A 72,089-nucleotide genomic window follows, 5' to 3' on the forward strand; every position below is an offset into this window, starting at 1 on the left:
TCTATGTTAGTTATAAGGAATTTGATGAGTTTTTTCCTGAGCTGGGGACTTAACCCCATGCCCAGGTATATGTTATGATCAAGAAGGTGTTCTATCAATATGACTTGATCTAGTTCTTCGACCATTTATTTGGTGGTGTCGGAATCATCTGGGACTATGAAAGATCTGAGAACTCCGTAGTCGTTGTCCTCACCCGTCCCCTACTTCTCCGGTTCGATTGAGGCTGGTGTCGGCAATTGCTATTTGGTTTCCTCTTTGGCCACAAGACTTAGACCCTTCGATGTCGAAAGTGTGGATACTGGGATCACCTCGTCGACTGCGAACATCTCCTTTGCAGCCGGTTGTTCTCCATAAACTATTTTAATCCCTCCTGGCGTCACGAATTTCAGCACCTGGTGCAGCGTCGAGGGTACTGCCCTCATGTTGTGATTCCACGGTCTCCCTAACAGAGCATTGCACCTCATGTCTCCTTCGATCACGTAGGACTTTGTTTCCTGAATTGTTTCGGAGGTGTTCACCGGTAATGTTATCTCCCCTTTAGTGGTCTCACATGCCATGTTGAATCCATTTAGAAATCTGACTGCAGGCATGATTTGGTCTTGTAGACCTAGTTTTTCCACGACCCTCGATCTAATGATATTGGACGAGATACCTGGATCAATTAATATACGCTTAACTCGAGATTTATTTATGAGTACAGATATTATCAGTGCATCGTTGTGGGGATGCACGATGCCTTCAGCGTCCTCGTCGGTGAAAGACAAGGTTCCTTATGGTACGTAATCTAGAGTCCGTTTTTCCCTCGTGATGGATACTTTGGTGTGCTTTAACATCGAACCCTAGGGAACGTCGACCCCACTGATGATCATATTAATGACGTGCTGAGGCTCCTCTTGCTCGATATGCTTACTAGAATCTCTATTCCTGAAATGGTTTTTGGCTCGATCGCTCAGGGACTCCCTGAGATGTCCGTTGTTGAATAACTGGGATAATTCCTCTCTTAATTATCGATAATCTTCTATTTTGTGGTCGTGAATGACATGGTATTTACACATTAAGTTGGGATCCCATTGGGTTGGATCGTACTATAGAGGTCGAGGCCACTTAGTGTCCTTGATGCGTCCGATAGCAGATACGATGGCAATAACATCAATGTTGAAGTTGTACTCCGATAACCTCGGTGCTTCCTTAGGCCCGATGGGTCTATCGAAATCGTTTTTGCTCATGAGTCCTCGGTTATTTTGACCTCGATCACTTATCCTTTCAATTCTCACAGGGTTTCATCCAGACCCGTTAACCCTACGATCACCGTTGTACGGTTGATACAGATCTCTACTTGACCTTGGATCACGATCAATGTCTCTTTTGGATCTGTCACTAGCTCGAACGGGATACACAGACCCGGAAGGGGCCCCAAGCTGATCATCTTCGACCCTAATTTTTTATTGATACCAGTTATGCAATCGGCCCAAGTTACAACCGGATATTCTACCAGATTTTACTTCAATTGCTGCCAAGCCAATGAGCTTCGAGTATTGAGTCAATGGGCTAAGGCCTGAACGGCCCAATCGTCTGCCACCGGCGGCAGGTCCATCCGTTCAATTTGAAACCTTGACACGAACTCCCTGAGCATCTCGTTATCTCTTTGCTTTACCTTGAAAACGTCCGACTTCCTGGTCTCGACCTTGATGGCTCTGACGTGCGCTTTTACAAAAGCATCTGCAAGCATAGCAAATGAGTCAATAGAATTGGGGGTAAGTTGTGATACCATATAATAGCTCTTTTTAACAAGGTCTCTCAGAAATTTTTCAACTGGACAGATTCGATCTCATTATCTTCCAAGTCGTTCCCCTTGATGGCGCACGTGTATGAGGTCACATGTTCATTTGGATCAGTTGTTCCGTTGTACTTAGGAATTTCGGGTATGTGAAACTTCTTTGGGATCGGCTTCGGAGATGCGCTCGGAGGAAAAGATTTTTGAACAAACTTTTTGGAATCTAGGCCTTTCAGTATTAGTGGTGCTCCCGTGATTTGGTCGACCCTAGAGTTGTAGGTCTCCACCTTCTTGTCGTTGGCTTTGATTTTCTTTTCTCTCGTTTCTACCCATTTTGTCAATTCCTTAAGCATCTTTATTATCTCAGGGTTGGTCACAGGTTCACCTTCATTTGGCCTATGTGTGGCTGGTTCATTTCTGCGAGTGTTTTCCCGGGATAGTTCGGGCTAAACTCTACTGGGAGTACGGCTTTAGTACTGCAGTTGGGCTATCGTTGTCTGTTGAGCTTGCAGCATTTCGAAGATCACCCATAAGTTGATCCCTTCTCCTTCATCATCACGTGTATTTTGTGCTACCGATCGGACTCCCCCGCGAAGGTTGTTCTCAAGATCGGTAGGCAAATTTGCGTTAATAGCCACATGTGAGTTGGCGTCGATTGGGTCTACGACCGGAATTCCGTTGGGATCGGTAAGGGGCACCTTGTTATAGAGCACCATATTGTTATTCTCTCCATGGTGTCCAGACTCATCATCCATTTTTAGAGGGGCAGATTGGGAGTTCGGCATTTTAAACTTTGACCTGAAATCAAAGACACTTCAAAGAACAAGTATGAAGTAGGGTGTATTATGGAAATAAATTGCCGCTATTATCCTTAGCCCCACGGTGGGCGCCAAACTGCTTACCCTCAAAATTGGATAATAATTAAATTTGTAAGTGGTTTTAAGGATATGCGAATTAATTTGATACAAAGCGATAAATTGAGTTAGAATGGACAAGTAAAGATACAGTAAATTCAAATCACGCGAGGAGGAGGATTCCAGCCTTAGTGAAACATTCACCCTCGATACGGGCTCACAGTGGATAATATTGATGAACGAGAGGAAAAACTTACAATAACAGTGAAAATAATAGTATATTGCTTTGGAATGCATGTTACCATGTGTCTAATGAATTATCATATCCCTTTATATAGTAGGGGAATCCTACTCTAAGTACAATTCCATAAAAGGTAAAAAAAATCTTCTGTTTAACTGATTGTCGGTTCTTTATCGATACGTGCCCAGATCCACGCAGTGATATCTGTCTAGTCGAGGATATTACGGCCTTCTGTTGGTTGTGCTTGATTGCCCGACAATGTTCTCCGAAGTTTTTCGGGATTTGGATCAATCTCGAATCATAACCCCGATATTTTCGAGGGCAGGTATCGTGCCCCCAGATTCTGACTCGATGAGACCTTTGCTTCGATTCTGATCCTTCAAAATCATATCTCGAGCTCGTTTTATTCTATTGGAGGCCAGAGTGTATCATGAGCTCGATTTTTACCCGTATACAATTACCACTTATGCAGTCCCGTCAAAATGAAAGAATAAGTTGCCTTTAGTCATGGTAAATTTTGCTAACTTACTTCCCAAAAAAGAAAAAGAACTTTTAAGTTATAGTATTATTTATTTACACACGTGTTCGAAAAAAATGGGGAAAATGAAAAATAAAGTATTTTAGTAGCAATATTAATGTCCCTTTACTAGTAACTATGTCATAGTCATTCCGAAGAACGTTGAGTTTTTAGTCAAAATTATTACTTTTCTATGTGGTAGGTTTATTTTTGTTCTTTAAATATACCGCTACGGATTTTTAATCCCTTAAGTTTACTAGAGTGAAGCACCATTGATCCTAGAAGAATATTAATCTTGTTAAAAACTAAGGATTATTAGGGCCCGGTTGGCCACAAAAAAAATCATTTTTTTTCAGAAATATTTTTCACCTTTTTCTAGAATTAGTGTTTGGCCACAAAAAATTCAAATCCAACTTGAAGTTGAATTTTAGAATTTTCGGAATTTGAAAAACTCCAAAATCTATTTTTCACAATTTTCACTCCAAATCACTCACAAAAATTTAAAAACAATTCCAATTTGTATTCATATCCAAACACTACTTCAATTTTAAAATTAAATATCATTTTTAACTTGAAAATCTTTTTCACTTTTTTCGAAAATTCACAATTCTTAACGTCCAAACGTCCACTAATATGTTAGTGATGCAAATAAGAACAATCTAAGGCTGATGTAGAGTTTTAAGTACATCAACGACAAACTCTTTTTCTTTCAAGACTAAAATATATAAGCGTATAAGACATTAGATGGATATATAAGAGATGCAAGTAGAAAAATGGAAATTTTCTTTTCCTCAAACATCAATGTCAGCTATGTAATTCAACATTAAAAAAGCACGCATAAGGACACAATACAAAACAAGTAAAACCAAATCATAGATTTGATTTTGCATTTTTCTTACACTCTTTTTTATTTTCTCTCTTTTTTTCATGTCCTAAGAAGAAATATACTAAGCTGAGGTCCTCCATTCCCATCAAGATTCATCATATAAAAAGCTCTCATATACAACAACTCACCTTCCGACTCACTGCACTTTCGGCCATCGTCCACCACCGGAATCACTCCGGCTCCGACCGACACGTTTTGCACGGTACGCAACATGTGCCAGTCGGAGTCTGCACGCGTGCGTGAAAGCGCGTACCCGCTCTTTCTGCCGTTGCAATACATAGTCCACCTAGGTTCTTGGAAGAGCGCCTCACGTGCCGGCTGCCACATGGCGCTTTCTCGCACATAATATGTTAGAAGTTTATACGCAAGAGCTCCAAAATTTATCATATTATTTTTGCACTTTTCGTGTTTCAGCTACGGTATATTTGTCCATATTTTATCTCCACATATAATAGTAACTATATTTTAATGACTTTGCAAACGTTGGCTATTTTTGATTACCAGTTCAAAAACTCGCTAGCCCATGCTATTTTCACTGAGAAATAAGATCTTATAAATAGCTAGTTGGATTCACTATTTACTTTTCCTAACCGGTGTACATATATTATGCATTGCTCATACAAGATTATAATTTATACATATATTATACATCCTTCGAGTATTTTTTATTTTTAGTTTAAGAGATTGAGTGAACGGTTTTTTGGTTAATTCTTCTAAAAAATTGAACCGGAATATGCAAAACTTGGCATGGTACTTGTGTGAGTATGATACAATTATTCACTATGTTAGTCAAACATGTGGTCGCTCACAGCAAATTAATAATACATAAGATATGTCTTTTTATAAAGTTTTAAGTATCACTTAATAATTTTTAATTAATATATAAAGCACATATTGTGTCACTTAACCATGGTAATTTCATGTGATTCGAGGTAAATGTTGAGTGTGAATAAAGTTTTTTCGAAAAAACAAATGACCATATAGGTGATATTTCTATTTCTATTATATAGAAGAGAGAAGAGGAGGTTGACCAATGGCATAATGGTCATTTCAAATATATTAGAGCATTGTTTGCTTGTATACTAGGCTCAAAAGTTTGGTTGTGGGTTCTTAATAATAAGAAAAACCAAAACTAACGTGGCCATAAGTTATTAAATTGTTCGGGTGGACCCAACTTTCATTCAACCTTCATTGTCTTCATTACCTACATTACTTGATTGTTATTATTATTTTTTTCAATAAATACTTTTAACTAGAAAAATTATCTCTTTGGTAATTTTATAGTTCAAATGTTCACCTCATTAAAAATACTATGGTAACATACATTTATATATGACAATTCTATTATCTCCTTAAGAAATATTATTTCATTTATTTTATTTATTAACTATTTCATGTAAAGAAGATTTTATTAAAAAAAGTTTAGTGATAATTATTATGTAGATTTACATTCAGACGTTCTTATATTATTATAAATTGATATCATTTTATACAAAGTTCTCATTAAATTGCAATTTCAATTGGAATACTTTAGAAAATTAGGAAAAAAATATTTAAGAATAAAATATAGTTTCAAATTCCCCTTTTTTGTTATAGAATATTGAAATTTGTTCAAATTGTATAATAAGTATCCCCTCTTTAAAATATGATTTGAGAATATCTGAAGTAAAACTTAAGACAATTAATTTGTGGCATTTGTTTTCTTTTAAAAATTATTATATATTAGGAAGTATGAGAAATATCGTCATACATGATTATACCTCTCCCTCTATGATCGAAGTTAGTTGGGTACTTCCTCTATTCAATAATAAATCAATATTATATAAATTTTAAAATATATAAATATACAATTAATTATTTTAAAACAATCTCAACAAATAACTAATGTGATGAAAATTGTAATATACCCTAAATAATATCTCATTCATATAAAATGAAACTAAAAAATACTGCAATATTTTAATTTAAGGTCAATTTGATTAGTATTTAGAGTGATCGAGAGATTAATTTATTTTTAATATTATGTCATTAAACTAGAACAAAATACAAATTTTCTTGTTAAAAATTCCTAATAATTAAAATCACGATTATTATTTCAAAGAACGAAAAAAATACCTTTTCATCAACTATTTGGGAATAAAATTAATATGTTTTATTATTCAAATTTTGATTAGTGTAAAAAGAAAGATTAATACTTTAACACAACTGAAAATACTAAAAGAATAAAACTATATATCATTCAATTTAAACAATGAGAAAAATACATCACGACTTATTTTTTAACTGGCTTTTTAATCATTATTTTATAGTAATTACTTTTAAGTTTGGTGGCACAAAAATATTTTAAAATAAAAAAGTGTAGACCCTATGTAGAAATAATTTAAATTATACTTGAATTATTATCTAATCATGGTATAATAAAGTATCAAACTTCGACAAGTATTACAAAGTGATTGTTATAGTAATACGATTTCAGAAAAATTAAAATACACATAATGCAAAAGATAAATAACAATACAGGTAATCATGATTCTATACGTTATTACACAAAAGCCTATTCTTTTTCTTCTTCCTAAAGGCATAGAAAGTGTATAATTAGCAATAGACCAAGAAATAATTTTTTTTGGCAATTTAAAATTTTATTACCAGGGAAAATATGTACAAGTGCAAAACAGTAACTCTTCTCTATCATTCTACAGTTGGACATGCAGCCCCAACTATAGAAACTCCTACTAATTAGCCAACACCAAATCTACGTAAAACAAAATCTAAGGATAGAAATTTAAGCTTTGTAGCCTTTTCACTAAGCTAGATTTCAGACTACCCCGGCAGTGGATCTCTTGAATTATCAATCTAACCATGTCCTCAACTAGCCTCTTCTGATTTCGAAAAATTCTCCAATTCCTCTCCTGCCATATGTGATAAACAGCACACGTTAGCATCAGTCTATACAAGGTTGCCGATGATCTTCTCCCTGATGCGAAACTTGTAGCCCAGCTGATCTCCTCAGTCCATCCTTTGACAACTCTACTTATTCCCGCCCATTGCAGTAGCTTCCCCCATATAGTTGCTGAATATTTGCACTCAAAAAATAAATGTTCATGATCCTCATCAGCTTCCTCACACAAAGCACAGACTGGAGTTGTTATGCTGCCCCATCTAATAAGTCTATCTCTGGTGTATAACCTGCCTTGTATGGCTATATATACAATGAAGATCTATTTAGGACAACTATCATTGTTACACAGTAATTTCCTCCATGAGACCTTTGTAAATTCTCCCCTTAGCTTGTTGTATATATCTCTGATGGAGTAACAGTTTGCATTCATCACCTCTTCCACTCTAAAATTTGCTTCAGTTAAATACTTACCAGCTCCTAGAATCTTCTGAGTCAACCATGCTGCTTGTTTAACTCTGACATTCCATGCTTCACCTTGCTTTATGTAGTACGTGTGCATCCATTGAATCTATAATCGATCCTTCTTTTTGCACAAATTCCAGAGGTGTTTAAGAATTGTTGCTTTGTTCCATGTAGTAATATCAGTTATATTCAAACATCCTGCAGTCTTAGGCCAACAAAGTTGTTTCCAAGCCACCAGTGCCTTCTTGCTACTACCAGCCTCCCCTGTCCAAAGAAATCTCTTGCATATAGTTTCAATCTTCAATAGAATCTTTTTGGCAATGGAAAAATATGTGACCAAAAGGATTGAATAGCAATGATAACACTCTTGATCAGTTGCAATCTTCCTGCATACGACAAGAATTTTGTTGTCTAATGTTGCACCTTTGCCAACATCTTATCTAGTAGGGGTTGACATTGGGCCACTGATGGTCGTTTTGTACTTAATGAAACTCCAAGGTATCTGAATGGAAGGCACCCCATAGAGAATCCTAGTCTATGCAAAATTTATTGTTGAACTTCCATTGACACCCCTCCAAAATATATACAACTCTTTCCTTGGTTAGCAATCAGCCCCGATGAGGTAGAAAACTGATGAAAGCAATCATATAGCATCTGTGTAGACATTATATCCCCTCTTCAGAATAACAACAGATCATCAGTAAAACTCAACTGTACTATGTTTAACTTCTCACATCTAGGATGAAAGTTGAAATCTGGTTTGTTCTTTAAATCCTTCAGCAATCTTGTGAAGTATTCCATTGCCAAGACAAAGAGATATGGTGATAAAGGGTCTCCTTGTCTCACTCCACGCTTAGCATCAAATTGAACTGTTGGTTTGCTATTTATCACAATTGAATAAGACACTGTGGTAACACATCTCATAATCCATTTAATGAACTGGCCAGGTATGTTTATTGTTGTGAGAACCTGTTCTAAAAATACCCACTCCAGGGAATCATATGCCTTTTGCATGTCTATCTTGATCATACATCTGGGAGAAATTCCCTTCCTTCCATAGCCTTTCACAAGTTCATGCCCTAGCAAAATATTGTCATTCAACAATCTCCCTGGTACAAAAGCTGCATGACTCTTATCAACCAAATAATCCATCACTGATTGCAATCTACTTGTTAACATTTTTTATATGATCTTATATATGATAGTACAGCATGAGATAGGTCGATACTGCTTGATTGAGTCTGGATTTTTTACTTTGGGAATAAGAGTGACTGAAGTGCTATTGACTGGCTTATATATTTTACTCTCATTGAAGAAGTTAAGAACTGTTGTTGTTACATCCTTCCCAATTATGTTCCATGCTTTCTTGTAAAAACATGCATTAAAACCATCACCTCCTGGAGCTTTTGAATCATCAATCCCCTTCAAGGCTTTGAACACATCATCACTGGTGAAAGGTGAAATTAGTTTCAGTTGTTGTTTCCTTGTTAAAACTGGCCCTTGTTTCATCACATTGGGATCAATTGCAGGCAATCTACTAGTTGACTTCCCTAGTAAGTTCTTATAGAAACCAACTATTTCTTGCTCAATTCCTGCTGCATTTCTTATTAAGCTTCCATCTTTAGCTGTAAGTATCTTGATTTGATTTTGTGAGGTTCTCCCTTTCATACTAGCAAAGAAAAAGGCTGTGTTAGAGTCCCCTAATTTAAGCCACTGCACCCTTGATTTCTGCTTGTATATACTTTCCTCTATCATACTTCATTTCTCAAGCTTCTGTCTAATGGTTTTTTTCTACTTCAAACATATCAGTAGTTGATGCAATGTTTCTCATATGTGCTTGGATGTTTGCCAGTTCTTCTCTCATCTACTTGGCCTTTGTAGCTGTATCAACAAACTCTTTCATATTCAAGCCTTTTAGAGCCATTTTCACCTTTTTTAGATTCTGCCATATACCTTCCATATTGATACTCCTATTTTGCCATCCTTCCTGTACCATTTGGTCAAAATCTGGATGATCAGCTAAGCAGTTATAAAATTTGAATGGCTTATTTCTGCTACCACTCTTACTTCCATCTTTATACATAAGGGATAATGATCTGAATAATGAGGGTCCATCACTTGGACTTGCATAGGAGGCATTACCATCATCCATTGAGTATTGACTAAAACTCTGTCTATCCTGCTATAGACATGGCTATCAGTTCATGTATAACTTCTTCCCACACTTGGTAATTCAGTCGTTCGGCAGTCTTCCATAAAGTCTCTGAAATCTTTGACTTCACTTTCATGCACTACAGTACCATTAACTTTATCATACATATCCCTAATTGCATTGAAATCTCCCATAAGTATCCAAGGCATTGTCATCTGTTCCTTCAGCTCCTTTAAAGTATTCCAAAAATCATGCCTATGAGCAATTGTGTGCAAACCATATACAACAGTGAAAGCAAATTGGACATGTCACGACCCAAAATCTAACCATGGTCGTGATGGCACCTATCGTGTTACAAGGCAAGCCTATTTTTCAAAATATTACTACTAAATCGATTATAAGATTTTGATAAAATAATACCAATATTTGAATTTCTCATAAACTAAATCAACTCTAAATATAATATAGAAAATACGGAAACGAGCCCAAAATATCGGGGTGTCACTAAATCATGAGCATCTAAAACTATGAACTAAGATATATAAACTGTCTAACTGTCCAAAAAAAGAAATGACAAGAGAAGTAACAAGGTCCTGCGGACGCTAACAGCTACCTTGCAGTCTCCAAAGATAGCCGACCTGAACTCAACGATCGCCGCGCTCTAACTCACCTGGATCTGCACATAAAGTGCAGGGTGTAGTATGAGTACAACCAACTCAGTAGTAACAGACATAACTAAGAAACTGAGCAGTAGTGACGAGCTAAGCAGAATAATCCAATTATTATTTCCACAATTAAGTACAAACAGAAGTAGACAGGTAATTTCATAAATCAGTAAGACTAAAAGGAAAATTAACAGGTAAATGCAGCAACAGCAAAAGTAAATCCAACCTCACAGCAATGTCACTCCATCACTCAGCACTCGTACTCGCACTCGCACTCAGCACTCAACGCTCAACACTCTGCACTCACTAGGGGTGTGTACAGACTCCGGAGGGGCTCCCAAAGCCCAAGCGCTAAGCACGGAGAACTCACGTGTCATCATATCAATACCTGGATCCGCACGATCAACTCACGTGCTACGCAGACAACTCACGCACTATGGTATCAATACCTGGACCCGCACGGTCAACTTACGTGCTACACGGACAACTCACATGCTATGGTATTAATATCCTCACAACCAGGCCCTCGACTTCACTCAATCATGTACCTCACTAGCCTCACCATCATTAACAAATAAGGGAACACAACCCACATCAAGTATCAGAGCATATTAGAAAATAATAGAGACTGAGGTAAACATGTACAATAATTTTTATGACTGATTACAAATAATATGAGCATGAATAAAGCCTAAGCATGATCTCTAACATAAAGGCAGATAAGTTCAACAACAAGTAACTACGTAAACACAGATGATGGCCATGAGGCCTCACGAGACGGACCAAGTCTCAATCCCTTGTGGTGCAAACTCACATGCCCGTCACCTAGCGTGGGTATCACCTCCAAACAATCACGTGATATCAAATCTCCGGGTTTATACCCTCAAAGCCAGAGTTAAAACTGTTACTTACCTTAACAGCGTAAAATCCTATTCCGGGATGCCCTCGTCTCTGGACTCGGCCTCCAAAAGCTCCAAATCTAACCATAATTAGATTAATACCATCAACATAAGCTAACGAATCGAATTCCACAATAAAACTACAAAATATGCCAAAAATCCGAAATCGGCCAAAACCCGCCCCCGGGCCCACATTTCGAATCAGTCAAAAATAGCAAAATAATAAACCTCATCCTTTCCCGAGTCTAACCATATAAAATTTATCAAAATCGGACACCGTTTGGTCCCTCAAATCCTCACTTAAACTCTCCAAAACTCAAACCCTAACTCCCTCAATTTCACTTTGAAATCATCAATCAAATCCCAAAAACGAAGATGGATTCATGAAATATAATCAAAACTGAGTAGAGAACACTTACCCAATCCTTATTGTGAAAATTGCCCCCACAATCGCCAAAATCCGAGCTCCCCAACTCAAAATATGACAGAATGAACAAACCCTCATTTAATATATTTTTCTGCCAGATATTCTGCCTCGTGTTTTCATAACAAACGATCCCGAAACTCATTATTTATGCCTCCAATGGATTTCTTGTGAAAGTTTAGTCAAGTTAGGCTCTTGAATCACTCAATTTGACCTTATAATGAAGGAGATATGTAGGTTTCAATATTTGCAAATAGTGCAGATTTTTAAATACGCCGTCAGTGGTAATTACGTAATTAATCTGAAAAATCTCGCAACCTAATTCTTAGTAAAATGATCATAAAATCCTCATACGATGTCCAAATTCGACGATTCTTTTTGCTACGGGTCCATAATTACGATACGGATCTAATGCTTCAATCAAAAAAGAAATCAGAGCTTATTTGTTTAATATGATATCATTTATGCTTGAAGAAACGACATCGAAACATAAGAAAAACGAGCGCAACACACCCCAAACCTATCCGAAACTCACCCGAGACCCCCGGGACCTCAACTATTAATACCAACAAGTCATATATCACTACCCGAACTTAGTCGAACCTTCGGAACACCCAAAACAACACCAAAACACCAAATCAACCTCAGATTCAAGCCTAAGAACTTTTAAACTTTCAACTTTCGCCAATTGAAGCCTAATTCTACCATGGACCTCCAAATTATATTCCGGACACACTCCTAAGTCTAAAATCACCCAACAAAGCTAATCGAATCATAAAAATCCAAATCCGAATTCGTTTACTCATAAGTCAACTTCCGGTTGACTTTTCTAACTTAGCTTTCTAACTAAGAGACTAAATGTTCATTTCACTCTAAAACTACTCCGAACCCAAACCTACCAACTCGATACAACTCAACACAGCTGAACAACACATAAATAAGCATAGATGGGGGGAAATGGGGCTATAACTCTCAGAACGAACGACTGGGTCGTTACATCCTCCCCTCTTAGACAAACGTTCGTCATCGAACGAGCCAAGAGTTGTTCTCAAAACCATCAAACCACCGCATAACCTTACCTTGCACATACCCGAGGGTGATCCCATGCCATCCCTATCTAATGTAGGTCCGATAACACAACATAAGTGAAATTTCTCAATTCAACCAAACCTACCAACCTTGGAATTAATTTTTTTTTTTTACTCATCTGAAATTTCTTATAAAAAAATAATCTGAATCCTGCAACCTACACACTGTAGAACTCATTACCTCATACACACCCAAAGAACTAATCATACCCATTACCATGTCGATCCAACCTACTACCAAGATGTCCTATCAATCCAAGTTCCTTCTGAATTACCTTTAAATTGATACTTTGCCCTGCCATAACACCACAATCCTCAACCCAGACTCACCACACGAGACCCAAGCATAAAACCACACCTCCCTAAGGCTCATAAGCCACTGAATACTCTCTTAAATATCCCCAAAAGTACCACAAGCATGCGCTCACACAATCAACACCTCAGTGCTCAAGCTACAGTCAAAACTCAGCCTCATGTCCTCCAGACTGGCTCGACATCAACACACAGAAATCACATCTCGCACCTCATCCATGGAATCACAAGCCGTCGATGCACAACTGATACCGAGCGCCCATGTGCGTATACGAATGCGTGGAAGGAATTCAAAGAGTTACACTTCAAGCTGAATCAATACCTCACGAAAAGAATTCAAGAATGTGAAATTTTCCTAAAGGTTCTACAACCTCTCGAAGATAAGTACAGACGTCTCCGTACCGATCCGTAAGACTCTACTAAACCCGCTCATGACTCGTGAGACCTATGTAACTTAGGCTCTGATACCAACTTGTCACGACCCAAAATCTAAACATGGTCGTGATGGTGCCTATCATGTTACAAGGCAAGCCTATTTTCCAAAATATTACTACTAAATCGATTATAAGAATTTAATAAAACAATACCAATATTTGAATTTCTCATAAACTAAATCAACTCTAAATATAATATAGAAAATACGAAAACGAGCCCCAAACATCGGGGTGTCACTAAGTCATGAGCATCTAAAACTATGAACTAAGATATATAAACTGTCTAACTGTCCAAAAGAAAAAATGACAAGAGGAGTAACAAGGTCCTACGGACGCTAACAGCTACCTTGCAGTCTCCAAAGATAGCCGGCCTGAACTCAACGATCGCCGCGCTCTAACTCACCTGGATCTGCACATAAAGTGCAGGTGTAGTATGAGTACAACCGACTCAGTAGTAACAGAAATAACTAAGGAACTGAGCAGTAGTGACGAGCTAAGTAGAATAATCCAATTATTATTTCCACAATTAAGTACAAACAGGAGTAGACAGGTAATTTCATAAATCAGTAAGACTACAAGGAAAATTAACAGGTAAGTGCAGCAACAACACAAGTAAATCCAACCTCACAGCAATGTCACTCCATCACTCAGCACTCGCACTCGCACTCAGCACTCAATGCTCAACACTCTACGCTCACTGGGGGTGTGTACAGACTCCGGAGGGCCTCCCAAATCCCAAGCGCTAAGCACGGACAACTCATGTGCCATCGTATCAATACTTGGATCTGCACGGTCAACTCACGTGCTACGTGGACAACTCACGTGCCATGGTATCAATACCTGGACCCGCACGGTCATCTCACGTGCTACGCGGACAACGCACGTGCTATGATATTAATATCCTCACAACCAGGCCCTTGGCCTCACTCAATCATGTACCTCACTAGCCTCACCATCATTAACAAATAAGGGAACACAACCCACATCAAGTATCAAAGCATATTAGCAAATAATAGAGACTGAGGTAAACATGTACAATAATTTTTATGACCGAGTACAAATAATATGAGCATGAATAAAGCCTAATCATGATCTCTAACATGAAGGCAGACAAGTTCAACAACAAGTAACTACGTAAACACAGATGACGGCCATGAGGCCTCACGGGACGGACCAAGTCTCAATCCCTTGCGGTGCAAACCCACATGACCATCACCTAGCGTGGGTATTACCTCCAAACAATCACGTGATATCAAATCTCTGGGTTTATACCCTCAAAGCCAGAGTTAAAATTATTACTTACCTTAACAGTGTAAAATCCTATTCCGGGATGCCCTCATCTCTGGAATCGGTATCCAAAAGCTCCAAATCTAACCATAATCAGATTAATACCATCAACATAGGCTAACGAATCGAATTTCACAATAAAACAACAAAATATGCCAAAAATCCGAAATCGGCCAAAACCCGCCCCCGGGCCCACGTCTCAAAATCAGTCAAAAATTACAGAATAATAAACCTCATCCTCTCCCGAGTCTAACCATATAAAATTTATCAAAATCGGACACCGTTTGGTCCCTCAAATCCTCACTTAAACTCTCCAAAACTCAAACCCTAACTCCCTCAATTTCACTTTGAAATCATCAATCAAATCCCAAAAACGAAGATGGATTCATGAAATATAACCAAAACTGAGTAGAGAACACTTACCCCAATCCTTATTGTGAAAATTGCCCCCACAATCGCCAAAATCCGATCTCCCCAACTCAAAATATGACCGAATGAACAAACCCTCATTTTATATATTTTTCTGCCAGATATTCTGCCTCGTTTTTCATAACAAACGATCCCGAAACTCATTATTTATGCCTCCAATGGATTTCTTGTGAAAGTTTAGTCAAGTTAGGTTCTTGAATAAACTCAATTTGACCTTATAATGAAGGAGGTATGTAGGTTTCAATATTTGCAAATAGTGCAAATTTTTAAATACGCCGTCAGTGGTAATTACGTAATTAATCTGAAAAATCTCGCAACCTAATTCTAATGATCATAAAATCCTCATACGATGTCCAAATTCAACGATTCTTTTTGCTACGGGTCCGTAATTATGATACGGATCTAGTACTTCAATCAAAAAGAAATCGGAGCTCATTTGTTCAATATGATATCATTTATGCTTGAAGAAACGGCATCGAAACATAAGAAAAACGAGCGCAACACACCCCAAATCTATCCGAAACTCACCCGATACCCTCGGGACGTCAACTAATAATTCCAACAAGTCATATATCACTACCCGAACTTAGTCGAACCTTCGGAACACCCAAAACAACACCAAAATACCAAATCAACCTCGTATTCAAGCTTAAGAACTTCTAAACTTCCAACTTTCACCAATTGAAACCTAATTCTATCACGAACCTCCAAATTACATTCCAGACACACTCCTAAGTCTAAAATCACCCAACGAAACTAATCGAATCATAAAAATCCAAATTCGAATTCGTTTACTCATAAGTCAACTTCCGGTTGACTTTTCTAACTTAGCTTTCTAACTAAGAGATTAAATGTTCATTTCACTTCAAAACTACTCCGAACCCAAACCTACCAACTCGATACAACTCAACACACCTGAATAATATATAAATAAGCATAGATGGGGGGAATGGGGCTATAACTCTTAGAACGAACGACCAGGTCGTTACAGAACAGTAGCATTAGCATTCTGTACTAATCCATGAATGAATTGCGTGTGACTTTGTAAAGCTGTGAACATATTACTATTAGTATCCCACATAAACCATATTCTTCCTCTGCCATTTGAAGAGGCATTTGAACACCACTTCCATCCAGCTACAACCTTATTTATTATATCCTTTACTTTATCATCTTTAATTCTATGTTCAACAACTGCTATCATAGTTATTTTATTCACCTGCAAAAACACCTTCATCTCATTTTGCTTATATACTTTATTGAACCCTCTTACATTCCATGTAGCAATCTTCATACTGATATGGATTGATGAGGAACCTTTTCTGTATTCTCCTTCATACTCCCCTGTCCTTCAACTTTATCAGCCCAGCTTGAATGTTCAACCTGTGGATCCACTCTTAAAGGAGTAAAGCCATTGGTAGTAACAAGTGTGTATTGCTTAGGACTGGAATAGTTAGCCTGCAGGCCTTTTCCACTAGCTTTTTGCCATGGTGCTTTATCAGTCTCTTGTGTCTCAAGTTGCTGAGTTTGAATTGACTGCCTATCTTTCACCTCATCGGGTTGTTTGGTTTATCCTTTTCTACCCATTGGACTGTTGGCTTTTGGATCTTTGCTTGTTGCATATTGCCTCCATTCTTATAGACTTTGTCTTGTTGATTTGGTGCTGTAAACTTCTGTTTCTGCTGGCCATCCCTCTATCTTTCTCCCTGTAGTTCAACAAATTCTTGTGAGCCATTACAATCATGCCCAACCATAAGACATTTTTGGCAATACTTTGGCACCAAATCATACTCTATTGTCTGCTCAAATTCTTTCCCCGATGGATCCTGCACTATAATGCACTTTGGTAACTCCTTGAAAATGTCCATTTCAATTAGAACCCTAGCATAAGAGATTCTAGTTGTACTTGATGTACATTCATCAGCATATATCGGGTATCCCAAACCACTAGCAATTCTACTCAGCGTAATCTTACCCCAGCAATTCAGAGGCAGATTTGAAAAACTCACCCACAATGGAATAGTCTTCAAAACCTCATCATAGAAGTTGAAATCAGCAGACCATGATTTGAGGATAATTGGCTTGTTCCTTATAGTATGTGGCCCTGTATACATTACTTTATTTTTATCCTCTATGGTATTGAACAAGATGACAAAATATCCCTCATTATGATAATAGACTCTTGGTTTAGCAGCAAAGTTCCAATGGGAAGCTATGAACCTTTCCATAGTTCCAATTGATGGTGAGGCTCCGATAACATACATTATGACTGCCTTATTCCATTTCTCGGTTTCTTCTGCCATTTCCTCTTGTTGCAATTGAACCTTCTTAACTCCATCCTGTATCAGTGGAGGAACATAGACGAAATCCATCCCCCTTTCAGCCAATCTGTTGCCCGCAAATAGATTCACCCAAGGTTTCCCTAACTTCCCATTATTTGGATCGATCTTCCCCTGTTTAAGAGCATTCTCATCTTGTTGCTCAGTACCCTGTTGTTCTTCCTCTGCAATTGGTTTACTCGTGCTAGCAGCAACCTTTGGAGAGGGAATTTGGCCCAAACTCTTAGTCTTCTCAGTCATTTGCACAACAGTTCTCTCTACAGTAACCAATGGAACAGTGCTATCTCCTGAGGTTATTGATCCAATCTTCCCTACCGTAGCTTTAGGCATTGAATTCAGATCACTAGTTTTGATACTACTCGAACCTACTGGTGAATTCAATTTCATGACATTTGCTCCTCCTGAATTAGGTAGTATCGAGCTTTTCCCTTTTTCACTAATTAGAGTTTCATTTGAAGAAGAAGCCATGCCTTGTTCACCACTGCAATTACCTGATACTACGAAGTCAACCAGTTGGATCTTCGTTGCATTCCGCTTTGGTCGTCCTCGCCCCATTTCCGGCCAGCGTTGTTTAGCAAAACAGACCAAGAAATATTAAAAAGAAAAAAACAAGAAGAAGAAAAGAAAAAAAGCAACAATTGAATGCGTGCATCACACGGGAACATCATCTAGTAACTACTCTATGCAATAGGTAGCAAATATTCTGGATTCATCAATTTTCTGCATGGTTGGAAATTTATGTTTTATGCATCCGTGGTTTCAATAATTTGAGTAGAATTCTTTATTTATCCTAAGTGTTACTTATATAAGCACAAAATCAAATATCATAGGGCTAAAAGATCTCAATAATGCATAGCCTATTATGGAACTAAATTAGGTACCTCTCCTACTCTAGCACAAAAGTTTCTTTCAAATATACACGGTATCCATATCTTCCATGACAATATATCCAAATAATAAAATGAAACCATTTGTTTATTATTACCATTGCACTTTTTGACACGTAGAAAATGCCAACATTATTTGACTCAACATTATTTTATTTTTCTCAAATTAGCTTGCTTAATATGTTAGACATGCGGATCTTCTTCGGATCATTTATGGTTAAGTGTGTAGTAAGATCCAAGATTGTCCTTTCCATGTGATCTGTTCTCTTTCACCGTTGTAGAGTCACTATTTTATGACTTATCACCTACATCATTTTCAATCTCTTATTAGTAATTAATCATAGACTTTATTTTTTCCTTATTAGTAATTAATTAATTATTAATTAAGCTAGATTTTGACATGTTAATATACTATAGTATAGAGTTGAAATAATTAAGCTATAATTTTAGTTCAGACTTAAGTAACTGATTTTTAAGCGACAAGCTTTTAAGGTTTTAGTTTCTATTCTTCAAAAATTTAATACATTTTGGATGATATCTTTTAAAATATTTTACCCTTTTTTCCATTAGTTGCCTCCTAGCCCTCGCTAGGGGTGCACATAGGTCGGGTTGGTTCGGATTTTTCAATTAAACCAACCAATGGTGTCGGGTTCTTAAATTTATAAACCAAATCAATAAAGTCGGATTTTTCGATTTTTTTCGAGTTTTCGGGTTGTTTTCCGGTAAAGTCTTAATAGCACAAAATATGTAACTTGTGCTCCAAATATTTATTTTAGTCCTAGTAGGATATAATTATATAATGTATTTTCCAAAAAATAAATAATAATATGAGATGAATCATAACATTGCACTAAAATATTCAATAACATAGATAATAAAATCGCACAAATAAAATATTACTAATTCTTACACCATAATAAAAATTAACATAATCTAAAAATACTATATAGGTCGTGTTAAAATAAGTACAACTAATAAGTACTATTAATTACATAACTAAGCATAAAAAAAAAAGATAAACTAGATTATACATTTTCATTATAAATCAATACAAAAATAAAAAATAGATATCCAACACTATTGTCATTCCTAGTGTTGAATTGAATTTCTTTCATTAGCATTAGTATTGATTTGAACTTTATTTGACTTACTACTTTTATGGGCTATAAAATTTATTGGACCATTCAAGAATATTAAGTCCAAACTTTAAATAATATTTTTAAAGATAAAACCGTGAACAAGTTTAAGAAATATTTATAAATTATATTACAATAAATATTTATATGCATAAAATATTTTTTAAAATTGTATAAATGTAATGTCGGGTTGGTTTAGTTTCGGTTTGACTTTTTTTAGTTAAAATCAAACCAAACCAATTATGGTCGGGTTTTTTTTCCAACACCAACCCAAATCAAACCAAACCACAATTGGAATTTTTTTTCCCGATTTGACTCGGATTATCGGATTGATGCGGTTTATCGATTTTATTTGTACACCCATGCCCTCACAATAAAAAACTATTATTCTGCCACCAGTCTTTTGTTTGTTGTACTGTGATTGTACTGAGATAAGAACACAGCTTTTATTCTTTTTTTTGTTAATCCATTCAATCATTTGGGGATTTTTGCCAGCCTAAAAGTGCACCTTGAGCATGTGAAAATCTTTTATTTTGGATCCCTTTGCTTTTGAGCAAGTTTGATATAATAATAAGGGGGGAAATATGGAACTATTGAGAATATATTGAAGAGGTTGTAGCTGTGTTATAACCAACTGAAAAGTAACAGCCTGGGAAATATATAAATCCACGCATATAGGAGATATTTTCCGACCAATTTATCTTCAAGCCAAGTCTAGTTACAGTTTTTCTCTTTTTTGTTTAATTATATGTACTTTTATTGAAAGACACATCATGATTTGTATAAATATCTGTAAATATCTCCGGTTGGCGGTTGGCACCATGCATCTCATCCTTATAAACTACACACTATTGCCTTCTCCTTTAATTAATGTTAATATCTACAAATATCTTCCCTCTTTTTTATTTTTTTTATTTTATTTTTTATTTTTTCTTTGTTTTTCTCTTTTTAGATATCTTGTTCATATACTTTGAGTATTATGGGATTTACATATATCATTCATTTGCAGTGCATGATTGTTAGGAGGACAAACATCTTCTTTTTCATTTGGTTTTCGTTTGCACTGTCTATATGACTTGCTACCCACCATTAGTTCCACTTCTTTCTCACTGTTTGTTTCCCACCTTTTTTTTTTTTTTGAATAATCAAACATCAGAATAATTACATTCTTGAATTTTTCACTCCTACTCATATTCCAAATTGAAGATACGAATCTCAATTTTTTAGCAACAAATTTTCTTCTTTTTCATTTTGTAATGGTAAAATGGTTGGGGTCAGAAGCAGATCCAGAATTTGAAGTTTATGAGTTCCTATCGCAATCTCAAATTAATATACCATAATAATTGGTTTCACAATTAGATATTTATAGATATTTAGTAAAAATTTTAATAAAAATACAGAATCTACGCAAAGTTATTGGGTTCCTAGAAACTTATATACTATACTCTATATACGCCCCTGATTGGGGCAATTTGTTCAATACACTAATAGCCAAATTATACTTCAAAAAGTTATACTATATTCTTCTTTTTTTTTGGGGGGAGGGTGGTTGTAATGATCTGACTAACCCGAATTCACGCCTCGCATGACCCGTTAAAAGGGAGCACAATCCCTACAAGGAGTTTTTCAATTCTAAGAGCTCAAATGCGAAACAAAGTAAAACGATAGAAAAGATCTCGTGCATCCCACCATATCTCTGATAGTTATCTTCCCTTCAAACTGACTTTATAGACAATATGTTTCCAGTCGTCTATCATTAATTTTCCCATTTAAAATTTACCAGTATATGTAATTAGTTATCTTTTGGAAATTCTACATGCTCTTTCATTATTGTAAAATTTTCCCTTCCCTATAGTTGAACATCTGTCTAATTATGTGTGTGTACATATTGAGTTACCAATAGGTGCTTCTTCTTTTTTTTTGGGATGTATGTGTGTGTTTACAAGTTCATATCAACCCTTTTTTGATTACCCAGTGGTAATTAAATTATTTTTCAGTAAATAATGTTTCTTTGTTGTTACTATATATGTGCCAATTTCATCACTACTTACGCAGTCCCGTCAAACGAAAGAATAAGTTGCCTTTAGTCATGTTACCCAAAAAGGAAAAGAACTTTTAAGTTGTAGTATTATTTATTTGTACACATGTTTGGAAAAATGGGGAAAATGAAAAATAAAGTATTTTAGCAAGCAATATTGATGTCCCTTTACTAGTAACTATATATGTCATATAGTCATTGCGGAGAACGTTGAGTTTTTAGTCAAAATTAATAATTTTTATGTGGCAAGTCTATTTTTGTTCTTTAAATATACCGCTAAGCATTTTTATTCCTTAAGTTTACTAGAGTGAAGCACCATTGATCCTAGAAGAATATTAATCTTGTTAAAAACTAAGGATTATTAGGGCCCGTTTGGCCACAAAAAATTTCATTTTTTAAAAAAGAAATTCACTTTTTTCTAGAATTAGTGTTTGGCCACGAAAAATTCAAATCCAACTTGAAGTTGAATTTCAGAATTTTTGAAATTTTGAAAAACTCCAAAAGCTATTTTTCACAATTTTCACTCCAAATCACTCACAGAAATTCAAAAACAATCCAATTTGTATTCATATTCAAACACTACTCCAATTTTCAAATTAAATATCATTTTTAACTTAAAACCTTTTTCAATTTTTTCGAAATTTCACAATATTTTTAACGTCCAAACGTCCACTAAAATATTTGTGATGCAATAAGAACAATCTAAGGCTTATGTAGAGTTTTAAGTACATTAACAACAAACTCTTTTTCTTTCAAGACTAAAATATATAAGCGTATAAGACATTATTAGATGAATATATAAGAGATGCAAGTAGAAAAATGGAAATTTTCTTTCAACATTAAAAAAGCACGCATAAGGACACAAAATACAAAACAAGTAAAACCAAACCATAGATTTGATTATACATTTTTCTTCCTTTTCACTCTTTTTTATTTTCTCTCTTTTTTCATGTCCTAATAAGAAATATACTAAGCTCAGGTCCTCCATTCCCATCAAGATTCATCATATAAAAAGCTTCCGAGTCACGATTCCCTACGACTCGTTCAAACTTAGCTCTCATATACAACAACTCACCTTCCGACTCACTGCACTTCCGGCCATCGTCCACCACCGGAATCACTCCGGCTCCGACCGACACGTTCTGCACGGTACGCAATACGTGCCGGTCGGAGCCCGCACACGCGCGTGAAAGCGCGTACCCACACTTCCTGCCGTTGCAATACATAGTCCACCTTGGTTCTTTGAAAAGCCTCACGTGCCGGCTGCCACGTGGTGCTTTCTCGCACTCCAATGCGATTCGGACAAGACCCGATGACATGTCTTTGACTAAAGCAGATGTAGAGATGGCAAATTCAATCAAAAGAATTGGTTCTGACGTGGGATTATTTTGAATGGCGAAGCTGACGTGGCCTCTCCGATGACCGAATAAAGTTCCGGTGAATTTCCGGCCAAGGGAGATCGGTATAACAGAGAGATTGGGCGAGAGATTAAGCCACATGCACGTAGGAAGTATTGTAGGGAATGAGATAATTCTTAGAAAAGACTTGAGAAAATTAAAGTTGACTCCGCCACGGCTTTTGTGAATAATAGGTGAATATGAGAAATTATTATCCTCAAAAGGATCGTTAAAAATAGAATTTGATTTTTGGTAATTAGATGGAATGATCAACTTCTTTGAGCTATTGCAGCTGCTTGTTCTTGGAAGGGTAGAAACTGTTTGTTCATATTGTCTCATTGTAAAGGAGAAAATGAGACAAAAAAGAAATCTGTATGTACAAAGAATAGAGGAGATTAGAGGGAGACAAGATGATGATAATGTTTGGAGGTGGGCAATATATATAAATGGAAACTGTCAACGTTTGTGTTGTTTGGATGTTTAAATAATGCTGATCATTTCATGCATTCATGCCTCTGCTGAATCTTTACATTATAAATTATTTCTTAAAAAAATAATACAAGTGATAATTATCACTTCTTCTGTTTTAACGTATGTGATATTTTTAGATTAGAGAGTTAATTTGACAAATATTTGAAACTAAATTAGATTAGATTAATTTAATATTTTTTAAAAATTTAAAATTTAAAAATAATGCGGAAAGTACTATAAGATACAGATTTTTTTTACATCACTATAAAAAATATTTTAAAATATTGATCAAAATTCACATAATTTGAATTTCGAGATGCAAAAAGTGCAACATAAATTAGAACAGAAGGAGTAATAAGAACTAATATTAATAACCTGAAAAACAGAGGTAAATTATCTGCCAAATCAAGCTAAAATACTCGATAGTGTTATATTCTCTCTATATATATAAGTTAAATCCAAATTTTTGAATTATAAGTACTTCCTCTGTTCACTTTTATTTGTCAGCTTTTTGAGAGTCAATTTGACTAATTTTTAAAGTTAAAATGCGTTAGATTTTTTTAATATTTAAAAACTAAATAAATATTCAAAAACTATACAAAACTTACTATAATTTGTAATTTTTCTCGAGTGAATATGATAAAAAAAATACATGTTAAAACGTTGGTCAAAGTTTATTTAGTTTGACACACAACTAAATGTGAACCAAATAATTCTTTAAGGACCGCTGATGATTAAGTGGTCCAGCAACGCATAATCAGGATTACACGTGCAGCCGTTTTGATGATTACTAGTATAATTTAAGAAAAGCGTTGTTCCTTTGCCCGCGTGACTGTGATAGACTGATCTTCGCATAGAGTGGACGGCTGGGATTGCATAATGAGATAGAGCATGAGTACTCTTTTGGTGGACCTCAATTGTTCGCTGCTGCCTCAGTTTATTTGACTATTTCTCGTTGCTCGTCAAGCATAAGTAGGCACGTGTCTTTTTCTTAATAATAACAATAATCACGTCTTAGTGGAACAAGAAAGACATGGATGGTTTACTCATGTAAATCAATAAAAAAAATGAGAAAAAAATATAAAAAGAAAAAATCAAAGTCGAATCTTATGTCGGATTTTCTCAAAATACTTGAGAAACTTATTGAATTTCCGAAAGAGTCTTCATAATGCTATACTTTAATTAAAGATCGAGTCAAAGGAGTTGCGCGAAGTTGCACCTTATCGCAGCCGTTTACTTGCTCGTTAGCGATATTTTTTGATTTTTGAAAGAAGGGGCGGAGCTTGAAGAAGCGAAGCGAGCCTAGAGTAGCAGCCTATTATGTTTTTTCAGGCCCCTTTGATATGTTATTAGTCAAGCGCTAGCCCCCCTATAGAGTAAATCTTTTCTGTTATCAATGAAACAAAACGCCAGATAGATTGACCTTTGCTAACTACGCTTTATATAGACTGGAAGCTAGAGAGATACTAAGGTATAATGCTTCTACCAGAGCATGTTGAATCCAATCGTTGCACGTTCCCCCTTTAGCTAAACCACCACTTCACGCTAACCCTTTTGCCTGGCTTAGTATCAAATAATTATAAATTTTTATTTTACATATCATCATGCTACCAGGCTGATTCTTTTCTTTTTGATGTGGACAAATGGATATCACTAGAATAAGCTGATTGTCACATCGCCCTCGATAACTTCTTTTGCATTGTAGCTATGTGTGATGACTCGCCATGTCATCATGCCACATAAACGCCATTTGGCATACATTAATGTCATGTGAAAGCTTACATAGGAGGAATGCTTGCATTTGTGAGAAGATTCTAGAGAAGTATGGACATTTCCTTTGGAAGATCCTAGATGTTTATGGATTTGCTAGAAAAGTCCTTGGAATCTTCTAGGCTTGTAGAGAATTCTAGAGAAAGCCCTTATCTTGTAAATATTAAGGACTTGTGTAACAATTAATATTTGCACACTAGCCCCTAGGAGACTAGTATATGAAGGAGGTCATTCATTTGTAATTCATCAAGCAAACAATTCAAGTTCTCTCTAATACAAAGCTTCCATTAACAATTCTCTTGTGTTCTTTCTACCATTCTCTTAGCGATCTTGAGTGTAGTAAGGCTGACTTGGCATAACAAGAACGTGAGCAAATTGTCAAGTGCCGCACGTGTACTTAGTTAATTACTAAGGACGTGACATTAAGCTGTATAGCAAAGGTTGCGACTAAGGGAATGGCGAACAACGGAGAAATTAATGTTGCCAACACCCAAGCCAACGTCATCCAGGATTCTGCTGGCAAGAGCGGCCGTAACAAAAAGAGAAATGCCACCAACAAGGGCCAGGAGGTGCCACCCGAGGTTGTGTCAAACGAAGGGCTTATATCCCAAGAACCATCTTCCACTGAGGCGAGCGAGGATAGAGTGGAGTTCCTGCCTGAGGACGTCTCGCTCGGTAAAGAGTGGGTGATGAAGATGAACGCGGGGATGGACGCCGTGGAGATCTTTGGCCAACGCTTGGGGAAGGTGGAAGGCACCCTTAGTGTTCTTGAGGGGCACACTCTTGAAGAGATTGAGAGCATCCGAAATGACTTGGAGGGACGTACACAGACCGAGATGGAACTAAGGCAAACTATCACTGCCTTAGAGTGCAGACTCATGGAGGCTTTGAGTACTATCGATGCTATGAAGGCAAAGATAGAGTCACTCGAGGAACATGTTAGTGCTGGCGTGACCGAGGCAGCCAGCAATGTTGTGGTGAGGAGGGAGGCCAAGATCAAGGCTCCCAAACCCCCGGTGTTCAAAGGTGTTCGTGATGCGCAAGAAGTGGAAAACTTCCTTTGGCATTTGGAGAACTACTTCAAGCACGGCAAAGTGAAGGATGACGAGGCCATGATCAATACAGCGGTGTTGTACCTCTCAGAGACTGCCATGCTATGGTGGAGAAGGAAGATGGCCGACGTGGATAAAGGTATATGTACTATTAGCACGTGGGATCAGTTCAAAGTCGAGTTCAAGCGACAGTTCTTTCCAAACAATGTCTTGTACGAGGCAAGGCGCAAATTTAGGGAGTTGAAGCAAACAGGGAGCATACGTGTCTATGTCAAGGAGTTCACTACCCTTATGCTTCAGATCCCCAACCTGACCAATGATGACTTGTTGTTCCACTTCATGGACGGGTTGCAAAATTGGGCTAAGCAGGAGTTACAACGTCGGCAAGTCGCAAATATAGACCAAGCCATAGTGGAGGCCGAATCATTGATGGATTTCAGGAATGACAAGCACGACAAAGGGAAAGTCAAAGAATCAAAGTTTAACAATATCAAAAGTGGGGGAGACCGTGGCAAAGGCAAGGAGATACAACAAGAATACTTCAAGACTCAAGATTCCAAAAAGTTGAGTGGCCGTTAGGGCTACGCCGAGAAGAAGGCACAGGCCGAGAAGAAGGGATGTTACATATGCGGAGGGCCACACAGCTTCAGGAATTGTCCCGACCTAAAGAGCCTTAGCGCCATGGTCCGTGAACGGAAGGAGCAACCGCAAGGAGAGAGTTCGGGAACCGCACAGTTAGGTATGATCGGATTATGCGGTGCTGTCACAAAGCAATCTATCCAACCTACCGAGAATGGAAACCAGTACGTGGATCTCACCATCAACAACAAGCCTGCTCGTGCAATGGTGGATACTGGAGCAACTCATAATTTCGTGACCGAGGCTGCCGCAAAAAGACTAGAATTGAAGCTTGCTCCAACCAACTCCCGCGTCAAGACCGTGAAAGTCGAGGTACAAAATGCTCGTGGGGTAGCTAATGGAGTTGGTGTCAAATTGGGAACTTGGAAAGGTATGACAAACTTTACCGTAACCGCTATGGATATCTTTGACATCATATTAGGACAAGAGTTCTTTAGACATTGTCATACTTTGATCGATCCCTACCTCCAACATCTCTTGGTTATGGAGCGAGAAGGAGCTTGCATGGTACCTACAGTGTCTATGCCACACAGACAGAGCCAAGCATAACTCTCAGCTATGCAGGTTGTCAAGGGTATCAAGAAGGGGGAGCCAACGTTCGTGGCAACCATCGCAAGTCTGGAGGAAGACAAGAGTTTTCAAGAGACACTACCACCTTGCATAGAGAAGTTACTTGAGAAAAACAAAGATGTCATGCCCGAGGAGTTGCCTAAGCACTTGCCGCCTAGGCGAGAGGTAGATCACAAGATTGAGTTGGAGCCGGGGGCTAAGCCACCCGTATTTGCCCCATATCGTATGGCACCGCCCGAGATAGAGGAGCTTAGGAAACAATTGAAAGAGTTGCTAGATGTTGGTCACATTCTCCCATCAAAGGCACATTTCGGCGCACCATTATTATTCCATAAGAAGAAGGATGGATCACTACGCTTATGCATAGACTACCGAGCACTTAATAAGGTCACAGTGAAGAATAAGTACCTGATCCCGCCCATTGCTAACTTATTCGATAGATTTGGGCAAGCCAAGTATTTTACCAAGGTGGATCTTCGCAAGGGCTACTACCAGGTTCGCATTGCAGAGGGGGATGAGCCAAAGATAACATGTATGACGAGATATGGAGCCTTTGAGTGGTTGGTGATACCTTTCGGCTTAACCAATGCACCTGCCACATTTTGCACCCTTATGAATAAGATTTCCAATCCCTACCTTGATCAGTTCGTGGTAGTCTACCTAGACGACATAGTCATCTACAGCAACACCTTGGAAGAGCACATGAAGCACTTAAGGAAGGTTTTCCAAGTCTTGCGGGAGAACGGGCTATATATCAAGAGGGAGAAATGCGAGTTTGCACAATCAAAGGTGCACTTCTTAGGCTATGTTATTAGCAATGGCGAGCTACGCATGGACGAGGCTAAGGTATGTGCTATCCAGGAGTGGGAGGCACCTATAAAGGTAACTGAGTTGAGATCCTTCCTTGGCCTTGTTAACTACTATCGTCGGTTCATCTATGGCTACTCAGCAAAGGCCGCACCATTGAATGAGTTGCTAAAGAAGAACAAGTCATGGGTTTGGACGGAGCATTGTCAAAGGGCGTTTGAAGACCTCAAGGAAGCTGTAACAGAGGAGCCAGTCTTGGCATTACCTGACTTTGCCAAGACATTTGAGGTGCATACAGATGCCTCAGATTTTTCCATTGGGGGTGTCTTGATGCAGGATAAGCATCCCATAGCATTTGAGAGTCACAAGTTAAATGAGACGGAGCGGCGTTACACAGTGCAAGATAAGGAGATGACTGCTATTGTGCATTGTCTTCGTACATGGCGACATTATTTGCTTGGGTCAAGGTTCGTGGTCAAGACCGACAATGTAGCTACTAGCTACTTTCAGACGCAGAAGAAGCTCACCCCAAAATAGGCTAGATGGCAGGATTTCTTGGCCGAATTTGATTATGTGCTGGAGTATAAGCCGGGCAAAGGTAATGTTGTAGCCGATGCCTTGAGCCGGAAAGCCGAGCTTGCTGCAATCACTTCGACAAGATGGGAAATTCGTGAGGCTATAAAAGAAGGCATGCAACACGATCCAGCAGCCAAACAACTTATCGAGTTAGCCAACCAGGGCAATACGAGACATTTTTAGGTCGAAGACGGCCTACTACTTACCACAGGTCGGCGAGTCTACGTGCCTAAGTTTGGAGACATTAGACGGCAGATTATAAGGGAGAGTCATGACACAGTGTGGGCTGGTCATCCTGGCCAACGTCGCACTAGGGCCTTGGTTGAGTCAGTCTACTATTGGCCACGCATGCGAGATGACATAGAGTGTTATGTGCAGACTTGTCTTGTCTGTCAACAGGACAAGGTTGAATAACAAAAACCCGGAGGACTTTTGGAGCCACTACCAGTTGCAGAGTGTCCATGGGAGAGCGTGACTATGGACTTTATCACTTGCCTACCGAATTCTGACGGTTATGGTACTATTATGGTGGTCGTGGATAGATTTTCCAAATATGCCACCTTCATGCCCGCCACACCAGGTTGCACTGCCAAGGAAGCTGCCAAGTTATTCTTTAAGAATGTGGTGAAGTATTGGGGCTTACCAAGGCATATTATCAGTGATCGAGACCCCCGTTTTACTGGAAACTTTTGGAGAGAATTATTCGACATACTTGGCACGGAACTGCACTTTTTCACTAGTTTCCACCCACAGACAGATGGACAAACGGAACGGGTCAATGCCTTACTAGAATGTTACTTGAGGCATTATGTAAGCGCGCATTAGAAAGATTGGTCAAGGCTCCTAGACATCGCCCAATTCTCTTATAACTTGCAGCGGAGTGAGTCCACGAGACGGACACCATTTGAGCTGGCCACAGGCCAACAGCTACAAACTCCACATTCATTACCAGCCGCGTTCGAGGGAAAGAGTTTGGGGGCTTATCATATGGCCAAAGGATGGGCGGAGCAGCTTGACACTGCTAAGTCCTACTTGGATAAGGCAGCTAAGAAGATAAAGAAGTTTGCAGATCGTAAGCGGCGTCCCACGGACTATAGAGTTGGGGACATGGTCATGGTGAAGTTTAATCCAAGACAGTTTAAGGCACTACGGGGCATGCATCAGAATCTGATTCGCAAGTATGAGGGGCCATTTAAGATAGTCGCCAAGATAGGCAAGATCTCATACAAGCTTGACATGCCATCATATCTTAAGATCTACCATGTCTTCTATGCCAGCATGCTTAAGCCATATCATGAAGACAAGGATGATCCAAGTAGGGGCCAATCAAGTCGAGCGCCTATTACTATCACCACCTCGCACGACCGGGAGATTGAGGCTATTATTGACTACCAGGCCAGGCGAAAATAAGGGCAAAAAGCCACCGCAATGTTCCTCGTCCATTGGAAGGGGCAATCACCGGAGGAGGCCACATGGGAACGTTATGAAGATTTATGGCAATTCAAAGATAAGATCCGAGAGTTTATGCAGCAACATTGCGCCGCAGTCGTCGCAACATTAGGTGGGGGAGATTGTGATGACTTGCCATGTCATCATGCCACATAAGCACCATTTGGCATACATTAATGCCATGTGGAAGCTTACATAGGAGAAATGCTTGTATTTGTGAGAAGATTCTAGAGAAGTATGGATATTTCCTTTGGAAGATCCTAGATGTTTATGGATTTGCTAGAAAAGTCCTTGGAATCTTCTAGGCTTGTAGAGAATTCTAGAGAAAGTCCTTATCTTGTAAATATTAAGGACTTGTGTAACAATTAATATTTGCACACTAGCCCCTAGGAGACTAGTATATAAAGGAGGTCATTCATTTGTAATTCATCAAGCAAACAATTCAAGTTCTCTCTAATACAAAGCTTCCATTAACAATTCTCTTGTGTTCTTTCTACCATTCTCTTAGCGATCTTGAGTGTAGTAAGGCTGACTTGGCATAACAAGAATGTGAGCAAATTGTCAAGTGCCGCACGTGTACTTAGTTAACTGCTAAGGACATGACATATGGCTCTTATCCTTCCTAAGTGGTTCGTAAGTCATCATACCAAATAAAATGAAAATATTTTTTCCTCAACAAAGTATTATTGTGGGAGAGGGTGCAATTCAGGACATGTCATCGTATTTTAAATTGGCACCCTATTATATCTGTGACGAACATTTATTAAAGGCCACTTATTTTGCTTAAGAAAAAATTGATTACTACTATAATATCAGGAAATTTTGATTACTACTATAATGCACGTTTAGTGTATATACTTATTAAATTCAGGTATTAGTTTTATTTTACCATCCCTAACTATGGGTACGTACGTAGTAGATGATTACTCAGTCCCTCTCACCCCCAAACAATGGATAGTAGACCTAGATCATATCTCTTTAGTTGACAACTTAATTATAACTAATTGTGGCGATTTTGATTTTGATGAAAACAAACAATGCACAGGTAGAAAGTGACATGCATGAGGAGCATGCAGATAGTCAAACGCAAAATAGTATGCATGAGAGAGGCCACTATATATGTCGAGGTCCATTTGGATAGGGAATGACATTAAATAGATCGTAAATTCAGAATTTAAATTTAATAGATTTAATTTTAAAAAATTTATAACTGAATTCATTACACTTTATAATTATAAATTCAAAATTTAATTTCTTTTTAAAAGTAAAATAATTTTTACATATATATGCATACTCCATGAAAAAATAATAAGTCAATTGAACCCGTTACTCAGTGGCGAAGCCACATGGTTACGTTTTAGAGGTATATAACACATATTGAACACCATTTGTCGTAAATTTTTTACTTTTTTAAAATTTGAACACCCTTGGAGAAATTTCTAGTTTCGCCACTGCCGTTACTTATATGTTACATTCGGGTCAAAATAGCGTGTTTGACCAATTTTTGAACTGGTAATAGAAAATAGCCAGTATTTGTAAAGTAATTGAAAAATAGTCACTATTTAATGTGAAAATAAAAAATGGACAAAAACACCCTTAGCTGAAATACAGAAAAAATTCAGCATAATTTGCTTGTTAATGGAACTCATGTGTATAAAACTCCAGCATATTACATAAGAACTCTAACTTATGAATTTCATCATATTATGCTGGAATATTATATGTAAAATTTCGAATTCCGACATATTATGTTGGCATTTCTTTGGATTTTAACTAAGGATATTTTATCCAAATTTTATTTTTTTCATAAAAAATGACTAAAATTTGATTAATTTTAAATTATGCTAAACTTTAATTAGTAATTGTAAATCCCACTAATTTTGAATTGTAAGTCCTTTGGATAATGAACGTAGTTGATTAAATAATTAAATTACTAACAAGTCAACTAAGTAAACAAAATCTTCACTTCACTTTATAATTTAACATAGGGACGGTTCCAAATTAGGCTTTGTGTGGATGCAATGGCCAATAAGATTGATGGCCTAACCCAATTTAAGGGGCAGGATTCAATTTACTATCCTTATCTTTACTAAGTAGTAGACATTAATCTCTTTTCCACAAGCATTTGTCATCTTCTTTTGAATCAACATCTCCATTCACCCCTTATTAAATTCAAGCTAAAACGTCATGGACTTTAAATCTTATTAGGGCTAGTTTTATTATTATAATAGAGAAAATCATTATCATTTTTTCTTGAAAAAGTAAAAGGCATTAGAGATTGGTTTGTGTGGGTTCCCAAATTATAGGGCCAAGATTCATGAAGTCTTTGTCCCTTTAAATCTGACGAGGGCTAGTTCTATTATTATTATAATTATTTAAATCTTATTCTTAGGGCTAGTTCTATTATTACAATTATTTCCTTCATTTGGCAAATCACAATCAATCATGATCATCATCATATTTAAAATCAAATTACGTACTAAAATTGATAATACTTGATTGTCACACTTTTTTCTTTAATAATGTACCCAGAGAAGTTAAATTAATTCTTATGAAGTGTCACAACATACTAAGTTTTAATTAAGAACTTTATTGCTTTTACAAATTTTAATTTCACATTTTCGACATGAGAATATGTAAGGGATGATGGAAATATTTTCCTCAAGAAAGTAATTTTTGTCTTCTCGACATGTTTTAGAGACAGGAGTTTTATATGGTCAATAAGTAAGGGAAATTAAAAAGGGTAAAATGGAAAGGCCATCTCCACCGTAACAAATATTATAAACAAAGGGTTCAATAAAATATATTAGACGTGCAGCCGTAATACAACAATAGTGTAAATTTAATCCACAATAATATCAACGCTTCGTTACTTACGTAATTAATCAAAAGTCAGGATTAGACAACACATGATGATACTTAATTAAAAGAATTTATTAAAGATAAATTATGTGCATTTTAAAATAAGGGACGACCATAGATATAATATCCTTTTGTAGGTCTTTAATATATGTTAACATCATGTAATAGGAGAAAGATGACACTTAGAACATAATTCTAATTACTATAATAAATCATCTAAGGTGACATAACTGTACGTGGATTGGTTTGACAAAAAGGTTGCCCTTTTATCATTTGTATTTGAAATGAAATTGGGAATTATTATACATAGCGCTTATTATTATAAATATAAACTAGAACCCCAACAAACTAAAGCTTTACTATATATCAAGGGTGGCCATTGCACAACCACAAAAATGCTTGGACGGAATATAAAAAAGAAAAGAAAAGAGAGATTAATATAATCCTTCCCAAGGTTGATTGGTCCGTTCATTTCCACCTTTTTCAACAAGTTCGAGCTTTAGTCATAGCTTGACAATTAACAAAAAATAATTAATATTATGAAAAAGAAATATAAATATTGCTTAGCTACATATAATTAGCTAGTAATTAAGAAACAATATTAATGTAGAAAAGAGGGTTTTAGCTTGTAGCAACTGATAGTCTGCATAAGAAGAAAAAACAACAAGTTAAAATATAATATTTTATTATATAAAAAACGGAGCAAGAAAAAGTTAAAGCTTACATTAATACCCTAAGCGCAATGAAGTGTCTGAATCTTCTTCTGAGTCTGATTTGCTATCACAAACTAAAGTTGAGCTTCCACCAGAAATCTTGTTCGCTGCTTGATTATTTACAGAATAGTGATTGCAGGAACTGCGTCCAAGTTCCTCAATCTTAAACAAAATAAAAACATTAATAAAAAGGAAAACCCAAATATCAGGCCATCGTCACTTATCAGGAAATTAAAAAACAATTAAATTGTAATAGTACGTGTTTATTTAAGGTTATTTATGTTTTCATTTATGAATTTAAATAGTGTAAATAATTTTTGCACTATCAGTGTAATTTAAACTAGCAACACGGCTGCTAATGCGTTTAGCTAGTATGTTCTCACTCTTTCTTATTATTTTTTTCTCACTCCGTTGGCGGAACGGCATAGCAGAAGAAATTGAAAGATCTACGACAGAATAAAAGAACAGAATTTTGTCGCAACAAGAAAAGGCTCATTTTGTGGGGGTATTTTTTAAAGTTTGTGACAATTTTTGACCCCTACAAAATGAATTGTGACGGTTTCAAAAAACGCCACAGTTACCCTCGCCACAAACATTTCTGTGGCAATATTGTAAAACCTCTACGATGACCGCCACAATATAAAATTTTAATTTGTGACAGTTTTTAAAGGCAATTAGCGACGGTTTGTAACACCCAAAATATGATCTCAATGTTTTCAAAAAAAATAATGTGAGAGGGTTATAAACCCCCACAATTTGATCTCAAACTTTTAAAAAAAATAATCAGTGGCAGCTTATAACTGCCACAATAGTGAAAAATATTAATTCAAGGATTCAATAAATAAACTCAATAACTCATACAACATAAATCCATTCCATTAAGAATATCTATAGTAACAAACATCAACACATTCAAATTCATATCACACTAAAGTTATAAAAACACATATTTGATAATTTAAACATTATACATTCTACAGCAGTCCATAATAAGTAAATATGCAGATGTGCTAAGTATTTACTTGGTGATTTGTATTGTTGTCACCTGATCATATTCTCACATCCACCAAATGAAGCAGGCTCACTCTACACACCACATGCTGAAACAGAGAATTTTGATAAAAAATTATAAAGGAATAAAATTTTGCCAACAAGCTAAAAGGAAGATCTTGGTATATAAATAAACGAAAGGTCTGATTTATCTTACAAGTAAATCTGTTACTTGATCTAACAATAGCATTGAACTGAAGTTGTTAGATACTCACATGAACAAGAGCTAAAGTACAAAGCTATTTCCTTGGATATCATCACAACACTTACATCCACAAACTATTTTACTTGATAGCATAAATTCTTGCCATATATTTACGAAAATCATAATGTAACTAATAAAATATAAATTAACCACTATAGGCTTTCTAACATTAGAATCAAACAAATAAATTATAAGCTGTTATCTATCCCAATGATTAGCAAACTTGCATCAAAACTGAAGGCTAATAACACTAGAAAATTTAAGTAGAAGAAATGAACTGAATAAAATAGGAGTGGTTTAATAGGAGTAGTTAGTTAAACAAACCAAGCATATTAAAATCTGTTGGATCCAACTTCAAACAAAAGAAGCAACAAATTAAAACGTGCAAAACTTTTTCTAACGCATGAATTCCACTAGTATCTGTATTATCCGCAAAAACTACAAGAGAATATATAACAAATTACTCTTAGTTACTTAATATGACCTGGGAAAAAGATGTGAAAAGATTTAGGAGATGAGTTAACAAGCATAACTTACCATTGAAACTCAATGCCATCATAACAACATATCAATATGTTAAACCAAAATATGCATAGATTAGCATTCAATCAAGTTGGCTTCATCAAAGTTTGTCCATAGAATTACTCAACAGTAAGAGATCCTCTTATGGGAAACACATACAAATACAAGATATAAAAAATAAGGTAATGTGAATACCATTTCTGAACATAACTTTAAACCAAATATGAATGTCATCTCTAAACATACCTATAAACGAAATAAATAAGCACTACTTAAAGATGCAATATTGTTACCTTTAGATAAAATACCATATTAAATAAAAAGTTTATTCGAATTTGTATGTATTTGTTGTTAGTCCCGCCAATATTGCTGTATTTGTAAATAATAATTCTAGAAAATATAAGTTATCGTAATGAAACAGTAATTAATTCGAGCCCACTGAATTCACAGTGTTTCCTTAAGAAATTTAATCCCCTCCTAGTACCCAAGGTTATGGATTATTTCCTCCCAGGATAGAACGAATAACACACTGGTATAGCGATACTTCAAACTCCAGTGTTTCAGCGAACACAAAGTTTGGTAGCAAATCACACTTACAGTTGATTTGTTTGAAGTTAAAACAATGCAGAACAAAGGAGTAGAAACTCAGAAAATCATATGAAAATGCTGAGAGGAAGGAGTGCAATTTATAGCCAAAGTTGAGCGTTTTCAGTTTTTGGTTTTCGTTTTCGTTTTTTGTGTCTTTCTTCAATAGCTGCTGCACATATTTATAGCAATCAGCTTTGAAGATGAACGACCCTCCACCCTCCATGGTGGAGCATGCACTAGCTTGTTTGTGGAGCAAGCACTTGGACATGGTGGAAAGAGCATTAGGCGGCTGCTATTACAAATGCGGATAATCTTACGTTAATATTTACTATTAACAAATAAATTTGGTCCAAAAAATTAATCAATCAATCGATCATTTGACCAAATCCGAAGCCGAAACCGAAGCCGAGCAGAGCGAGCGACGATGACGACGACGGCGCGAGGCTTGCTTTCTTCTTAACTCTTTAAGAGCTACAAGAACAACAATTATATATATACCCACCAAAAATCTTTTCCTCTTCCAATATGGGACAATGTCTCATTGTCAAGAGGGGAAAACTTAAAATTTTACTCAAAAATTTCATTTTCCCTCCATTTCCCATTCACCCTCATTTTAAGACTATTTCATCTTAAATAACAAAAAACCTCAACAATCCCCCACATGAATGGGGAATGGCTATATCACGGAAGTATGCATGGAAAAACTGTGTGATTTGCAAGCAATGATTAATCGCATCTGGATAAGTAGGTTTCCCTTTGAACTTTCTGTAGTGAACTTATGTCGGATATACTCGGTCAATCGGTAGATTTGATATCTTTGAACCGTCGATCTTTGGTGTATACCTAGACAAACATAAGTCACACAATCAACCCTTAACCGTCTTTGGTTCTCATTATTGTGTTCGTTTCAGCCATGAACACCGCCTGGTTTCATAAGTGCGTAGAGAATTGGCCTTACAAAGTTCTTCTTGAAGCGGCTAACACTTCACACTTATATAGGTGATTCCTAAACGTGTCATCCTGTAGATACACTATTTGATATACCCCGTATCAAATTTAGAAATTATTAAAAAGCCTTAATGTTTTATCCTTGGTACTGAATATTGTCTCATCACGAGAACGGACTAAAATTTTATTTGACAATGTTGAACCGTCATTAATGACTTTGTTTGATCTCCTTGAACCTAGATCTTGGGATCTCCAGTCTTCTAGGTAGAGTTACCGCCACAATGACTTGTTCTCGGCCATAGCTCCATTCCCCTTGATGATTTCTCAACTACCTCTCTAGTTAGGCCTTTTGTAAGTGGATCCGACACATTATCACTTGACTTTACATAGTCAATCGTGATAATTCCTCTAGAGAGTAATTGCCTAACGGTTTTATGTCTTCGTCGTATATGACGAGATTTACCGTTATACATAACGCTCCAAGCCCTTCCAATTGCCGCTTGACTATCACAATGTATGCATATTGGTGCCAACAGTTTGGGCCAAAATGGAATGTCTTCCAAAAAATTCCAGAGCCATTCAGCTTCTTCATCGGCTTTATCTAAGGCTATGAATTCAGCCTCCATTGTAGAGCGGGCAATACATGTTTGTTTGGACGACTTCCAAGATACCGCTCCTCCACCAATAGTGAATATATATCCACTCGTGGACTTAGAATCAGTTGAATCAGTAATCCAATTTGCATCACAGTATCCCTCAATCACCGCAAGGAATTTACTGTAGTGCAAGTCAAAGTTCTGGGTATGTTCTAAATATCCCAAAACTCATTTCATTGTCATCCAATGAGATTGGCCTGGATTGCTCGTATATCTACTCAGTTTACTTATAGCACAAGCTATATCTGGTCGTATACAATTCATGATATACATTAAGTATCCCAACACACGAGCATAATCCAATTGTGATATGCTTTGGCCTTTATTCTTTGCTAATGCAAGATTCACGTCAATTGGAGTCTTTGCAACTTTAAAGCCCAACTGCTTGAATTTTTCAAGTACTGTCTTAATATAATAAGATTGTAACAATGCCAGACCTTGAGGAGTCTTATGGATCTTAATTCCCAGAATTAAATCAGCAACTCCCAAGTCTTTCATATCAAACTTGCTATTGAGCATACGCTTAGTAGCATTTATGTTGGCAATGTCATTACTCATTATCAGCATATCATCCACATATAGGCAAACAATGACTATGTGATTTGGAACATTTTTAATATACACACATTTATCACATTCATTTATCTTAAAACCATTTGACAACATTGTTTGGTCAAATTTCGCATGCCATTGTTTGGGTGCTTGTTTTAGTCCGTAAAGAGACTTAACAAGTCTACATACCTTCTTTTCTTTACCTGGAACCACAAACCCTTCAGGTTGTTCCATGTAAATTTCTTCCTCCAACTCTCCATTTAAGAAGGCCGTCTTAACATCCATTTGATGAATTTCAAGATCATACACTGCAGCTAATGCTACTAATATCCGTATGGACGTAATTCTTGTAACTGGAGAGTATGTATCAAAGTAGTCTAGACCTTCTCGTTGTCTATACCCTTTGACTACGAGTCTTGCCTTGAATTTATCAATAGTGCCATCATTTTTTATTTTTCTCTTAAAAATCCATTTAGAACCCAAAGGTTTATTTCCAGGAGGAAGATCAACCAATTCCCATATATGATTGTTCAATATGGATTCTATTTCACTATTGACTGCCTCTTTCCAAAACAATGATTCCGAAGAAGTCATAGCTTCTTTAAATGTTTGAGGCTCATTCTCCAATAAGAAAGTCACAAAATCTGGTCCAAATTGACGCATTCAGGCAATACAAAAATGAAGTTGAAACGCAACTTAACAAGAAAGTAAAAATGATAAGAAGTGATAGGGGTGGTGAATATGAATCTCCTTTTGAAAAAATATGTTTAGAATATGGAATTATTCATCAAACAACAGCCCCTTACACGCCCCAATCTAATGGGATTGCGGAAAGAAAGAATCGCACATTAAAGGAGATGATGAACGCGTTGTTGATAAGTTCTGGTTTGCCACAGAACTTGTGGGGGGAAGCCATTCTTACGGCTAATCGAATATTAAATCGAGTGCCCCATAGCAAAACACAATCCATTCTATATGAAAAATGGAAAGGAAGGAAGCCCAACTTGAATTATTTTAAAGTGTGGGGGTGTTTGGCAAAAGTGCAAGTTCCTAAACCCAAAAGGGTAAAGATAGGACCGAAAACCGTTGATTGTGTTTTCATTGGATATGCGACAAATAGTAAAGCATATCGATTTCTGGTTCATAAATTAGAAAATCCCGATATTCATAATAATACGGTTATAGAATAAGATAATGCTAAGTTCTTTGAAAATATATATCCGTATAAAAAGGAATGTGAGTCGTTTGGTGAAGGGTATTGCTTCATCTTTACTATTTAGTAAGTAAACATAGCAATATCGAGTACCATCGTTAATAAAAGTTATGAAATACTTCTTTCCACCGCGAGATGGTATTGACTTCATATCACAAATATCTGTGTGAATTAAGTCTAAAGGATTTGAATTCCTTTCAACTGACTTATAAGGATGTTTAACATACTTAGATTCCACACATGTTTGACATTTTAATTTTTCGCATTCAAACTTAGGCAGTACTTCCAAGTTAATCATTTTCCGCAAGGTTTTATAATTGACATGACCCAAACGTACATGCCATAAATCATTTGACTCAAGTAAGTAAGAAGAAGCTGAAATATTATTATTGTTTTCCACAACTATTACATTCAGATTGAAAAGACACTCGGTGAGGTAACCTTTTCCTACAAATATTTTATTCTTACTTATGACAACCTTGTCGGACACAAAAACGCACTTAAAATCGTGCTTGACAAGAAGTCCAGTAGAGACTAAATTCTTTCTCATTTCGGGAACATGAAGGACATTGTTCAAAGTCATGACCTTGCCAGAAGTCATTTTCAGAAATATCTTCTCATATCCTTCAACTTTTGTTGTTGAAGCATTTCCCATATAAACTGTCTCTCCGGGTCCAGTAGGAGCATAAGTAGCAAAAGCTTCTCTAACTGCACAAACATGGCGAGCGGCTCCAGAATCAAACCACCACTGTTTAGGATTTCCCACCAAGTTACATTCAGAAAGCATGGCACACAAGTTATCAACATCATCATGCTTTACTACCATGTTTGCTTGACCCCTTTTCTTGTCTTTCTTCGGAGCATGATACTCCGTAGATTTGTGTCCGATTTTTTCACAGTTGTAGCAGTTTTCACTGAACCGCTTCTTGCTTGGGTTGTATTTCGGAACAGAAGCCTTCTTCCTCTTTTTGTTATCTTTAACAATATTTGCTCCTATTATTGTTGAATTTTCACGGCCTCTCCTTTCAGCAGCTTTATTGTTCTCTTCGATTTTTAACCGAACAATGAGATCTTCAGGGGACATTTTCTTTCGTTTGTGTTTCAAATAATTTTTGAAATCCTTCCACAATGGAGGCAACTTCTCAATCATTGCTGCTACTTGGAATGCTTCATTGATGACAAGACCTTCAGGAAGTAGATCATGAATAATCACTTGTAATTCCTGGACTTGGGTAATAACAGACTTGCTATCTACCATTTTGTAGTCCAAAAATTTTGCGGCAACAAATTTCTTCATCCCGACATCTTCAGTTTTATATTTCTTTTCAAGCGCATTCCACAATTCTTTTGACGTCTCCACGTCACTGTATACATTATACAGATTATCATCTAATCCGCTAAGAATATAATTCTTGCATAAAAAATCAGAATACTTCCACGGTTTAATCACGATAAAGCATTCATTCTCTGGAGTTTTATCTGGCAGATCAGGAACATCTTCCTTGATGAACTTCTGTAGAAATAACGTAGTTAAGTAGAAGAACATCTTCTGCTGCCAGCGCTTGAAATCAATCCTGGAAAATTTTTCGGGTTTTTCTGCCGGTGCCAATGCTGGTGTTCGGCTTGTCGATACGTTGGCAGTCACCGTCGGAACACCTTGATTTTCGCTTTCAGTCGTCATTTTTTCTGTAAAAGAATGACAAAAACAAACGTTTAATAAACGTTTTCAAACTGGAGTAAAAATCACGTAGATTTTAATCTCCAACAAAACGCCACGAAGGCTTTACTCTCCAAAAATGGGAGTACACAAAACCACAAAGGTTTTAGTTTGCAGAATAATAAGAATAACACAAATACAGAAATAAAAATTAAATTCCTTAAGATTGTTAGTCCCGCCAATATTGTTGTATTTGTAAATAATAATTCTGAAAAATATAAGTTATCGTAATGAAACAGTAATTAATTCGAGCCCACTGAATTCACAGTGTTTCCTTAAGGAATTTAATCCCCTCCTAATACCCAAGGTTATGGATTATTTCCTCCCAGGATAGAACGAATAACACACTGGTGTAGCGGTACTTCAAACCCCAGTGTTTCAGCGAACACAAAGTTCGGTAGCAAATCACACTTAAAGTTGATTTGTTTGAAGTTAAAACAATGCAAAACAAAGGTGTAGAAACTCAGAAAATCGTATGGAAATGCTGAAAGGAAGGAGTGCAATCTATAGCCAAAGTTGAGCATTTTCAGTTTGTGGAGCAAGCACTTGGCCATGGTGGGAAGAGCATTAGGCGGCTGCTATTGCAGCTGGTGGTCAATACACGGATTGGAACATATCCGTTACAAATACGGATAATCTTACGTTAATATTTACTATTAACAAATAAATTTGGTCTAAAAAATTAATCAATCAATCATTTGACCGAAGCCGAAGCCGAGCATAGCGAGCGACAACGACGGCGCGAGGCTTGCTTTCTTCTTAACTCTTTAAGAGCTACAAGAAGAGCAATTATATATATACCCACCAAAAATCTTTTCCTCTTCCAATATGGGACAATGTCTCATTGTCAAGAGGGAAAAACTTAAAATTTTACTCAAAAAATTTTATTTTCACTCCATTTCCCATTCACCCTCATTTTAAGACTATTTCATCTTAAATTACAAAAAAACTCAACATTTGTTGCTAAATAAGTAGCGGTATTTACCTCGACTACATCATCAATTAGATGGTCTGTAGCTAGTTATATTCTAACTCTTAGTATGGCTCATTCTTATAACCTTCATCTTCCACAACTTCTTATGTATCATACAAATCTCTTGGCTTTAGATTTACAAAAATCACTCTATCCTTAATTGAAAACATCATCTACATAGTATACCATATTTATGCTTGAGATACTTCGATGTAAGGCTCATGTTCTTCACCCTCAATCTCGAGTAATTATATAGAAAGTTGGAGTTTATTTTCTTTTTTCAAATAAATAAAATACCAGTAGCATACAAATAATTTACCTGCTTAATGATCTTTGTCTGCTAGAAATATTCAAATTTGAAGGCATATATAAAATAAGTTCAAAAACTTATACGAGCCGTAGATAAGCTAGTTTTTACAATAGAATGAGTCAACTTAACTGATAGCGGGCTTGAAATTACACCATGTCCAGTACTCTTAGAAACATGCACATCTGCAATAATGATATGATGCAAGACATATTACTAGAGGAAGTTTTCATCTGCAGTAATTTATTTTTTAAGGAAAGTGAAAATCTAAACTACTAAATTATGAGCTATAGAAGAATAAATTTGTCACCATAGCAAGTAAAAGAGATGCATTCATTGAAGACCATGTACTATCTTGATATTCCTCAATGTAGAAATGAGAAAAATATTAGCAAGTTCCCTGACTGAATAATCCGCAGAATAAAATGCATTTATGCCCTCCCAATTCCCATATTATATTAATTTGTGGGACAATCAATTTCAACATCACACAACAGAACTAAATTCTAATTGGAATCTGGAAAACATTTTGCATTAAATAAAGGAGCTTCTTACTACAACACTGAGTAATCTGTAGCCAGAAGCAAAACATAGGGCCGTTTGGACATTAAAAAAAATTTAATTTTTTTCGAATTTTTTTTTACTTTTATCAGAATCAGTGTTTGGCCATGAAAATTTTAAATTTCACTTGAAATTACATTTCGAAATTTTTTGAAAATTTGAAAAACTCCAAAAAGTTATTTTTCAAAATTTTCACTTCAAATCACTAGCAAAAATTCAAAATATCTCCAAATTATATTCATGTCCAAACACAACTTTAATTTTCAAATATCATTTTCACTTTAATTTTTTTTTTTTTTTTTTGGAATTTTACAATTCTTATGTCCAAACACCCACCTAATGGTCTTCCCTCGAATGTCAACACTCTTTAAAAAAAGAGAATAAATTTCAAGCTAGATTGTCCATAAGGGTTTCATTACTGGTTCAAGCAATAACTACAACTGAAAAACCCAAATTATACTGCTAATGAGATAAATAAAATAAATGAAATTCAGAGGAAAAGAAAAAAAGAAAAAAAATCACCTTTAGACGAGTAGTGACATTCTGAAGTTGATTCGCCCAAATGGATACTTCACTTCAGAAATTCCCAAGACACAATGCAATACCAATAAATCGTATTCCTAGCCTGAAAATACCTTAATAAAAAACTACTTAAATTGAAACAATAGAGCAACACAAAAGACATAATCTGTGATTCAAAAATCAGAGCATGAGCCATAAATTGAGATGAAGAATAATACTTACAAAATGTAACTAATATGGATAAAAAAAATTGAGAGAGAGCGCATATGAAGGGAAGCAATGCACTAGAGAAGAAGCAGTTCAACCGAGGTGTTGAAAAAGGAAAACCTAGGGCTAGATGCATAATAGAATTAAAAGAGGTAAAGATTGGGGAAACTTTTTGGAAAAGGAGGGAGAACTTACCGTGTTTACGTTTCGAGCAAAAAAAAAAGAAGAAAAATTAAGGCAACAAATAAGTTTTTGAGAAATTAAGTATTTTTCCAACAATAAAATAATATTTTTGAACATAATAAAATTGCTAAAATCCCTAGATAAAATAAATGTAACAACTAGTTACGGATTTATTAATATCGTATTAATTATTTAAAATTTTAATTAATGAAATATGAATATCTTTTTAGACGTTAAATCTAAATATATTTTTTATCTTTTAAATATAAAAAATTTGAAAAGACTATTTTTGAGTAATTTTGTTTATAACAACCAAATAAGATCTAAATTTTAAATGTTAATGTAGGTGTATAATAACTAATCGTTATAATAGGCCAAAAAATATGGACATATGAGGTTGTTATAAAGAGGTTTAACAATATATTTTTTTTCATTCTACTATTTAGCTACTGGTGTCATATTCTTCATAATTGTGAAAAGAATTCATCCACAATAAAATCAATATCTTAATATTGAGAAGTGACAAATAAGGAGAGGAAAAAATGCCTTTGAGTTTTTAGAAGTTGAAAATTAAACTCAGATTAATTAGAATTCCTAAATTGTCTATGATATTTGTTAGTTTATTTAATTTTGTCTAATTAGGATTCACGGTCGGAATCATGTAGGAATAAATTTTCTAAATTCCAGTCAAATTTGCTTTGTAGTATTATAAATAGGGGTGTAGCTATATAATTTCAAAGGTGGAGATGTATCATCGATGTAGAGAGATTATAAATAAATAAAAAATCCTCCTACCATATTTTCTCTCTAGTTTGATAAATTCCTTCCATATAGCCATTGTTGAATTTTTTGCTTGTGCTTAAACAAAGAATATAAACGGCTATTTGTGTAAAAAGGGGTGTAACTACATAATTTCTAAGGTGGAGATGTAGCTTATGTAATGACCCAACCGGTCATTTTAACTTTTAGAACCCCGTTCCCTAAAATAAAATTCCTCGTATGTGCTTTTATTGATTTATGACTTGCGGAGATGGCTGGTTTGGGATTTGAAAGTGTTCGGGTTGAAATCGGAACACTTGGTTCTTTAAGTTGGCCTTAAAAGGCCAAGTTTGACTTCGGTCAACATTTTGAGAAAACGACCCCAGAATCGGGATTTGACGGTTCCAATAGATTCGTATGATGATTTCGGACTTGGGTGTTTGTTCGGATCGAGTTTTGAATAACACGGGAGCATTTTGGCGCTTAATAGTAAAAATTAATTATTTGAAGGTTTAAAGTTCTTTAATTTTGGTTTGTAGTACGTTTTTGAATAATTAAAGTCCGTTTGGAATTCCGAGTTTGAAAATAGTTCCGTATAGTGATTTAAGACTTGCACGCAAACTTTGATGTCATTCCGAGTAGTCTAATTATGATTCGGCACATTTGGAGAATTTGGAAAAGTTGAAGTTCAAAGTTTGATCCCATTTGATTTTGGGGTGTGATTCTTGGATTTATTGTTGTTTTACTCGTTTTGAGAGTTCTAGTAGGTCTGTATTATGATTCAGACTTGTTGGTGCATTTGGACGGGGTTCGGGTGTGTTTCGGACCGTCCGAAGTTAAATTTGAGAAACCAGATTTTCCAGTTATGGTTTTCTTCTTCGCGTTCGCGAAGGGAAAACTGGAGCAGGCAAGATTTTCTCTCCGCATTCGCGAATAATGGATCGCGTTCGCGAAGGGTGATGGCAGTGTGCATCGCGTTCGCGTGAAGCCTTTCGCGTTCGCGTAGAAGGGCGAAGTCAGGCAAGGAATTGGGCATTAAAGCTTCGTGTTCGCGAAGGAGGCATCGCGTGAAGAGCCTCACGTTCGCGAAAAGTAAAGTTAGGCAGCACATTTTTGTGCTCTGAGAGGGTCTGGGCAGAATGTTAAGTTCAGAAAAAGGGACTTTGTCCCATTTACCATTTTCAATGATTTGGAGCTCGGATTTAGGCGATGTTTGAGAGATTTTCAGAGAAAACAACGGGGTAAGTGTTCTTAACTCAATATTAGTTAATTTACCCGAATCCAACACTGTTTTTATCATGTAATCGGTGAATTAAGTTAGAAAAGTTTGAAAACCTTCTTGGATAGACTTGAGGATTTGAGGGCCGAATTATTATCGGAATTTAGTAATTTTGGTATTGGTAGACTCGTGGTTGAATGAGCATTCATACTTCGTAACTTCCGTGCGGATTCCGAGATGCGGGCCCCACGGATGATATTTGAGTTAATTTCGAATTTCATTGAAAATGTAGTATTTTCTTATGAAATTGATTCCTATAATTTTTAGTGATTGTATCGAATTTATTTTGGCTAGATTCGAGCCAGACATAGTTGGATGGTCGTGGAAAGGGTCTTCTAGTGGATTAAATTGGAGCAAATTGAAGTAAGTCTCTTGTCTAATCTTGTGAGAGGAAAATTACCCCATAGGTGATTAAAATTAATAAATGTTGCTAATTGTGGGGGTTACGTACGCACGAGGTGAAGAGAGTCTGTACGTAGCTACTATAAATATTAAAGTCCGGGTAGTTTATGACTAAAAGTATGAATTACTTGGGTAAAGTGTATTCTTTACTTAATTAAATTATTTGATATATATATTGTGAATTGTTAGGGAAGATATTGAAAGATGAACATCTCATATGTTTAATTTTCTGTTTAAAGTAATTAATTATTAAAATAAATTGTTTACCCTCTCGAATTGATCTTATAATAAATATACTTTCCTTCCGAAGGCACATAAGAAAATGTCCTCCTTTCTTGTGGAGCTCACCGAACGCCTCGGCAGGATAAATGCATATATGGATCGTGCCGCACGTCCCTCGGCAGTGTACACGACACTCTGGATCGGGTCGTACGACCTCGACAGAAATTGTGCTTAATAATAATAATAATAATAATAAATACACGATTTCATGATGTTTTTAATTTGCAGCTTGTGGGTTTAATAAATGGTTTGGAAGTGGTTGAAATTGGAAAAATTTAATTATTCCTGTTGATTTTGTAAAATTATTGTTAACTTTGTGAATCGTGATGAATTAAATAAATTTTATTTTATTCTATTTACTATTGTTGACCCTTAGTGAGTGTCAAAGTCGACCATCTCGTCTTTACCACTTCGAGATTAGGCTTGATACTTACTGGGTACGCGTTGTTTACGTACTCATACTACACTTGCTGCACTTTTTGTGCAGGACCTGAGGCAAGTACTAGTGGGGGACCTACTGTCTTACGCGCGTTATCCAGAGGCGTAGTGGTGATCTGCCTTTGTGAGCCGTCCTGCAGCTACTAGTGCCTCTCCTTGTATTTTCATTCTGTCTATTTTTATTTCAGACAATATTTGAAATTTTGTATAATCTACTAGATGCTCATACACTTGTGACACCAGGTCTTGGCACACACATTGGTAGAATTTGGTGTCTTATTATTTTTTTTGGATTTAAATTTATCGGTATCTTTTCATTTTCTTTAATACTACTAATAAAAAAATAAAATTTCTTGGAAAAATTATTCTGAAAATAATCGATATATGTTTAATTTATTAGTTGGTTTGCCTAGCTGTAGTGTTGGGCGCCATCATGACCTATATGTGAAATTGGGTCGTGAAAGCTTCGATGTAGAGATATTCAAGAATTTATAAGTGAATAAAAATCTCCGTTCTCTATCTAATTTGATAAATGTTTTTCTATATAGCCTTTATTGATTTTTTTACTTGTGGCTAAATTATTTATCGGGGTATTTCAATAAAGATGAATATACAAAATAAAAAAAATGTTTGAAGACAATAACTAATAACTAATATATGGAGATAGGAAAACCTCTGTTTTTGTGTCTACTTTTTGTAGGGTTAGAATGTTGGGGAAAAGACAAAAAATGGCAAGGGTTAAAAAATGGCATGAATTGCATCAATTTGTAGAAATTTAACTAAAATGTGCAATTTGATTGGATTTTCAAAAGATGGTAGAAAAAATGACTAAATATTGCACGAGTTAGTGGCCTCCAATTTGTATCGAATGGCAAAGATTTTGCAGACAATTAAATTTGTATTTCTGGAGGTATCAGAAACTTCCACAATAAAACTACCACAATACGAATAATTTTGTGAAAGTTAGAACAAACGCCATAAATTGAAAATATAGTGGAGGTCTTTTACAACTCCCACAAATAAACCACCACAAAAAGAATTATTTTGTAGGGATTGACGCAAACGCCACAAAATAAATGTATAGTGGGAGTTCCTTATAACTCCCATAAATTAATCGCCACAATTTAGTAATTTTTTTGTAGTTTTGGGAGTCTGATGTGAAATATTTTACCAATTGCCTGTTTTTGTATTAACTGTTTAGTAAATGATTTTCTTTTTATTTTTCTTGCAATTGATAAACCTTTTAGTCCACGGTTTAAAAAATCCATTTTGAGGAAACTGAAAATCTTATGAACAAACATTAAATCATAGTTTAAAAAGTTGTAAGTTATTGCAAATGTCAGACCACAATCTATATTATATGAGTAGATATTAGATCTTAGTCTAACATTGTCCGGAATGGATAATTTTCCAAAGGCTATGTTTGCACAATATTTTAAACTAAGGCATTTGCGTAAATCAGTAGAATTTGATGATGATTAAAAGAAAGTGTCAGTCTTATATATATTGAAGCTGTAAGAATCTTGGTCACCAAAATTTGGAAATAAGAATTCATTTAGAAAAAAGAAGAAAAGGCTTCCTAAATAAAAGTTTACCTGCAGCCTTGATTTTTCAAGTAGCTCCAGTAGTACTTGTTCCTGAAATATAGTACACGGATGAAAAGCTTAATTAAACATTCGACCTTTTATTTTCCCTCTCTCTATTTGGAAAAAATTGTGTAATTAACAATAATTAAACATAATTATTACTAATGATGCAGATCAATTTACCTTCTTATTCTTAACAAATAAAATGCCTTCAGTTAGCTGATGCTCTAACTTCTGCAACTCTTTGAAGTTCATGCCTTCAAGTTCCTTCCCCATCATCCTCCTTCAAAATTAAACATGCAAATATAAGATAATAAAGTTAATTTTATGAAGGAGTAATTAAGTTAAACTAACAATGTATGAATTTTTTCTTATCAGTATGTTTTAACTTATGGTAGTATTATTTTGACATTACTAATTAATTAATCTCACTTATTATAAGAGCGTCTTGGCAATAATAAAGTTGTCGACGTGTGACTATGACGACAGGGGTCCAAGTCGCAAAAACTGGCTCTTGCAGAAATGTAAGGTAAGATTGCGTACATAAGATCCAATGTGGTTCCCTCTCTTCGAACTCCTCACATAGCAGGATAGCCTTAGTGCACTGTACGTTTATCTTTTATTATACATGGTTACTTATAATTATCTTTTAGTGATATAATAGTATAAAAATTTATTTTACGTTGTTGTCATTAAATAGAAGCTAAACTCTTTATAAAACCTAATACACTAGATAATATTGAAGAAACATCAAAGAGCTTACCCAGTTTCCTGTCGTAGTTTTGCAACTTCAGCTTTCAAAGCATTCATTTCATCAGGCTGCAATTAATGGAAGGGAATATATATATCAAGCTAACTAATGATATCCTGACAATTATGACTTGAATACTAGTATTAATTGTAACTTATCTATAATACCTCTTCAACATTTTCGACTGTAGCATGCTCAGAAGAATCTGGAACCTTGTCGTTGTATCTATCCACAATGTTTTCCATGCTGCTTGCACAAACATTTTAACATAAAGAAATAATATTAAAATCAAATGACAAATTACTTATTTGGGTAGATTTTACTGTATCATTTTCCTTAATTTAGAGAGATTCTAGTTTACAGTCTTAATGTCATGTACGTTAGAGAGGGATTATAGTGTGAAAGAAAACTAGACTTGAGGTATATGTCATATATATATATATATATATATATATATATATATATATATATATATATATATATATATATGTATATGTATATGGGATATGGGAGCTCTGCCTCTGGTGCAACGGTAAAGGTTATCACTGCGTAACGAGGAGCTCATGAGTTCAAGCCGTGAAAGTAAGTCTGTTAATATGGTTCAGTCCTTCCTTAAACCACGCGCACAACTAGCGGGTACTTAGAACAACAAACTGCTTTTTTAAATGTATATGGCGATGCCCAATTTCACTAGCCCACAAAATGTAACATAAAGCCGAAATGAAATTGCAATATCTAATAGTAAGTACCAAAACCTTTCATTTGCAAGAATTTTTATTAATATTTTTGAAACTTATTAAATGGACAATTATATTAAAAATTCATGTAAACAGTCTCACTTAATATGGAGTTAAGACGTATTTAACGATTCACATCTTTGTCATAAGTCACACTCTTTTCTTCTCAAACTGACATTAAAATTAATACACTTCTAATACATTAGTACAACTCATCGTGTTATAGCTTTAATCTTTACTCTTTAACTAATTTGTTGTATTAGTAGAAAATAAACTCGTCATGTACATCAATTGAATGGTAACATGAATCAGCAAAGTTATGAAGGAAGTGAAGAATGAAGTGTAAAATACACTCGGAGCTAACCATATTAGTATCATAACCATTAGTCCCGCAACTGATCATAAGAGAATAGTACCGGGTCGGATATGAAGAATCATTCATAATTATGAGTGAGGGAAGAATCAATTAATCGCGGAATATATAAGATTTGTCATTATTACGTCAACACAGTTATGAATCAATTGTGTAATGTATAATAAATACAATAAATGATTGGAACGGGCAGATATAGTGTGCTAGTTAGTTACGAATAGGATTATTAGAAGAACCCCTATTCCCGACATTGTATATCATCTGGAAAATAAATTACCATTCTTGTAATCTCTACATATTATTTCTGGCAACTCAAGATTCAAGCACGACAAAAGAGGAGCTATATTCTTCAATAAAAATTCTCTTTCCTTTTGCATTATTTCTTCACTATTTCTCTTATCTGCTTATATTTTTATCATTGTTATTTGAAAAGGTGAGGTAAATCAGTTACTAGTGCCCTAATATATTAATTGTTTGACCTGCAAATCTAATTTTTGGGTTAAATAGTTTGATTCCACTGTCGGGGTCTAACAATCATTTATTTTTTCCATTTATATTCCTTTTAATTCTCTACATTAAATTATATTTGGAATTAACCAAACCAGTAAACATGAAAGCAGTCGAGAGGTAGCTCCAAGATATTCACCTACGAATTCAATCTCGAAAAAATTCACCAGTAAGATCGGCTAATCATGATTTCATAGCTCAACAAATTGGTGAAGCATTGAGATCCTTGACAAGTATAGTAACGGCTAAAAATCCAGATCCACAACCGCAAGTTAATATGGCAGCAAAAATTCCCAATTCAGGACTTGAAAAATTTAGAAGTAGGAAAGTTTCAAATAGTTTTGGAGCAGGAGGTTTTGGTATGCCCATTAATTTCGATCTACAAAATTTAGTTCTAACCTTGCAAAAACAGCTCAAGGAACAGAACGAGCAAATATAGCAAATCTGGGGTGTTCCGCCAATAATTAAAGGCATGAAGAAGGATAAATTATTTTTTACAGCAGCCATAAAAACTTAGTGCAACGCCACCACCGATATCAAAGAAATTCAAAATGCCATATACACCCAAGTATGATGGCACTTCTGATCCACGAGATCATGTGATTGCATTCACCATAGTAAGTCAAAGGGAATGATTTGAACAAGCAGGAGATTGATCCATGAATCAGTGCTGGTGTAGAAGTTCGGAGAAGCCTTCACCAAATGGGCATTAACATGGTACTCTCTTCTACCCGAAAATTAAATTGATTCATTTGCTGAACTTGCAGATGCCTTTATCAAAGCACATTTGGGAGCACAAAAAGTGAAAAATGTGTGGAAGATATCTTTAAGATACAACATGGAAGCACTAAATTACTTAAAGAATTCGTGTATCGCTTTCAACGAGAAAGGATGCTATTACCGCCCGTACCTAATAACTGGGCAGCAATAGCTTTTGTAAGGAATTGAATGAAAAGAGCTCAGAGGTAACAAGAAGGTTAAAGTATAGTCTTCATAAATTCTCTCTAACTATGTGGAATGATGTATAGTACAAAACTCCGAAATACAAGAGGATGCGGTGTTTCAGTCGAAAATTGGAAATATGCACGAAGATTCAACGGAGTGGATTCCTATTAGGTCCAAGTCCGAATAAAGGAATTCGAAAAACAAGGACAAACCATATATCGGTCCAATCAAATGTCCGAGCAAAGAGAAGCAAGTTTTTCTTCACGGGCTGGAAAAGAACCAGACATGACAAAATACGTACAACGGCTCTAATTCCAAACCAAAATTAACATATTATAATTTTAATGTGAGTACATCAGTACCAATACCGGTATTAAGAGACATGGGAGATAAGGTACGGTGACCTAAAAAAATAAGGTCGAATCCCAATAAACAGAGTCAGGAATCCTGGTGCAAATTCCACAACGATCATAGGTATAAGTAGATTGCAGAGTTTTATTGGGAGAGGTTGATTATAATTTGAAAAAAGGCTATCTTACTGAATTGTTCAGTGAGAAAGGTAAGCAAGCTTACATGAAAAACAAAAAAAATGAGGAACCACCTAAGCCTCCATTACCAAAAAGGACAACAAATATCATAATGGGGGGTGAGGAAGTTAATGGAGTAACATATACATCGGCAAAGAAACTTGCTAAAGTTTCTGTAATACACGAGAAACGCACATGGCAAACTCTAACCGGGGAGAGCGTAACTTTCAATGACGAAGACACTGATGGTTTATTTATACCATACAATGATGCATTGGTAATTACTTTACATTTTTATGATATAAATACGGAAAGGGTTTTAATTGATCCAGAAAGTTTAGCAAATATCATACAACTATGAGTAATCGAGGAAATGCAAGTAGCAGATCGAATTATCCCAAAGGCTCCATCTTTATCAGGGTTCGATAACTCAATCATGATAATGAATAGGGAAATCACGATATCAAGTTTTGCAGGAGTTGTAAAAAATACTACATTTCAAGTAGTGATAACTGATATGGCATACAATATAATTTTAGGTAGACCACGAATTCACGAAATAGATGCAGTATTGTCAATATTACACCAGGTTATCAAGTTTCCTTCAAAAGTGAGGAATAAGACAAATCAATGGCAATCAACGTGTAGCTCGGGAGATAAACTCAGTAGTTATTGCTAATGGATTGGCTAAAATTAAAGACGATAAATAGCAATTAAAGTATCAAGTTGTGCAGGTGAGTGATCCCTCAGCAGTCATAAAATCAGTTACGGAGGCTAAGGAAAGCACATACGAAAAACCGGAGTAATCACAGAGCTTGTGAAAAATGATATGATAGAAAAAAAATCGGAAGAGGTAGAAGCTGTTATCCTGTTTGTCAATTGGCCTATAAGAAAAGTCTATATCGGGTCAAATCTTAGTCTAGAACAAAAAAAAGTAAGTTAATTAAGTTTTTACGAGCTAACTCTGATTGTCTTGCTTGATCGCACTCAGCTATGACAGGTATTTCACCATAAGTGATGACTCACAAATGAATCCTTTGCACACTCTCGTTAAGCAAAAGAAGAGAAAATAATGGTCTTTTCAAAATCAAGTAATTGCAGAAGATGTAAGTAAACTCTTGAAAATCGGATCTATTCGAGAAGTTAAATACAATAGTTAGCCAACACAATTGTGATTCCAAAGAAGAACAGTAAGTGGAGAGTATGTATAGATTATACATATTTGAATAAAGTATGCCCTAAAGATTTTTTAATGTGAATCTGCACATTCTCGTTAAACAAAAAAAGAGAAAACACCGATCTTTTAGAAATCAAGTAAAGAAGAAGAGATAAGTAAACTCTTGAAAATGAGATCTATTCGAGAAGTCAAATACCCTGATTAGTTAACTAACACGGTTGTGGTTCTAAAGAAGAACGGTAAGTGGAGAGTATGTATAACATGCGCTAAAGATTCTTTTCTTTTATCTTATATTGACCAACTAATTGATTCTACTGCTGGACATGAACTCTTGAGTTTTAGATGCGTATTTCGGGTATAATCAAATTAAAATGGACTTGAAAAACGAGGAAAAAACTTCTTTTATTACAAACAGGGGACTTACTATTATAAGGTCATGTTGATATGTAGCTCCAGCATTTTTAGCCCAAAGGGCATGAGCTTGTAGCAGTAAGTTTCCTCGTCTGTAATAAAAGAAGTTTTTTCCTCGTCATCCGGATTCATTTTAATTTGAATATACCCAAAGTAAGCATCTAAAAATCTCCACTTTCGGATCAATCTTTTAGTAGAATCAATAAATTGATCAATATGCGTTAAAAAAAAAAAAGAATCTTTAGGGTATGCTTTACTTAAATCAGTATAATCTACACATACTCTCCACTTACCACTTTTTTGGTACCAAGACGGCGTTAGCTAATTAATCAGGATATTTAACTTCTCGAATAGATCCGCTTTTCTTTTAAAACTTATTTCTGATCTCGGCTATCAACCAATTCTTTTGCTTTACCACAGAGAAATTAGGATCCAAACTTGATTTGTGGACAACCACTTCCAATAGAATACCTGTCATATTTGAATGAGACTATGCAACACAATTAAACTTATCTTTTAAAAATTCAATTAACTTACATTTTGCTCCGAGCTGAGATTTGATCAGATATAGACTTTTCTCTCAGGCCAATTAACAAACAGGATAATGCCTTCGAGCTCCTCCAATGTTGTTTTGATTGTATCATTTTCCTCTGATTCCATGATTACATCCGGCTTCCCGTCCGTGCTTGCATTAGACTCCATGACTGATTATGTGACTCATTCACCTCCACAACTTGATGGTTTAATAGCTATTTATCATCTTCAATTTTAGCCAATTCATTAAAAATAACTATCGAGTTTATCTCTCGAGTTGCACGTTGATCGCCCCTGATTTGCCTTATTCCCTATTTGAAGGAAATTTGATAACTGGATGCAATATTGAAGGCAAAACATCCATTTCATGAATCCATGGCCTTTCCAGAATTATTTTATAAGCTGTGTCAGCTATACCACTTAAAAGGTAGTGTCTTTTATCACTTCTTCTATGAAAATTAATAGCGTGATCTCTCCTTTCGTAATCACGCATGGATCATCAAATCCACATAAATAGCGAGCCTTTTGGGATGATTCGATCTGCCACTTGTATTTCTTTGACTACTCGTAACAATATAAAATTTACTGAGCTATCTGGATCAATTAAAACTCTTTTTACAATAGTATTATAAACATATAAAGTAATTACCAATGCATCATTATGCATGTGGTATAAGCAAGTTGTTTGCATCTTCGTCGTCAAATGTTATGCTCTCTTCGGTTAGAATCTACCGAATACGTTTGTCTAGTGTTATGCGTACACCTTAGCGAGTTTCTTTGCCACTGTAAACATTATTCCATTAACTTTCTCACCTCCGGTTATGACATTTACCATCCTTTTTGTGATAAGGGTTTAGGTGGTTCCTCATTTTCCCTGTTCTTTGTACAAGCTTGTCTTCCCTTTTCACTGAACAGTTCAGTAAGATAACCCTTCTTCAAGAGATAACCAATCTCTCCTTAAAAATTTACAATCTACCGTTCTATGTATATGGTCGTTGTGAAATTCGCACCAATACTCTTGTCTCTGTTTGCTAGAATCTGACCTCAGTTTCTTAAGCCAGCGTGCCGCATCCCATATATCTCTTAGTATCGCTATCAGCTCTGATGTCACATTAAAGTTTTAATCTGCTAATTTTGACGAGAAATTATAACCGTTGTATTTTGTCACATCTGATTCCTTTCCAGCCTGTGAAAAAAAACTTGTATCTCTTTGCTTGGACCATTGATTCGATCGAACATGTTTTGATTTTTGTGGGTGATCCCATCGATAAGGACCCATATACTGTTCATACCTATTTATCAAATTTCTGTGTTCAGTCTCGGACCTTAAAGGAATTGACTCCATTGGATTTTCGTGTCTATTTCTAATTTTCGATTGAACCACTGTATCCTCTGTTATTTGGAGCTTTGTACTATATCGATTGTAGACATCACTCTATGTAGTTATTGGGACCTCACGAAGGCTTTACTTTAACCTCCTTGTTGCCTCTGAACTTCTTTCGTTCAAGTTCCTTGCGAATACTATTGCTGCCCAATTATCAGGCACGGGTAGTAGTAGCATCCTCCCCTGTTAGATGTAATCCGCGAATACCCAAAGTAACTTCGTACTTCCCCGCTATATTTTAAAAGATATCTTCCATTCGTTTCTCCACATTTTTGTGCTCCTGAATGAGCTTTAATAAAGGCATCTGTAAGTTCAGCAAATGAATCTATCGAATTTTTATGGAGAAGAGAGTACCATATTAGTGCCCTTTGGTGAGGGTTTCCCCTAATTTTTTTATCAGTACTGATTCAATCTCCTGCTTTGTCAAATCGTTTCTCTCGACTCCTGTGAAAAATGCAGTCACATGGTCTCGTGGATCAGAGGTTCCATCGTATTTGGGAATATCCGGCATCTTGAATTTCTTAGGAATGAGCAAAGGTGCAACAAGCTTCCATGGCTGTTGAGAATATTTGTCCATATCCATGTCTATAGTTACTGATGGAATTCCCGGAATTTGCTATATTAGTTTACTCTACTCCTTGATCTGTTTTTGCAAGGTTAGAACTGTTATGGATTTTAGATAAAATATGCAAGCAGCAAAAAGGTTGAAAATATGATTGAAAAACTGTCTCTAAAATTTTATTAATCATAGGGCTTTAAATAGCCAAATAAATAAAGTAGTAGACTCCTCCTACAACTAAATTACTAAACTCTTACTATAATTAAAATTCTGAATCTTGTAGCAGACTCCTCCTAAAACTAAACAACTAATTATTCTAGAAAATAGTAGCAGTAACAGATGCAAAATCCAGCACTCCTCCTTGCTTCTGTTGTTGCAGTCTAAAGAAGGTCATCCTCAATTCCTTCTTCTGCTATTAGTGCTTGTGCATGAGCATCTTTGAACTTGCACACTTTTGTAACATGACCTTTTTGTTTGCAATTTCCACATAATGCATCAGGTCTCCACCAACAAAATTTTTCTAAGTGTGTTTTCTTTTTGCAATATTTGCAATAAGGATAATCGACTTTTTCTTTTTAGTGTTTCGCATAAAAAATACCCTCAGTAACTTTGTCTTGTCTGAAGGCCCTTCTTTGCTCTTGTACTTGAATAACACTTATTAATTCTGCAATAGAGATGGTAGAGAGATCTTTAGACTCTTCTAGAGAGGAAATTTTGGATTCAAATCCCTCGAAAATTGTCACAAGAATTTTTTCAACTATCCTGTCATCTTTGAAATCCTCGCCAAGTAACCTGATTTTATTGACAATTAAAAAATTCGGTCAGAATACTTAACGATGGTCTCATCATCTTGCATTCTAAGAGATTCAAAATCTCTTTTCAAATTTAAAATCTGATTTTGTCTGCCTCGTTCACTTCCTTGATACTCCTGTTTGAGTGTTTCTCAAGCTTCTTTTGCTGACTCACATGCAATGATTTTAGAGAAGATTGAATCTGCAACTGAATTTTAAATTATAGTTTGGCTTTGTATTTTTTTGGTTTTCTCATCTGAATGAGCTTTGATTTGGGCAAGGGTAGGATTTGCAGGAAATGGTTGTATAAGTTTGTCTTCCAGTACAACTTCCCATAGATCATAAGCTTCAAGATAAGATTTCATCTTCACTAACCAAATCTGATAGTTTTTACCAGTGAAAGTTTGTGGGATATTCAAAGAGAGACCGTTGCTTGCCATTGTTAAAAATTTGGTTAAAAATCGATATGGGTAAAAATGCGTATGGTTTAAAAGTGATTGAAATTGGTTATTTTTCAGCGAATTCAGAGATCCATCAAGATCAATGGAGGCTCTGATATCATTGTTATGGATTTTAGAAAAAATATGCAAGCAGCAAGAAGGTTGAAAATATGATTGAAAAACTGTCTCTAAAATTTTATTAATCAAGGTTGAAAATATGATTGAAAAACTGTCTCTAAAATTTTATTAATCATAGGGCTTTAAATAGCCAAATAAATAAAGTAGTAGACTCCTCCTACAACTAAATTACTAAACTCTTACTATAATTAAAATTCTGAATCTTCTAGCAGACTACTCCTAAAATTAAACAACTAATTATTCTAGAAAACAGTAGCAGTAACAAATGCAAAATCCAACAAGAACTAAATTTTGCAAATTAAAATTATCGGGTCTACCTGAACCTCATGCTCCAAAACTATTTGGAATTTTCCTACTTTTAGAATTTTCAAGTACTGAATTGGGAATTTCTGCAGCCGCATTAATTTGTGGTTGTTAAGTTAAAGCTTAAGTAGTTACATTGCATGTCAAAGCTCTTAATGCTTTCCCAATCTGTTGAGCAATGTAGTTTTTCAACTCATCTTGTAAGCCTGATCGCTCCTCCCACCGTTTTGCAAATCTCACCGGCGAATTCTCTTGAGATTGAGTTGGAGACTGCACCGATGTATTTCCTAGTTCCACCTCGCGACTACTTTCATGCTGGCCGCTTTGATTAATTCTAGACATAATTTTTTTGTAGCGAAATAAGAAGAATATAAGGAAAAAAGTGATCGATTGTTAGAATCTCGGAAACGGAACTAATATGTTTACCTAAATAATAGTTTTTAAGGTCAAAACAATTAATTGTATATTTTATGGCACTAATTTATTTGATGCACTTTTTTAAATATAAATAATATGAAAATAAATAAACAAAATAATATAGAGATAAAAGAGAAGAGAAATCCTATTGATATAAGTAGGTTTTCTTCTTCTTCTTCTTCTTATGTTCAAGCAAAATATTGAATTGCCAGAAATAGAACACTGAGCGATTCTTCGTATCAGATTGCGAGAATAAGTGAATAGTGTTTAGATAGTGATACAGTGTAGGCAAAATGGGTTTAAATAGTAATTCAATTCGTAACCGATTACCTTGTTCAGCTCCTACCCGTTACTATCATTTATTGCATTTATTGTACGTTACATAATTAATTCGTAACTGACGATGTACTGATGGCAAATCCCATGTAATTCGGGATTAGTTGATTCTTTCCATATTCGTAACTATGAGCGATTCTTCGTATCAGACCCGATGCTATTCTCTTATAAATAGTTCCAACGCTCATGGTTACGGTACTAATACGTTTAGTTCCGTGTGTACTTTACACATCATTCTTTACTTCTTTTGTAACTTTGTTGACACGTGTTGCCATTTAACTGATCCATGCGGCGAGTGTATTTTTCACTAATACACTACCCTAAAAACTTACAGAATATTTTAAAAAGAATCATAGAGCAAATTAAAAAAAAATCTATGGTACCATGTTTAATAATTTAAATAAATAGGAAAAGTACCTCGCATTCAAAAAATTTAGGAAAATATGCAACATCTTTCTTTTCTTTTTAGAGTCTTACAATTCCAATAAATAAGAAAAACCTCTATATTAATCTAGTTACACAACCAATAATTGGAAACGGAAAAATGCATACTAGTAGCAAATATGTAGTAGCAAATTTTAATCAATTGACCATTGACTGGTAACTCAGTACCGTATCATATTACCAACTAGGCAGATCATCTCTCTAAGCCTGTCTAACATGTGAGCAACATCAATCGTGACAACTCGATCGAGTTATAATGAAAATATGTGTAAATAGAAGTTGTTCTTTATTTGGTTTCCATTTTGTGTTTAGTATTCGTATTAAGGTTCGACTAAATTCATATTTGCGCTGATAAGTCTCATATTGGAGGGATAAAGCGCTCTCTAACAAAAGTAACTTCCTATTAAGGTGTAAATTGAAGCCGTTTGATGACTAGTAAGCCATCCTTAATGCCATTTAGGCTTTTCTCAGTTAAGTCTATTGTCCATTGCCTTTCACTAATAAAACTGGCATTTAATATTCTCTCTATATGTATATCAAGTTCCAATTCTAGTGGAGATAAAAACATTGAGTTAGTTATTATTTTTCATCTGTCTATGTATTGGTGAACAAAGTAACATGATAGCTATGCTAAAGGGAGGTACCAAATACCCAATGGAACTAATCGAGGTGCACATAAACTAGCTTGACGCCACCATTATCAGATATATATATATATATCACCACACCATTTTTCCCTATCCCTTTCCCAGCCTCTTCCACCCTTCCTCAAAACGAGAAAAAAAAAAATCATTTCCATGCACGAAAAGATGAATAACAAAAAAATCCAACCAACAACAAAAAGAGGAAGAAAGTGAAAGGAAAAAAAGAAGAAGAAAAAGTCTAGATTAGAAGCAATGCTGAAACTAAAGGAAAAAAAGAAGAAGAAGAAAGTCAAGCTTTGTCATGTTTTCAATCTTTTTCATCTCTATTTTCCCTCTCCCCATTTCCCTCTCCTTTCTTTTTTTCTTTTCCCTTCTAAGAAAGAAAATGAGCAATAAATTAAAGCCTCTCACTTTTCTTATACAAATACAATGAATGTTATTTGCCAATGTGAACTGATTCATCTCTTATATATTTATATGGTTAATTAGGTTGTATTGTTGGGGTGGGGAATGTCTAATGAGGGAAAGGAATTAATACTTCCTGATTTGGAAGGGAAATATGGAGAGGAAATAATGGATTTTCCATGTGTGGCAAAGTAACTTAATATGACTTTGCCGTTTTATATTTTTGGTTTTTGGGGTTCTCCCACTTTTGGATTCTGTTTTCTATAACAGATTGTTTAGATTATCATAAAGATTTGGTATCCCTCAATTACTGCCACCTTTTCATTTTTCTATCCTAAATTGATTGAAGGAAAATAGTGCATCTTTGTATGCTTGTGAAAATAAGCTCATAACCCTTCGTGCGTTCTCTAAAATGTACTATCCGCCAAGGGATATTTTTACCCTCCGATAATAGTTAGTCATTGTTTTGCCTCTGCCATTACAAAACTTGAACATATTTGTCCCTATAATTTGCGAAAGGTTCACTTTCGCCCTTTTTCACTAATGGGGCCATTAAAAAATAAAAAATAGATATGAAAAGGTCCAAAATTACCCCTCAACCTTGTGAAATGTTTACTTTTGGCTTCAGTATAATAATTTGATATTTTCCATTTTTATTAAGGGATCCATCTTGAACCTCAATTTGTGCATATGAAAACAACAAAATGCTACTTGACAATTAATTAAACAAAATACTAGTCGTTATAAGAAAAATCAAATTATGGTGGATGTCTACTCTTCCTCCATGATCTTCTCAAATACTTAATGATATATTCAATGACATATTTCTATGCTTAATGACATATTCAATGCCATATTTTTCTTCACTTTTCATGCCTATATAAAGGCCTTGTAATAGATAGGAAAATACACACAATTGAAGAAGAAATAAGAATCTCTCCTCTCTTTCTCTCTATATCTCTTAGCTTATTTTTTCTTGTTCTATATTGTTACTTTGAGCTATATTTTATAACACTTTATCTGCACGAAGTCTCTAACCTCAAGGTTGAATTCCACTTCTGGTAAGGTATATCTCGATGATCTATTGTTAAAATTATCCAGATTTTATTCAGAAAGGTATGTAGTGTTACAGGCATGTCCTTCTGCTACATCAACAAGTCCAAACTTTAAACCAGATAAGTTTGTACCACTATTCAGAATAAGCAATGGCCTGGTTATTAGAAAATTAGTATTTATGTGGCTGCTAAGGATGTCACCTTGTTAAATTTTCATGAACTAAATAATAGGTGACATGCGGTATACTAAATAATCTACAAAATTAAAATTATACTTTATTATGTATGCTTATGGTTTTACCTTATAATACGATTTTAGTATGCCTAGTATAATGATTATATATTAGTTACTGTCAAATATAATATAATAATAATAATAATAATAATAATAATAATAATAATAATAATAATATTACTCATAACTATTTTATTTTAATAAGATAAAATATTAGAACAAGAAGTATGTACTACACCAAATTTTTTATTGATGATAGTTCTTATCAAATTAACATGTTGAATCATTTCTATATGGAAAGCATATAGTAGTAGATAGTAGACAGAGATTTATCCACTATTTTTTTGATTCCTTGATTGACTTAAAGATTCTGCTATATCCTTTTGTTTTTCTAGAGAGCGTAATACTTAGTTTTCACAAAAGTGTATGGTAACTAGTAGTACTATTATTCTGTTTAATATATAATATTTTCTTAATATTCTGGTCATATCACTTTCATCTTGAAGTAAGCTTATTGCAGCAAAGACCACATGTGAATTTTCAATATTATTTTATATTTTCATATATCTGTTTGACACTACTTACATAGCTGATTTGAGTAAACGAAAGTCTATTGTTGAGAGTTATATCCAAATGACATTATGAAGAGTTTAACTCAAGAGGTAAGCATTTCCTTCATATTTGAAATTATTTTAGTCCTTTGCTATTAATGATATCAACTTCAATAACTTCAAGTCGCAATGCACCATGAGAGTTAGACATAAGGATCAAGTCCTGATGCTCCATGATGATAAGAGTTGGGTTTGAGTCTCAATTTATTATGGTCTAACATGCCTTTATATTGGTAAGACATTGGGTTTGAGTCTCACTGTAATGATCCGACCGATCGTTTTGAGCATTTACGCTCCTTTCAACTATTTGAAGTATTGAATAGCTTTCTACGAGGTTTTATGACTTATGTAAATTATCGATTTTGGTTTTAAGGTATTTCGGAGTTAGCACGGAAGAATGAACTTTCATGTTAGAAGCATACATATACCAGGATATGGGAGGTCAGTCGCAGGAATAAGCACCTTGACTAAAATGATGCCGGTGGATTCTCCTACAGAGATCAGAGTCTTCTTTTAGTTGGCAGTCAACTTCGATTGTTCATTTGTAGTCATCAAGTCTGTAAGAGTCTTTTTGGTATTTTGAGTCTTGTTGTTTTGCCTTTTATTTTTAAAAGTGTGTTTGTGTTGAGTCCGGTCTTGTTTAAATATTTGTCTTTTTAGGTTGTACCTCTATGCAATTTTCCTTTTTGAAGTCTTGTATCAAAAAAAAAAATCTAAAAAATCAATAAAAAAGATTTTTGTTTTAGAAAAATTCCAAAATGAACCAAAAATAAGTTGAAATAGTTGACCGGATATTGACTTATGTGTAAACGACCTCTTATTTGAATTTTTATGATTTTAATAGCTCTGTATGGTGATATTGGACTTAGGAGCGTGTCCGAAAAATTATTTGGAGGTCCGTAGTGGAATTAGGCTTGAAATGCCGAAAGTTGAATTTTTGGAAATTTTGACCGGGGAATTGACTTTTTGATATCGAGGTCGGAATCCAATTCTGAAAATTGAAATACCTCGTTTATGTCATTTATGACTTGTGTACAAAATTTGAGGTCAATCGGACGTGATTTGATAGGTTCCGAAGTCGTTTGTAGAAATTAGAAATTTCAAAGTTCATTACGCTTGAACTGGGGTGTAATTCATGGTTTTAGCGTTGTTTTAGGTGATTTGAGGGTTCGACTAAGTTCGTATGATATTTTAGGACTTGTTGGTATATTTGGTCGAGGTCCCGAGGGGCTCGGGTGAGTTTCGGATGGTTAACGGGTTGGATTTTGGACTTGAAACTCTGTTTGAATTTTTCTGATGCACCATTTGGTTTCCTTCATCGCGTTCGCGAGTGAAGCCTCGCGTTCGCGAAGAGGAATTGAGAGGCTGGCAATATTTTTTATTCGCGTTCGTGAAGAGAAGAACGCGTTCGCAAAGGGTGGACTGGGTGTGCATCGCGAACGCGAGAGGTGTTCCGCGTTCGCGAAGAAGAGAGGAAGCAGCTAAGGACCCCAGGCAATTGGTCTACGCGTTCGCGTAGTGAGGGGGAACGAAGCATCGCGTTCGCGATGGGTGGAACGCGTTCGTGTAGAAGGCATTGAGGCAGAGGCACTTTGTGCTTCGCAAACGCGAGGGTGATATCGCGTTCGCGAAGGAGGAATTTGGACGGGAACTATTTTGTGCTTCGCGAATGCGAGGCACTGATCGCGTTCGCGAAGAAGAAAAGTCTGGGCAGAAAGTTTAAGTTTAGAAAATGGGACTTCGTCCCATTTTCCATTTTTAACGATTTGGAGCTCGGATTGAGGCGAGTTTTGGATGATTTTCAGTGAAAACAACGGGAAAAATGTTCTTAACTCAATATTAGTTAAATTACCCGAAATCATTGTTGTTTTTATCATTTAATTGGTGAATTGAGTTGGGAAAGTTTGAAAACCCTCTTGGTTTAAATTGAAGATTTGAGGGTCGTGTTGGGGTCGGATTTTGGTAAAATTGGTATGGTTAGACTCGTGGTTGAATGGGCTTCCGGATTTTGTAACTTTTGTTGAGTTCCGAGACGTGGGCCCCACGAGCGATTTTTGAGTTAATTTTTTATTTTTATTGAAAAATTAGTATTTCTGTATGAAATTATTACAATAATTGGTATTGATTGAATCGAATTAATTGTGGTTAGATACGAGGCTTTTGGAGACCAATTCTCGTCGAAAGGGCATAGCGGAATAAAGAATTACACGGTTTGAGGTAAGTAACACTTCTAAACTTGGTTCTCAGGGTATGAATCCCCGAATTTGGTATTATATGTGAATTGTATGAAGGTGACACACACGATAGGTGACGAATATGTAGACGTGCACCATAGAAAGTGTGTCTTGAATAAATCCTGTGAAGTAATAAAATTAAAGAATCATGTTATCATCTGAACATGTGGCACGTGTTAGAGGAATTAAGCTGAGGCTAGTAATAAAGATCATGTTTAGGCTATGTGCCGATATTTTAGGACCCATGGGGTCGTGATGCTGTTGAATTAATTGTTCTAAAATATACATTTCACACTCAGTAATAATTGTCCATTGTGAGGATATTTATGGGATTGAACTGCGCAACGCAGTAGACCATTTGGCTTTATATATGTTATTATTAAATGGATCAGGGCTGCCCGCCTGCAGCAGGCCTTATTGGCTTTACTATTTTATGGATCGGGGCTGCCCGCCTGCAGCAGGCTTTAAAGGCTTTATTATTATACGGATCGGGACTGCCCGCCTGCAGTAGGCCATATTGGCTTTATATTACGCTTGGGCTGAAGGAGCCCCTCCGGAGTCTGTACACACCCCCAGTGAGCGTAGATGATCATCGATATTCAGGATGGACTTCCCAGGGCATGGACTTGCCTTACTTATTGCTTATATATATATATATATATATATATATATATATATATATATATATATATATATATATATATATATATATATATATATATATATATATTTCCAGGGCATGGACTTGCCTTACTTATTTGTATTGTAATGAATTATCTGGACATGGATCTTGTTAGTATCATTTATATTTAGGGATAAATTATCTCAGGGCTGGATTGGCCTTATATGGTATTGGGTGACTGATTGTCAGTCGATGTGCATATATATACGGGTTGGAACACCCTTGGGCTGGATTAGCCATAAACAGTACCAAATGACCGGATAATTTGTGACCAGTATTCACTTGAGGTCTTTCTACTGAGATGTCATATGCCTCATATCGTGCAGTATTGATCTATTTCACTTGTACTGAGTTTACTGTATAATTTGAAAGCATGCCTATATTTCTGTACCATTATTTTTACTGGACTGTACCTGCGGAGCTCATCATTTCTTTTAGCCCAGAGGTTAGTCTTGTTACTTATTGAGTTAGTTATACTCATACTACACTCTGCACCTCGCGTGCAGATCCAAGTGCTTTCGGACACGGAGATTGTTAGATTTCAGAGTACTATCAGTTGGAGACTATCAAGGTAGTTATTTGGCGTCCGCTAACCTTGTCTCTCTTTTCTTCATTTATTTTACTGTTCTATACTTTCAGACAATGGCTTTTTATCAGTCAGACATTGTATTCATATTAGATGCTCATGTATTCAGTGACACTGGGTTTTGAGAGTGATATATTTAAAATTTTGAGATTTCTTCTGCTGAATTAATTATTTTGTTTTCAAACTTAAGAGAAATTGTGGTTTATCGAGCTTTTCGGCTTGCCTAGTATTCAGATAGGCGTCATCATGACAGGTGAGATTTTGGATCGTGACAAGTTGGTATCAGAGCTCTAGGTAACATAGGTCTCACGAGTCATGAGCGGGTTTAGTAGAGTCTTGCGGATCGGTACATAGACGTCTGTACTTATCTTCGAGAGGCTGCCGAAACCTTAGAAAATTTCACTTTCTTGTATTCTATCATGCAAAATTGAATCAGCTTGAAACATAACTCTTTGAATTCCTTCCACGCATTGCATATGCGCATATGAGCGCTCGGTATAAGTTGTGCATCGTTGGCTTGTGATTCTATGAACGAGGTTCAAGATATGTATTTTGTGTTTTGGTGATAGGCCAGTCTGGAGGACTTGAGGCCAGGTTTAGACCACAACTTAGGCTCGGTAGCTTTAGTTGTAACATGTACATTTGGACTCATATGTCCGATAATGTCCCTATGAGTGGAATTTGTTGCTCGATGAGCGGTGGAATGGCTTTGTGATGAGAATGATGTGACTTCGGAATATGTTAAAACGATTTGAATGTGAGGAGAAGTATTTCCTTGAAATGTAAAAAGGGCCATTAGGTGCTTGATTTTCGTTTTGATGTGACATACAACCCCGAATATGAATGTTCTGAAAGATCTTTCAGTTAAATTGTGGGACAAATTAAATTCTCATGTCTTGTTAATGAGTTTGGACTCAGAAAGATTAAGTGATTGCGTAGTAATTGTGGTTGTGAAAGGGTATAACAAGATGCCAATTTGAGACTAAGCAGGTGGGTTATCTTTTGCGGAGTAATCTATGTAGGTATGTTCCTTACGATATGAATAGAGAGTTTCTTTTCTACCAGTGGGGCGTATGTGTTGAGACTTGAAAGTTGACTCAGAAAGTTGACTTGATTGTCGCGAGAATAAATGTGAACTTAGCGGATGATTGAGGTAGTTTATGGTGGGTGTTGCATAAGCTTGAGAAGAATTTTCGTTGAACTGACTGCAGTATTATGGCAGTAATAAAGTATGGGTATTATGAATTATCGAGTGTTTTGTTCTATGGCTTTGAGCCAAGTGGGGGAGTCTGCTATTGACAATTCAATTCATGGTTATATGTTTAAAATTTTAGTTTTGGTCCGAGACATACTTGTGGGTTAGTTATGACTTACAGAGATTGAGATCGAGGGTGACTCGAATAAGGAAATTCCTGGATACGGGTTATATTGCACTTATGAATATATGAAAATATGGAATGAGTGAGTTGTTATTTGTGAAGGATGTAGTGCGCACGGAGTATGAATTTGATTTGTAGTGTTAAGGCTGGGATACTTCTTTGGGTGTTGTTGTGCTAATGGGGCATGTGTCTTTCGGCTCGTTTGAGTGGTGCAATTGATATTTGAGCAGAGTGGATGACTCCTGAGAAAGTTCCAATGGATTCAAGATTAATATGTAACAATTGAGAATTTTGGCGGATTTGTTTATGGCTAAAATATGAGATTTAAGTTGGATGGTGTCGAGACTTGTGTCATTTTTGTATATCATTAGGGATTTTATATTTCGGTATCAGGAAGGTGAACGAAATGGCCTTAGACTCAAATAAGGTATTTTCAGAGTGGGTGTTTCGGTTGTGGTATTTATATGGGTAATTATGATGTGGAGAAACTCTACAGATGTTTTGGGGGCAATATTCTTGGGTTTTGGTGACCTACGTGGTTTGGTCGAGTTAGAGGAATTTAGTTTTAATAGCTTACTTATGTGCAGATAGATTTCAAAGAGTTCTTGACGGTTTGAATCGGATATTTTCTACTGGTGTAGGAAACGTATTGTATATTGTGATTTCCTCCTCGAAGGAAGCAAGAGAAAGGTTTCTAACTAACCGAGTATGTAATTTACCGGTGACTCAGAGTTGATAATGAGATTCTTGTGCCTTGCACATGGTAGATGTGGTGTGTTGTTCGGGATTTAGATTCACATGCATAAGGTGGCAGTTCATTCTTGAAAGAAAGATCACGAATTTTGGACAGAATGGTCAGTTTCAAATATTTAGAGGAATGTTATAACTGCCTGAGGATCCCTGAGAAGGGTGCGCATTTCAGAAGGCGTGTTGTGTTTTGACTTACGGATGTTCATCGATATTGCAGTACCCACCTGGGTTATAGACTGCTAATATTCAAATTATTTCTATGTGGCACGAAAGAATTATGAAAGTATTCCTCATGGGAAGATCGTGAAAGGAAGACGTGTTAGTCATTCTAGTGTTGGAGTTGGGATCAGTTACAGTGATTCATGTATTTGATGAATTTGGAGACTGGGAGTTCTCAGAATTATATTATTTCAGATTGCGGCCTGTTTGAGGTGAGTATTTTATTTTTACTCAGTGGAGGCACTAGTTGCGTTAATTATTTGTGATAGCTACGCGCTATAAGTGTGCATATATGTAAGGTTTGAACCAATGAGCGGGCATCAGGGCAAGTACTCATACTCGAAAGAATGCTTAGGCTATGATATGCCTAGAGTTGACTGTTAAGCGTAAAGTTATAACGTTTCTCGTGTTCGTACCTTTGTTGAGAACTATCTGGGCTACGTTTGAGGTTTCAAAGAGGTTAATTCCCCTGAATAAATGGGGTAGTTACTATTTTTGCGTTAACTTGCCAATTTGAAGTGTGACACCAGACTTTGCACATGCTTATGCTATGGCGTGTTATTTATACCCGTCCAGGAGCATGTGAATCTTATTTCATTTATCACATACATGTGTACTTATTTGATTGCTCCTTTATGATATGCTTGGACTGGAGGCCTATGACCATGCCTGGCGGATTATGTTATTGGCACGTGAGTTGTCCGTGTGGATCCATATATTGATATTTTTGGCACGTGAGTTATCCGTGCGGGGTCAGATATTGATACGATAGCATGTGAGTTGTCCGTGCGAGTGATGTTAATGTGAGCTCTAAAAGAGCTGGTTACTGTTATTAAACTTATGTGTATTGATTGTACAATATATAATGAGATTATAGCATTACAGTTGTGGTGGTGCTTGTTGAACTTACAATACGGTTCTCTACTTTGAGATATTTTCCATTTTTGGGTACAAAGTTGCGCAGTTGTGGATTGAGTTGTATTGGTGTGGCATGTCAATAAGATAGTTGTGTTTAATAATATAAGGTCATTGGACCTAGAATGGATACTATCAGGTTGGATTCCTGGTATATTGGGAGGATAATATTGAAGGTCGGCATAGAAAGTGATTTTATCTGGGACTATGGTTATGGCTGGATACAACTTGTTCATATTTATACAGTGTATAGATGTGAGATTCGGGTATTGAAAAGAATTCTGAATGTTAGAAATTTGGCTCCATGGTTTTTGGGCTAAGGTTAAATTAATGATTTTCAGTTATGTTGTGTGGTCAGGCCTATATAGAATAGGGTGACGTGAGATCACCCCCGGGTATGTGCGTGGTAAGGTGGAATAGAGATTTGAAGGTTAAGAACAACTCTTGGCACGTTCGAGGACGAACGTATGTTTAAGTGGGGGAGATTATAACGACCCGACCAGTCGTTTTGAGCATTTACGCTCCTTTCAACTATTTGAAGTATTGAATAATTTCCTACGTGGTATTATGACTTGTGTAAATTATCGGTTTTGGTTTTAAGGTATTTCGGAGTTATCTTGGAAGAGTGAACTTTCATGTTAGAAGCATAAGTTGAAATAGTTAACCGAATATTGACATATGTGTAAACGACCTTGGATTTAAATTTTTATGATTTCAATAGCTCCGTATGGTGATTTTGGACTTAGGAGCGTGTCCGAAAAATTATTTGGAGGTCCGTTGTAGAAGTAGGCTTGAAATGCCGAAAGTTGAATTTTTAGGAATTTTGACCGGAGGGTTGACCTTTTGATATCGAGGTCGAAATCCGATTCTGAAAATTAAAATACCTTGTTTATGTCATTTATGACTTGTGTGCAAAATTTGAGGTCAATCGGACGTGATTTGATAGGTTCCGGAGTCGTTTGTAGAAATTAAAAATTCCAAAGTTCATTAGGCTTGAATTGGGGTGTAATTCATGGTTTTAGCATTGTTTTAGATGATTTGAGGGTTCGACTAAGTTCGTATGATGTTTTAGGACTTGTTGGTATATTTAGTCGAGGTCCCGAGGGGCTCAGGTGAGTTTCGGATGGTTAACGGGTTGGATTTTGGACTTGGAACTCTGCTGGAATATTTCTGATGCACCATTTGGTTTCCTTCATCGCGTTCGCGAGTGGAGCCTCGCGTTTGCGAAGAGTAATTAAGAGGCTGACAATATTTGCTCTTCCCGTTCGCGAAGAGAAGAACGCGTTCGCGAAGGGTGGACTGGGTGTGCACGCGTTCGCGAAGAAGAGAGGAAGCAGCTGAGGACCCCAGGCAATTGGTCTACGCCTTCGCGTAGTGAGGGGGAACGAAGCATCGCGTTCGCGATGGGTGGAACGCGTTTGCGTAGAAGGCATTGAGGCAGAGGCACTTTGTGCTTCGCGAACGCGAGGGTGATGTCGCGTTCGCGAAGAAGGAATTTGGACGGGAACTATTTTGTGCTTCGCGAACGCGAGGCACTGATCGCGTTCGCGAAGAAGAAAAGCCTGGGCAGAAAGTTTAAGTTCAAAAAATGGGACTTCGTCCCATTTTTCATGTTTAACGATTTGGAGCTCGGATTGAGGCGAGTTTTGGGTGATTTTCAGTGGAAACAATGGGGTAAGTGTTCTTAACTCAATATTGGTTAAATTACCCGAATTCATGGTTGTTTTTATCATTTAATTAGTGAATTGAGTTGGAAAAGTTTGAAAACCCTCTTAGTTTAAATTGAAGATTTGAGGGTCGCGTTGGGGTCGGATTTTGGTAAAATTAGTATGGTTAGACTCGTGGTTGAATGGGCTTCCGGATTTTGTAACTTTTGTCGAGTTTCGAGACGTGGGCCCCACGAGCGATATTTGAGTTAATTTCGGATTTTTATTGAAAAATTAGTATTTCCGTATGAAATTATTACAATAATTGGTATTGATTGAATCAAATTAATTGTGGCTAGATACGAGGCTTTTGGAGACCGATGCTCGTGGAAAGGGCATAACGGAATAAAGAATTACACGGTTTGAGGTAAGTAATACTTCTAAACTTGGTTCTCAGGGTATAAATCCCCGAATTTAGTATGATATGAATTGTTTGGAGGTGACACACACGATAGGTGACGAATATGTAGACGTGCACCACAGAAAGTGTGTCTTGAATAAATCCTGTGAAGTAATAAAATTAAAGAATCATGTTATCATCTGAACATGTGGCACGTGTTAGAGGAATTAAGCTGAGGCTAGTAATAAAGATCATGTTTAGGCTATGTGCCGATATTTTAGGACCCATGGGGTCGTGATGCTGTTGAATTAATTGTTCTAAAATATACATTTCACACTCAGTAATAATTATCCATTGTGAAGATATTTATGGGATTGAGCTGCGTAACGCAGCAGGTCATTTGACTTTATATATGTTATTATTAAATGGATCGGGGCTGCCCGCCTGCAGCAGGCCTTCTTGGCTTTACTATTTTATGGATCGGGGCTACCCGCCTGCAGTAGGCCTTATTGGCTTTACTATTTTATGGATCAGGGCTGCCCGCCTGTAGCATGCCTTAAAGGCTTTGTTATTAT

General features: G+C 35.9%; 4 protein-coding genes across 4 annotated transcripts; 1 reads left to right on the top strand and 3 right to left on the bottom strand.

The window, feature by feature from the left end:
* Nucleotides 1-6,826: 6,826 nt before the first annotated feature.
* Nucleotides 6,827-7,730, bottom strand: LOC142178388 (uncharacterized). Its single transcript, XM_075247729.1, has 3 exons — nt 7,643-7,730; nt 7,131-7,471; nt 6,827-6,844 (listed from the first exon to the last, which is right to left on the bottom strand). Exons 1-3 carry the CDS (start codon nt 7,728-7,730, stop codon nt 6,827-6,829), a joined length of 447 nt encoding a protein of 148 aa, XP_075103830.1.
* A 14,805-nt stretch (nt 7,731-22,535) lies between these two features.
* LOC107774362 (protein MIZU-KUSSEI 1-like) lies at nt 22,536-23,571 on the bottom strand. Its single transcript, XM_016593896.2, has one exon. It carries the CDS (start codon nt 23,457-23,459, stop codon nt 22,671-22,673), a length of 789 nt encoding a protein of 262 aa, XP_016449382.1. The 5' UTR covers nt 23,460-23,571; the 3' UTR covers nt 22,536-22,670.
* Nucleotides 23,572-29,992: 6,421 nt separating this feature from the next.
* LOC142178389 (uncharacterized) lies at nt 29,993-30,415 on the top strand. Its single transcript, XM_075247730.1, has one exon. The coding sequence runs from the start codon at nt 29,993-29,995 to the stop codon at nt 30,413-30,415; it is 423 nt and encodes a 140-aa protein (XP_075103831.1).
* A 3,522-nt stretch (nt 30,416-33,937) lies between these two features.
* LOC142178390 (agamous-like MADS-box protein AGL15) lies at nt 33,938-56,908 on the bottom strand. Its single transcript, XM_075247731.1, has 8 exons — nt 56,729-56,908; nt 55,774-55,871; nt 49,898-49,976; nt 49,743-49,798; nt 49,163-49,262; nt 48,989-49,030; nt 34,049-34,191; nt 33,938-33,959 (listed from the first exon to the last, which is right to left on the bottom strand). Exons 1-8 carry the CDS (start codon nt 56,906-56,908, stop codon nt 33,938-33,940), a joined length of 720 nt encoding a protein of 239 aa, XP_075103832.1.
* Nucleotides 56,909-72,089: the final 15,181 nt, after the last annotated feature.

Source organism: Nicotiana tabacum, chromosome 24 (assembly GCF_000715075.1).
Source record: "Nicotiana tabacum cultivar K326 chromosome 24, ASM71507v2, whole genome shotgun sequence".
Classification (NCBI taxonomy): Eukaryota; Viridiplantae; Streptophyta; class Magnoliopsida; order Solanales; family Solanaceae; genus Nicotiana; species Nicotiana tabacum.

What these genes read in the sequence shown, in the direction of transcription:
- LOC142178388 (XM_075247729.1), bottom strand. Translation starts at nt 7,730, where the DNA reads ATGCACACGTACTACATAAAGCAAGGTGAAGCATGGAATGTCAGAGTT. An exon ending in TCAGAAGATTCTAGGAGCTG is followed by an intron (nt 7,472 to 7,642) that starts GTAAGTATTTAA and finishes TTGTATATATAG; the next exon opens with CCATACAAGGCAGGTTATAC.
- LOC107774362 (XM_016593896.2), bottom strand. Translation starts at nt 23,459, where the DNA reads ATGAGACAATATGAACAAACAGTTTCTACCCTTCCAAGAACAAGCAGC.
- LOC142178389 (XM_075247730.1), top strand. Translation starts at nt 29,993, where the DNA reads ATGGCCAAAGGATGGGCGGAGCAGCTTGACACTGCTAAGTCCTACTTG.
- LOC142178390 (XM_075247731.1), bottom strand. Translation starts at nt 56,908, where the DNA reads ATGGATATGGACAAATATTCTCAACAGCCATGGAAGCTTGTTGCACCT. An exon ending in CAGTCGAAAATGTTGAAGAG is followed by an intron (nt 49,799 to 49,897) that starts GTATTATAGATA and finishes CATTAATTGCAG; the next exon opens with CCTGATGAAATGAATGCTTT. An exon ending in TTGAAAAATCAAGGCTGCAG is followed by an intron (nt 34,192 to 48,988) that starts GTAAACTTTTAT and finishes ATTTTGTTTAAG; the next exon opens with ATTGAGGAACTTGGACGCAG.